Raw genomic sequence first — 72,089 nt, forward strand, 5'->3', positions numbered from 1 at the left:
CTGAGCTGATATTTAGTTCTCGACATTGTCATCCAAACCATTTTTTTTCTTTTCATAAAACTGCAGAAAATTGTGTAGGCTATACTCCATTACTGATATATTTATTGGAAAAATTATTAATGATTGGCTTTTGGTCTTTCAGATTATTGTCTGTGATAATAACACACTATGTGGCTGGGAAAAAGTAGTCTTCAAAACTATCTGTATGGATTCAGACTCCATTTGATAAATCATTTGGATTTGTCCATGACTGATCCGTGTCTAGTCCTCGATTAGATTTCTTTCCTCCATCTAAGCACATGCTTTCCAGTGACTTTCAATCATGGAGGAACTTAAAAAATAAACACCAGCGTCCAGGCCACAGGCAAGAAGAGAGGAGACTAAAGTGTCAGTATAATTTTAAGCTCCCCAGGGATCTCTAACATGCTTAAACCAACTTCAACCAAACAGAAATAACCTGGATTAAATCGTATTTATCTACTGGGTACAGGGGAGAAACTAAATATGGTTATTTCAAGGTCATTGTACATTCTAAAGGTAACATAAAGAATGATTCCCATACTGAAGTTAAACGATGAACAAACATCCACACCTGGGTTTTCTGGGGAAAACAAATGTTTTGAATATCTCATTGCAAATGACAATATATTTCTTAGTAATTTTCTCCTTGAACTTACCTCTGAAAAGGTACTTGACAGGAGGGGAAGAAAAAATAGAATCTTTTTATTTATTAATCTTATATTTCAAGGATCTAGAAAAAATAGGATCTAGACTTTGTGTGAGATTCTAGGAGAAATATTTCTACTTCTTCTCTATACAGAAGCTATGTCAGATTCAAGGCCAATATGATTGCAATTTGCTCTATGCTATAACTCTTAATGTTTAATTTTCTTTTAATAAAAAAGTCTGATATTCAATTTTCCAGTAACACTTTAACCATAGAATCTAAATTGTCAAATGCAATTGCCAACAAATGCACAGTTTATTTTTTTTTCCTCTGTGAATGGAACTAGACATCTTCATTTAAGTGCCCACTGTTTTTCTCATGCAATGGACTAACTGTATAGTATTTAATGGTCTACAGATCTAAAAATATTTCTTATATGCTTTGGCTTACATACACTGCTTCTGCAAAAACAGTTAATAATCTTGCCCTCCCATGAGTTCAGAATGTTAATTTTTTACAGAGGTTCCCAGATGTGCTGGAAGACTCACTCACAGCAGATCCGGCCAACATTTTTTTTTTTTTCCAGCTCTCATTTGACCTTTCTTGTATCTGATATGAAACACATGTTAAAAACAACACCTGACAGTTATGAAATGCAGTTTTTGCATAAGCAAAATCACCATAAATATATCTTTTACAGAGTTTTGAATGGCAGAGATGGAAGGTTTTCATTGCAAAACTGTGTTAACGTTTAGCCAAGTTAATCATACATCTTGACAACGATTCTTTATCCCACATCTCTTTGGTATTCAGTGGGTAGGTCATCAGGCCCATGGAGAAATAAGTAGGAGAATGTCCAGGGAATGAAAAAACATCTATATAACATGTGGCGAAGTGGATAGTTTTACTGAATACTAAATTTCAACTTCAAGAGATGCAAGGTTGTGATCCCAGCCAGATCACTTGAGCTCTAACTTCTGGGAAGTAAGCAGAATAACAGTGTGAGTCTGTGAGTATTCCAAGGAGATCCTGCATGAGTTGTTTCCCTTTGCAGGTATTCCATATGCAGCTTTACTTTTACCTTTTCTTTCTGTCTATATTTTCTTTTCTATGTATTCTTCATATGGGCTCTAGGAAATCCTTACATGAATTGAGTTCATATTTTATCATTCCTTATAGAGATCCTGTAATATTTATGAAATATAATTGTGGATCCAGAGTTTGGCCAAGGATCAAATAGACATTCCAGATATTCAAAGGCAAGAGACTACTATTGAAGAAGCAATAGTGCTACCCTTAGCTATCTTAAAAGGGAAATAAAGGTTACTACAATCTGGTATTGAAATTTTCCCTAACTTAGAATATCAAGCATTTCAAGTCAGTTTATTTCAGTATAATAATTACTAAAAAAAAAAAAAAAATATATGGACTGTTTGCAACGGGCCAGGCACATTAATTACCTCATTACTCAGTTTAGCCTCAGAACAACCTCTGGGTACTCTTGTCTTTTTTGCAGGAAAGAACAAAGTATGGACAAGCTAACCTTCAAAATTTTATCCAGGAAGGTGTCATCAGCCAAATGGCAGAGCATGCACCTCTAAGCTCCTGACCCTGACAGAAACATCAAACAGTAAACAAACATTGTCAACTAAATTTGTTAAAACTCTGGAAAACCGTCAAAGGTTTACAATCAAATGCAATAAAACAGCCAAAAACAATAAAAAAGGGAGAGGGAGTAAGTTAAAAATTATAAGAAAGATTTGTAATGTTTTTAGCTGAGTGCACTCCACCCCATCCCAGTTTAGTGACCTTCTTGAAGAGTCGGAACCCCCCACCCCTACAACCCACATTCTTAGTCCTTGGTCTCAGAAGGTATGTTGGTTGCTGAATGTATGTCCCTTAGAACTTGTCTGGGAGTTACCTAAGGGCTGAAGCAAAGCGACAATTACCCATCCAGTTCAGAAAAATGGCAGGTATTGCTGGAAAACCTTGTAAGGAGATAAATAAGCTGTAGTTTTCCAGGACAAAAGACTACAGTTAAACCAAAGAAGGAAACACATTGTGTTCTATGTGTTTCACATACACTAACTTGCTTTATGCTTACAGCATCCTTCTGAGAAAGGTATTATTATCACTATCCTCACTTTACAGATGAGGAAACTGAGGTACCTTGGAAAAGGTAAATGCAGCCATCAAGCGCATTTTAATTGTTATACGATACTGTCTCCAAATATATATATAGGTACTTGAAGTCAAATGACTTATAACTATTACACACAAGTATATATTAATAAAATCTTATTTGAAAATTTGAAATTTATTTTTTTGAATGTTAGGGCTTTATATCTGCCTTTTAAAGCTGTTTGAAAGAGAAGAAAAAATGAAATTCATTCTCAGTAGCATCAGTGCTCACTCTCTTCAAAGGTGATATAAAATATATTATGGTTTTAATCATTAGTTTGTTGTGGGGAGATAAAGATGACCTTTTTTTTTACCCTAAAAAAAATCAATATTGAATAGTCATTGAAAGGACTGACGCTGAAGCTGAAGCTGAAGCTGATACTTTGGCCACCTGATGCAAAAAGCTGACTCACTAGAAAAGACCCTGATGCTGGGAAAGAGCGAAGGCCAAAGGAGAAGGGGGCAGCAGGGGATTAGATGATTAGATAACATCACTGACTCAACAGACATGAATTTCGGCAAACTCCAGGAGACAGTGGAGGATAGAGGAGCCTGGCATGCTGCAGTCCATGAGGTACGAAGAGTCGGACAGGGCTTAGTGATTGAACAACAAAAAAGATGATACCTGTTCACAAAGTAGTCCTAAAAAATTAAGTAAGGATAATTCTCCATTTATAGGAAATAAAAATGAAAAGGGAGAGAGAGGAAGCAAAGCAAATCACAAAAAGTATACTTCCTGAATAAAACAGGGTTTTTCCATTGCTTATTACTTATAATTTAGATCTTACTAGGTCATAAGCGCTGTAGAAAAAAGACTGTGTTCTGAATTAGTCACAAGTTTCCAGTGCTATATCATAGCAGCATACTAGCATCAAACTTAGTAAGCAATCAATTGATAACTTCATATATAAAAGAAAGGTAAACTGTGGTTTTACATTTAAACATATCTTATTACTCAGTTTTGCTCAAAACAGAACTGTGTCCTAGGCACATAGATACAGGTGATTGCTCATGTTACTTTATTTTCTGTGTATTCCAAGGTTTCCCATGGTGAGTTCCAAACACTCGTTACAAACAGAAGGAAAATTCAGGACTTAGGCCTGCTGTGGTTGGTTGCTACAAATCACTGGAGTCACAGAGGAGAGAGACTGGAGGGTAGATTTATGACAAGGCTTGGCTTCACGTACACTGTGGGTGTCAGTTACCTTGACTTGGTCCCCAAAAGCTCTCTTATGCTTTCTGTTGAGTATTTTAACCTAACAAGAGTAAACCTGTAGCTGGATTTCCCTGGTGGAACAGTGGTTTAGATTCCACGCTTCGACTGCAGGGAGTGTGGGTTCCATCCCTGTTTGGGGAACTAATGTCCGACATGCTGTGTGGTGCGGCCAAAAGATATTTTTAAAATATTAAGAAAAAAGAAAAATATTAAGAAAAAACTTTATGCAGTCAAGTGCATAGAGAAAAATGAATTGGAACAGTCTGCTACATCAACATCTGCTGAAGTCACTCCACTTTCTTACATTTACTCTATGACCATTTATATTGGTCACATATGCTTAGTTTTTTAAAAGCGATAGAATAGTCTGTCTGAATATTCACGGAAGTGATCCATTTCTTAACTAAATTGATTATTAAGGGGAAGGATTACTCCTGACTATCTGTCCCCAGTCCTACACCACAAACTGTTTCTCATGGGTCTTCCAGGAAAGGCCCAGGCGCAGGGACACAAACAAATATTTGCAGTGAGGTCCTCTGTGTGTGAGTGCATGTGTGTGTGCGTGCATGCTTACACATACATCTCTAAATTTTGCTCCCTGTAGAAAAAAGCAAGAATGGGGCGTTAGGGTCAGAAATGGGGAAATCAAATAAAAAGGAAAAGGTTTGCTTAGAACCTTTGCGATTCTTTCCAGACTCAACACTTCTTTCACCAGTACTTTGTTTCCCAGTTTAAGCCACTAAGAAGTCTGTACACAAAAAGGCATTTAGTTCAGGGCATAAGAGTATGATGTGATAATTAGCAGAATCTGACCTTGCGTTAAAACTGCTGAGAAAGGCTGGAACAAAGTCATTCAGAACACATTGGTTTATGTAACTCTCCTTGAGATGATAAAGTCTCTTTGAGACTTTAGCTTTTGAAGTTATGGAAAATCTGCCTCAAGGATTACTCAGGTAGGTTATGATTGAAGACCATGCACTGGTTTATCACCACACTCCTCAAATAATTCAAGCTATTCATTGGAAAGCTTAGTGGAAAATGCCTGTTCAAATATTTTCAATAAAACTTATTTGAGTCTTCCCCATGTAAGAAGACAAGGTTAGCAATGATGGTATTTGGTTAGAATATTCATGTTTCAAAAGATAGTTGTTTTCATAATAATATTTAGATTAATTTCTAATGGCAATATTTAATGCTGGCAAGGGTTTAAGAAGACTAGTATTCTCATAGGCTGTTCATTTTATTTTAATTTTCATAACACTTGCTGAAAGCTATTATAACTTATTTAGGAATTTTAAGATCCTCGATACTTTTATTTGCTTCATTTTAGTAATTTGTCCTAAATAAAGAATTCATATGATTATATGCACAAAGCTGTCTTAACATTGTTCACAATTACAGAACAGTGGAAGCAACCTAATTTTTAACAAAATGGCTGAGTAAAGAAAGACAGAGCCACAGTTCACATGGTGCCTCTGAAATGTTTCTGATGATGTGGAGAAATATTACCTATATTATGTTAAATAAAAGAAATCACAATATAACATTGTATTTCAACTGTGTATAAAGGATAGACAGGTCAGTGCATGAAGCAATATTTGTTGTTTTACTGTAGTGGGATTATAGATGCTTTCTTTTATTTCTTCTTTGATTTTTAGTAATATTATATTGTCTTCATAATTTAAAAATTATCTAGCATCTATGTCTATAAATGTCTATCTATCTATCTGCTTATCTTAATGTAAACAGAACTACTTTGTCCATATCTAGGAAGTATAGTATAGGAATGAATGTCCTAATGATCAAGAAAGGCCCTGATAAAAATAATAAATGAACAAAGGTATGCCTTTTGCGCTATAATCTCATGCTTCTTTCAGCACAGAGTTATTGATAAACATGTGTCTATGTGGACCCCACCTCTAGTTTTCTCTTCTAGTTTGGTGTTCTCAAATTTCTCTGGGCCTGTGCAAAGAAAAGGCCCTTTAGCATAAATTCACGACAGGTTTATTTTATGTCATGGAGAAAAAGGGGATGGGGGGGTGTCAAAGTTCCCCTCTGAAGATTTTCCTTTAAGCTCTAGGACTTTATTTCCATTATTTCCATTGCCTACTTTCCCCATGGAAATAATTTTTTCCATTGCCCACCTTTCCCCATGGACCTGATTCTCTTCCAAGGTAAATGAAAGTACATACGCCAGGGAAGCGTTTTACTGAACTTCCCAGAGACCCACACTGAATAATGCCAGTGTCCGTCAAGGTTACCAGTTACGAAGGTCTGGAACTTTAGAGGGATTAACAAAATTAATGGACTACTAATTGTATACTTGCATCTATTATAATCATTTTCAGCCTGATTTCAAAAAAATAAAAAAGGGAACAATAAACCTGAGATTCAAATATAATTCATGCAGAAATAGCTCAAAACATTCCAAAAGGCTCTAAATTTGTTCATAATCACACTGATGCCAAATTAAATTGGCCTAGTTATTGTACTGGTATTATGCAGCTAGTTTCTGGGTTTTTTTTGGGGGGGGGCCAGAAATTTGCTGGAAAAACATAGAACTGGAAAATTCATCCAACATTAAATGGAGAGAAATATTAGGAACAAAAATTAAATAGAGAAACCATAAAGATATAATCATAAAGTTATAATTTCTATAGATGTTTCCTGGAGAAATTTTATGTATGCTATGTTGCATTAAAACCTCTACTCTATATAGACACCCATACTTGAAACGAATCAGTTGCATTCAAAACAGATCTGAATCTAGATTCAAAAATCATGTTTTTTTTAATAATAAGACATTTAAGAAGACCAATATAAAAGTAAATAAATGTAAAATGAGAGTATGATGTGAAGGAGTTGTAGATGATCTTAATATTATCCTGGAAGCATGAACTCTTGGAATCTATGTTTGGAGATTTAATTGGAGAACTTAGAAATTATTTAAAAGATAACCAGAAAGATGGCAAGATGATTCAAGTAAACAGGACTGTTCTTCATTTTCTTGAAGAGAAGTCCAGATGGTAATTGAGCACATTTTTTCGGTGTATGGAGAGCTTTTTTATTAGGAGGTGGTGGGCTATCTGCATTATGCATGAAACAAGAGTAAACAGGCTGGGTTTGAAGTAAAAAGGCTTTGGTTAAACAGAGTAAGGCCTTCCCTGGTGGCTTAGATGGTAAAAAATCTGCCTGCAATGTGGGAGATCTGGGTTCGATTCCTTGGTTGGGAAGACAAAGGTCCGTCTAGTCAAAGCTATGGTTTTTCCAGTAGTCATGTATGGATGTGAGAGTTGGAATATAAAGAAAGCTGAGCACCGAAGAATTGATGCTTTTGAGCTGTGGTGTTGGAGAAGACTCTTGAGAGTCCCTTGGACTGCAAGGAGATCCAACCAGTCCATCCTAAAGGAAATCAGTCCTGAATATTCAATGGAAGGACTGATGCTGAAGCTGAAGTTCCAATGCTTTTGCTACCTGATGTGAAGAGCTGACTCACTGAAAAAGACCCTGATGCTGAAAGACTGAAGGCAGGAGGAGAAGGGGATGACAGAGGATGAGATGGTTGGATAGTATCACTGACTGGATGCACATGAGCTTGAGCAAGCTCCGGGAGTTGGTGATGGGCAGGGAAGCCTGTTGCGCTGCAGTCACGGGGTCGCAAAGAGTCAGACATGACTGAGCAACTGAACTGAACTAAAACAGAGTAAGAGTATTTCTATGTTAAAATGAGACTCAGGTTGAGGTTGGGCAATCTTCTGTAGAGCCATAAAAATAATTATTGTGTGGTATCTTTGGTTGGCTCTTTCTGAAGGGAAGGGACATACTCACATCCCTTCTAGGACAAAGATTCTAGTCCCTGAAGAGAATCTTCTTCAGTTACTGTACACTCTGAAACCAAATTAGCTGAACACGGTGAACCAAAGAGAAGAAAGAAAGCAATCAAGATAAAGATGAAAATGTAGCTTCCAACTGTTTTTAGAAAAAAGAAAAAGGATTACTTAAAAATCATGAAATTCACTATTAAAAGCTTTAGAAAGATTTTGACAGGAAGGAAGTAGAAAACAATAACTATTGTAAATAAAGTAAAAGATCCAGTGTTTCACCTAAATTATGAGCTCAGGACTTCTAATCAACTCATTTTTCCAAACACACCATTAAGAAACTTAGTTTCAAAAGAGTTGGACTTCCCTGGTAGCCAAGTGGTTAGGACTCTGTGCTTCCACTGCAGGAGGAAGAAATAAGATCCCACATGCCACAGTGCATGGCCACTAAATAAATAAATAAATATTTTAAAATGTAAAATTAAAAAAAAAAACAGAAAGTTTAGGTCAGCCTGGACTTGGAGGCCAGATGCTCCATGGTAACACAGGGCCACATATACGAAAGGCTCCTTGGTCAGTCTTAGCTGATTATTCCATTAGTCTCTGACTTTTCTATGTGAATTCTAATGTTTAGTGAAAGGGTTGTAGTACTGGCAGGTTTGTCCCAAAATAAATTTCGAGTCAGTTGTGAAGAGAGGATTCCAGGAACTAGAATTTAAGAGTGAAAGAAGTTAAAAAAAAATTTACATATGACTCAGTTCCAACATATTTTACATACTATTGAGTATTTTCTCTTCCTATAATAGCTTCTATGCTTCATCCCCAGAGTTAGCTGTTTCTATCAATAGCCCTAGATAAGTCATTTTTAAAAAATCATTAAGAAATGACTATTCTGCAGTAGCTTGCCAGCAACTCAAATATCCGAAATAGCTACATTGTAACTAGTGACTGTTAAAGGTTTTTGAGATAATTATACTAACTGCAGAATGGAATGGTCTGCTACCTTTTGAGTTCCAGTTTTCTTCTTAAAAATCAGGGGGATATTAACTCCCAAATGCTAATGGGATTTAGGTAGAAGCCACTACTGCTGTTTTTTTCCTTACACCTCCCACATCATCACAGTTGAACAACAAAGCACCCACAGCAAGCATCTCTAATGCTGCGGTATTATTTATAAATAAAATCATTGTTGAGTGAATACATTCCACTTGTGAGATTCATTTTCATTGGCCTTATTTTTGTAAAATAAACTCAATTCCAGTTATCCATACACTTACTTCTAAGGAAGGTTTTACTTTACTTATGTCTGCTTGTCCGGTCTGAATTTACGGAAACAGCTTGCCCCCAAATACACTCTTTTCTCAAGCAAAGGTAGGCTGAAGGGAGCAAATAAGTTAACATGTTTGCAAACCCAGAGAATCTAAAATAGAATAAACTTGCGCTGAGAATAGTACACTGTAGATAAAGGGCTCTCCAGGTGGCCCTGGCGGTAAAGATCCCTCCTGCCAATGCAGGAGACACAGAAAACACGGGTTTGATCCCCTGAGTTGGGAAGATCCCCTGAAGGAAAGCATGACAACCCACTCCAGTATTCTTGCCTGGAGAATCCCATGGACAGAGGAGCTTGGCGGGCTGCAGTTCACAGGGTCACAAAAAGCTGGACACAACTGACTTAGCACACACATAGCACACACTATAGATAATTCACATAACTCACAAAATTTTGTACCTGTCAATGTGTGAATAGAAACCTTACCCCCCAACATGAAGGCTCCCTCAGTTTATGTGACTTAATAATTATTTAGAGCATAATTGTTCTGGAATCTAAAAAAAAAAAAATTTTAAGAGATTATATATATCTCTGGGAAAGGATTGCCTTCCAGCTGGAAAGATAATCTTTCTTCCATTCTCCTACCTTTTGCATAGAAAAGGAAATAACTGACTTCCTGCCTAAGCACACCTGGATTATTTCTCATGAGAGTAACAAATGGGTTGATTTAAGAATTAGAAAAATGACCCTAAGGTCTTAAAGAATCATTGACTTTAGATGTAAGAAGGATCCTGAAAATCTGGTTTAACTCCTTCATAAATGAAAAGAATTCGGTATGAAAACTGCTTTTCAGAAGCCGATTAGCTTCAGGAGGGAGGTGCGTCTCCTTTCAGCATTAATTACACTAACTGTTATATAAAGAAAAAGAATTCTGGCAACTACTTCCCACATGGCACATGGCAGAAATCCAGAACAGACCTGAAACCAAAGAAGTAAGAACGAAAGTCAAATGGACTGATGTAAAAAATTTTTTAAATTAAAACTAAAGAATATCAGTTCTCTCATATGATTCCCAAAGTCAGTCAGTTTCTTTTTTTTTTTTTTTAAATACCCTCAAAACTTTCATGCATCACAAGATGGTCTTGAGATACTAGCATGGAAATAATTAGTACTTTTAATTAGTACAACTGGGAAATAAGGCAGACCAGCCTTAATAAGGGTTTTCAATCTGCAGCACATTAAAGTAAAAACTTTTTTTCCCCTAATATTGAAGTATATCCTAGTGACGAACATGCATAATGAGTTATTTTGCAAATTGGAAAGAGTATAATTGAATTCAGAACAAGTTCGATGTGTTAAGAAAGGAGACATTGTGGAATTCTGGGAATCAGATTGTCTCAGATATTCACTAATACATTTCTAGAACACGCTATTCATACATCAGTGTTTGTTAACTACTTAAACTCTAAATATCTTTAAATACTAAATAATGCCTATTTTGAGGATCAAAACAGAAAATGAAAATTACCACATGTATTAAGAGCATGCCAAACAATATATCTGAATATAGTCTAACAGCTGAAAACATACTTGGCAAGAAGAGAACGAGCATCACATTAGCCTAGATCAGCGGTAGCAAGCACATCTGGAATCCTAATGATCCCAGGAGCTCTGGGGCCTCTGGGGGACAGCCATCTGGTGCAAAGGAAATCTAGACTGAGTGTCCCACCCAACAGAAAGAGCCTCATTGTGCTGCTGTGAAAAGCAGTGGGCCTTTCTTCCCTCTGATTACATACAAGCTTCTCAACCAGCGAGTGAGCAAGAGAAATCTATGTGCACGGGGGGTTCATAACAGACTTAGATCTAAAACCACAACAGCATGGCAGATAAAAAATAGACAGGGATGTAATGGGGAAGCAAATCTCTTTTTTTAAAGGACATCAGCTCATTCTGTTATCTTTATCTAATCTTTCTGAAATTTCTTTTTGATAATATCAGTTTGTGGGTTTCTTCAGGCCTCCATTCTTTATCTGTAAAATGAAGGGTTTGGGCTCCATGAACTTTATGGCCCCATCTAATCTCAACATCCCCAAAGTTTGTGATTTTAGAGGATATACTCTGGGTGCAGAGAGAAGGGGCTATGGAGGAGTAAGGGATGACAGCAAACATGAAGCTGGTTCTGGGAGAGTTTGGTCTCTAGTGGCACCAGATCATTGGGGGAGAAGGTGATACTCGAAGATTACCTCTCAGATGATGATAAATGTGCTTTATAATCTTGCCATGTTATCTTTGCTCTAAACTGTCTACAAACTATGCCCCACTTGTTGGGTCCACCTCACATTAAACACACTGCAGGAATCTCTGGTAGTTAGAGAGAGGACCTGGAATTTCAGCAGATAAAAATGAGATCTCCTTGATGAAGAGTGGGGGCACAAGAGAGATGACTGGAGGGCATGATGAGGAGAGGGACAGCCAGTGAAACTGAGGGAGGAAGGACTTCCCTGGCGGTCCAGTGGTTAAGAAAATGCCTCCTAATGCGAGGTACATGGGTTCGATCCCTGGTCGGGGAACTAAGATCCCATATGAAGTGGAGCAACTTAAGCCCGCGTGACATCAACTACTGGACCTGTGCACCAAACCAGAGAAGCCTGTGTGCCACAATGTAGACTCAGAATGGCCAAAAAAAAAAGGAAAATGAGAGAGGAGGTGGGGGATAGTACAGGAAGTCTTAGTCAAGAGAGAACTGCAGAATATAAAATCTTGGAGAAGAAACAGTATAGGATAGTCATAAGATGCAACAAATGTCCATGCCTCTTGGTGATGTGAAGTGGAGGTACAGAGTTCTGATGAAAGAATTTGAATAGCTATAAAGTAGGGAGAACATTGCGGATCTGCTAAATATGGCTCTGAATCCTGGTTTTGCTACTTAATGTCCTGTGTAAACTTGGACTTGTTAAATGCTATTGTTATCTTCATCAGTAAATTGGAAGCAATGGCATGTCTTTTATTCACAATGCTTGTGGACATTAAATAATGCATGTCAGATGTTAAAGATACTCATTGGTGACCGGAAGACATTCAAAAATAATATATCAGTGACTATAACTACTACCGTTGTTATTTTTGGAGAAGGGAATGGCAACCCCCTCCAGTATTCTTACCTGGAGAATTCCATGGACAGAGGAGCCTGGCAGGCTACAGTCCATGGGGTTGCAAAAATCGGACATGGCTGAGCAATAGTGGGGATGGGAGGAAGGGAATGGATCTGGATTGTTAGTATTAGCTGAAGCATACAGCAAATATTGAATTTTCACAGAATGATTGCTTGTGAAAGAGTAGAGAAGAAACTTATTAATCAGCCACCAAAGTGATTAAGGAATAGGAAGAAGTGTCCTGGAGGTTGGTAGATGATGACAATAAGTCTGTGCTTGAGTAAAGGCGGTGAAGTTTCTCAGAGGTTAGAGAGCACCTGCCCAGTTCTTGGCTTCTGGGCAGAAAAAGCTGGAAAAGAGGCCATTTCTGCTCAAGGGTTCGGGAGAAGCTGTGTCATCTCCAGTAGAAAGCCAAGCCACAACTAAGGCAGCAGTCTCCTAAGGATGTTTCTTTATAGGAGATTGCTGGGTCCAGTGAATCCAGATAATACTCAGGCTATTCTGTCTTGGGGACTCAGAGAGCATACTGTCCAAATGGAACTGAGAAATCTAACCTGGCTTTCTCAAAGCACGATTGGCAACAAACCCTCTTTAGTACATGGCACATATTGCCATCTTGCATAACAAGGTAAGAATGTGGAGCGAGGGTTTTGAGGAAAAGTTGATTGATGATATGATGGCCTTTACGGACAACAGTCCCAGAGGATGCTGAAGAAAGGGAAAGTGATGGGGTTGATGGTGTTGCTGAGTGAGAAAAACAACAGACCAGAGATGGGTGGGATGAGAACTGAGACAGGGATTGAGAGGGCTGGAGTGTTTGCCATGATGCTGGGACTCAGGCATCACCAAGCTGAAGGAGGAGAGCAATGAGAAGAATGTGAGGGCAGGCAGATGGGCTGCTGATCTATTAACAGATGTCTCTCTGACTCGGTGTTGAAATGGAACTTTGAAACCCGGGATAAAAGTGAGGGCGATAGGTGGCCTGGGCCCGTGGTGGAGCTATTTTGAATATGTGAAATTTATCCAGTGTTGCTTTATAGCTCTTCCAACATTTAGAATTTTTTGTTTTCAAAATAGTAACCTGTCCTTGAGTATAAACTAAATTATACAGTGACAGTCTGAATTCCAGCTAGTGATAAAACTCCTTAAAAAGATTCTCAAATCTTCCAAATAAAAAAATACTTAAAAGTGTTGTTACTGATACATTTTCTTGTTTAGCTTTTGCCTTCTGGTATAAGAAATGTAGAATCAATAATAATGGATGACTGTGAGAATAATAAAGAATATATGCCATCTTTAACATACTAATGATTAAGTTTTAGTTCTAAATTGCCTGAATGGAAACAAATTAAAAGTACATTACAAAAGTATAATTGGGGCAATTCATTATATACCAAGTTATGGCCTTGTTATTTTCATTCTAATTTACTGTTTTAACCTACTATCGTAGAAGAAATTAAATTGCTAGTGGTTTTCTAATCTATGCTATGCGTTAACCTTGCACAAAGGAATTCTACTGTCTGGCTTGTTCTCAGAAAGCTTAGGATGCTGCTTATTAATTTATAGATAATTATTATTTATGTTTTAAACATTCTATTGCATTTTTACCTTTATGGGCAAAGAAAAATTGTCTTGATAAGGTTAAAACTGAATGTGAGAAAACTCTAAAGAACAATCTAAAAAGCTCTAGGAGCTGTGGTTTTATTTATATTTTAGGTACTAATAGTTTAGTCTTCTAGGCAGTACTTTTTTCCTAGAAGTAAAGACATACCTGCATGAGATAATTTTGAGATTATGTAGAAAATCCGACTTTCTTGAAGCTGCAGCTCAATGGGAAAAAACTGTCAGTGAAATTATTTTTTTGTGAGAATATTTCAGATCACATTGTGGACTGAGCAAATAATCTGTGTAGCTTTGTCCATTACAGGTATTCAGGAGAGACCTAGCCTTCAGAATTGGGCTAGGTAGCTCAACTGGTGAAGAACTGCCTGCAATGCAGGAGGCCCTGATTCAATTCCTGGGTTGGGAAGATCCCCTGGAGGAGGGCATGGCAACCCACTCCAGGATTCTTGCCTGGAGAAGCCCCATGGACAGAGATGCCTGATGGCTACAGTCCATGGGGTTGCAAAGAGCTGGATATGACTAAGCATAGCACACAGCCTTCAGAATTGGGGATGGGAATACTAAAAATTTTGCCCTAAAGAAAAGCAACCTTGATGATCTTTCCTCCAGTTTTCCCACCAGTTCCATTCAAGAAATTTGGAAATGAGACTAGAAATAAGTTGACAGAATACCTTGACTAGTCAAAAGCTCACTTGTTTTAGAAAAGTGACATGGATGCAAGATCGTTTAATAATTTAGCTGTTCTGCAACCTTTACTTCCTCTTTTAATTCTCTTTTTACTGAACAAAAAGACATAGGGCGTAGCCTTTGATTAATAAGTATAGTAGCCTATGCACACAAATTACAAAGTTAAGAGATATAGCACATTGGGCTCATGACACATAGTTCAAAATCAGCATATGATATTCACTATTGGACCTGTTTAATTTCTTCTAGGCTTGGGAAACTAGGAAGGGGTTTGAGGGAGAATGGAAACAGAGAAATGGAATCCATGTCTACACATTCTCTTGTTGAAACTGTACAGCAATCCTGCTCATTTTGTATTATTATCCATATTATAGATGAGGAAGCGCAAGAATACAGCTGGTGAGTGTCAGCACTGGGCTTTGAATTGAGATCTGACAATAAAACCATGCTGGATACAAATGTGAGCTGGTGATAATTTTTTTTCTTTCTTTAATATCTGTCACTATCAAGTAGGATGCCCAGAGACATGATGGGCTGACCAGAGTGCTTAGGAGGTCTTGTTCTCACTGCCTCTTCTACACCATAACCCTCCAACACCCAACCCTCATTCCCTTCCCTCACCGCCTGACCCCACCCCCTTCCCTGTCACTCATGACAGGGGAAATCGCTAACTGTTTTGAGAACATTTTTGTACTGTAGAATTGAGGAAGAGGAAGGAAGCAATGTGTTCCTTCCAGAGAGAGAGGGAAAATCCCTCTTTGATGAGACATCCTGTGTGGCAATTGTGAAGCTTGGACTTCCCCAAAGTGAGGTGAGGGTGACATGCTGCTGCCTGTCACATGGCCTTGGTTCAAAGTCACATGTGCTGTGGCCTTTTGTGAAATGTATCTATATATGGCCCACACAAGTCCACAAACACGGAATCCAGAATGGTATTCAACCCTGTGGTGCTCTACAGAAAAAAATAGCACTTCTTTTTTTAAATGAATTAAGTGTATGGTATATGCCACCAGGAGGAAATGAACCCTCTGAGCTTAAACTTGCACATCCTCTCAACCTGAAAGATTAATTTTGGTGGCTAAGGTTAATAAGACTACGGTTGTTTGTGTTTTGATATGAGTGTAACTTGACTGATTGGGAAAGCAGGTGCTGGGCTGATGCACCATCCCCGAGACCCATGAGTCATGCCACTGATTTACAAGCTGTCCTTACCATGAAAATGAAAGCCAGAGCCAACTTTATGTCATACAATTTATGCCATTCACTGAAATTATAGATAATTTCAGCCTGTGCATTTGTGAAGCAGTCTATGCTGTTTGTGCTTTAAACATATTTTGTACTTGGTATTTCTGACTTGTCTAAATAAATATTATCTTCCATAATAACCATTACCAATCCATTATGAGACTTCATGAAAGCACATACAGCTTTTAGGCTTAATCCATGAAATAAAGCCTTATGACTCCTCCTTGTGTCTTTGGTAAATAGCCAAGTTCCCACAGCTGTTATGATTTCAATTATGAAGAAAATTGGAACTTTTGCAATCTCCAGTGGCTAAAAAATCACTATAAACCCCCCCCCCCAACTTCTTCAAATGCTATTATTTTCTTTCTCCTCATGTGTATTGCAAACCATGGATCTGATTAGTGTAGCTGATTAGAGCATTGTGCTATAAGACCATGGCCCTTGTTTAAGCCCAGGGAAGGTCAGTCAGATTACCCTCCAAGTCTACTGAAAATTTGTTCTGTTAGTCTTCTGTGAGATTAGGCAAGAGAGTATGAACAGATCAAGACAAATCCAGTCTTCAACACTAGGAACCATGCTCACCATTGATACAAGGTCAACAGTGTCATCTTCCCATACAAAGACTGATGACGCTGGTCCAGAGGCATTTTAAAAACATCCACTCTCCTTGGCTTTTTAGAGCTTTTTACTTATAATCACTCCCAACAGAGAGAACTCCCTAAATCGGATCCACGTAGGCTCTACCTCTGCAAGACGCAGTTAGATTCCTCAAGTCAAACACAAAATGGCTTAGAGCTAGTGATCATTATGTATTCCCTCTCTTGTTTTCTGTCTCCCACTCCCTCCAGCTACCAAACTCCTTGAAACTTTCAGTTCTCCCACATCTTAATTTCATCTTTGCTTTTCAGTCACTAACGACAAACTCGGCAAATGACAAATTTCATTCATGGTTTCAGACTCTTCTTTTTTATCCTCCTCCCTATTTTAATAATGAGGAAATTTTTAGTAATTCGGTTAATGTTACCCTTTTCCAAATCTGGAATCCTTGTTTTTCTTTGCAAAACAAGAATCAAGCTTATTGTATTAAATCTCTAGCATATTTATCCACAACAGGGTCAGAGCCATAAACCTTAATCCAAAGCCATAAATCTCCAGTGGAAGAATTTCTGGAATTTGACTCTCTCCTATCCATTCTTTATGCCTTATGATAACACTGTTGTAATGAAAATATTTCAGTGGACCTTTGTTTCCTGAGGATAGTCATAAATTATTTAAAATGACTTGTGAAAAGCCGTAATGATGTGAACTCTTGTGTCCCAGTTCAGCTTCATTTTCCTTGCTCCAAATTTACTATGCCACTTGAGTTTTCCAGGCTTTTGGTAACTTGTCCCATCTGCCTGGGTTTCTTTTTTTAATTGAAGTGTAGATGATTTACGATGCTGTGTTAGTTTCAGGTGTATAGCTTATGTATAAACTGAATCACTTTATGTGTGTATATATATGGTGGTCTAGTCACTAAGTCATGTCCAACTCTTATGACCCCATGGACTGTAGACTGCCAGGCACCTCTGCTAACGGGATGTCCCAAGCAAGATTATTAAAGTGGGTTGCCATTTCCTTCTCCAGGGGATCTTCCCGACCCCGCGATTGAATCTGGGTCTCCTGCATGGTAGGTAGATTCTTTACCAACTGAGCTATCAGGGAAGCCAAAACACATATATTCTTTTTCAGATTCTTTTTCATTATAGATTATTCAAATATACTAAATATAGTTCCCTGTGTTATGTAGTAGATCCCTGTTTATCTCTTTTATATATGTTGTGTAACTATTAATGCCAAATTCTGAATTTGTCCCCTTCCCTCACCTTTCCCCTTTGGTAACCAGGTTTGTCTTCTATATCTGTGAGTCTATTTCTGTTTTGTAAATAAATTCATTTGCATCATTTATTTAAATTCCACATAGAAGCCGAATCATGTGATATTTGTCATTCTCTGTCTGGCTTAATATGATCATCTCTAGGTCTATCCATGTTGTTGCTAATGGTACTATTTCATTCTTTTTTTATGGTTGAGCAATATCCATTGTGTATGTATACACACACACACACACACACACACACACACATGCATATATATCACGTCTTCTTTATCCAATTCTCTATCAATGGATACGTAGGTTAACCTATTTCCATGTCTTGGCTGTTGTGGATAGTGCCGCTATGAACACCATCTTTCAATTTTTTGTTTGCATTTCTGTCTGCTGACGCCTTCATTGACCATCAGCAATGGACTAGGAGACCCCTTAAGTGCAGTCTGTACCTTCTCCTTTGGTGCAAGGTATCACTGTACTGTAACTGCCTGGGTAATCAATAGTATTGTCCGCTCTCCTGGAAGTACCCTGTGAGATATTACTTGTTGCCTGACCTATAATAGAAGCTCTCAATAGACACGAGTTGAGAGGAAAAAAACCAAGGCTGTGTCATGGGCTGAGAGGAGATTCCACATTCCAGTATCCTTCTTAGGCGGTCACTGCCTGAAAACTCTGCCTTCATGCTAATATCAGATTGCTTTTTAAAAAATAACTCAGTGCTGCCGATACGGCAATGCTAAGCCAAGTGGAGAATGATAATGGTCATTCATATGTCTCTTTTCTTATTTTTGTTTTTTCTTCTACCAAGTTAATGCATTTAGCATTTTCTAATCTACAAAGATTTAAAACTTCTTCTCCCTGTGTTACTTAACTAGGGAGCCACCCAGCCAGAGGTGTTTTCCCCTCACCAAGAAATCTAGGTGAATCTCTTGAAAGGGCATTTTAAACTCAACTCCGACAGAGAAGGAGAAATATTGTATGACATCTCTTATATGTGGAATCTAAAAAGAAATGATACAGTGAACTTACTTACAAAACAGGAAGAGACTCACAGACCTAGAGAACGAACTTATGGTTGCCAGGAAGAAGGGTGAGGGGAAGAGATAGGGCATTTGGGATGGACACGTACACACTGCCATATTTAAAATGGATAATCAACTATATAGCACAGGGAACTCTGCTCAATATTATGTGGCAGCCTGGATGAGAGGGGGTTTGGGGAAAAATGGATACATGTATGTGTATGACTGAGTCCCTTCACTGTTCATCTGAAACTGTCAGCATTGATAAACAGCTATACCCCCAACACACAAAAAAAGAGTTTAAAAAATAAAATAAAATCTATTCACAAAGAAAACCACCTATCAGCACAAGAAAAGTGAATTGAGGACAGAACTGTTTATTTATAATTATCAAGGCTGATGGACATTGGAAAAGTACACTCAAATTATCGATAGCAAGCTGTAAAGTTTGGCTTGACTTCAAAGGGGTTTTTTATATGGTCTTAAGCCAATATCTGCTACTCAAGGTCGATACAAGAAGTTTAATCTTCTTATGGAACACAGCTGAGTCACTTACGTAATATCAGTGTACTTCTACTGGTTGTCATGATTCTCTGAAGAGATGACGTCACCAAATCAAGCTTTGCTAGAATCTTGCCTAGAAATAGATCGATTTATTTACAGGCTCACAAAGACAAGTGCAAATAGAATGACTTATTTATTGTGAACAACATGGACAAATGTGTCTTGGCACATTTAGGTGTTTAACCAAGTCTCTCTGTGTAAACAGAATGAACGAGAAGCAATTTACTTTGTGTGAATAGGAAATATCAAGGTGATATTAATCATTTTCATTTCCTTTGTCTTTAGAAGGTTTTTAAGAAGAGTCTTTTCAGGTCCCCAAAGGTAACGTTTAGAGTTGAGGTATACCATTTTAAGAAACTTATCAGTAAGTCGTTCATAAAATTCTTCACATTTTTGTTTAGCTTGGTCTTTATAGGGTAGTTTACACTAAAGGGATACATCTTGATAAATTCTATCATTTCAATAAATAATCCAAGAAAAAATATAGGTGTAAATTTTGAGGAACAAGAAATAATGACACACAAAAAAATCCAATGGCATACAGTTAAACTTGCTTTCCCTTAAATTCTGTTCTTGCTTGTAGGTTTTTAGTAGTTTGTAAAAAGCCTTCTTTTAAAAATTTTAAAGTCTCAAAACTACTAAGAAGGAATATTATTATAGTGGAAAATAGCCATATGGTTTCTGGGAAAGGACTATACTAAAAGGAATAAGTTTAATTAGAAGCAGGACAGATTTGGTTACATAGAGCAAGAGCCAATGAAATACGCTCCAATCCAAGGGTAAGTGTAACACTGGCTAGAGATTTCTAGAGAAGACAGGGAGTAACTTTCCTGGAATATTTTATGTCCTAAATAGCCTGGATGGATTCCCTTATTCCTTTCCAGACTAATCTCCTGGGAAGGAGGCATTCTGGTGGGATGTACCTCATAGGAGAGCTTAGGTAATCAAAATGAAGTGAGCTCTGAATGCAGGCATAAACTTGTTTTATTCCAAAGTCTGACTCTCAAATGTAATTTTTGTGACTTAAATCATGTCCTTAAATACAGCAGAAGTGTGTGCCAGGTTATGAAGAAAGCAATCCTTCGGTCAGTGCCTAGAGGGGAAAGCTGGTGACCTGGGTGCCATGCTGCCTCCTCCCGTATTCCAGTCCTGGCAGAACGTTCCTTCCCCCAATCCCCAGCCGCCCCCAGCAAATTCCCGGCCCTCGCCTCTGGAGTCACTGAGTTGGATGAAGGTGGCCTGCTGGCTCTGAGAGCCCTGGAAACACAGACTGGAAACACAGAAGTACTCCTGGAAGAGGAGAAACTGGTGTCCTGGTTAACAGGCTCTCCAGCCAGACATAAAAGGTGCGCGTGGCACAGACAGGAAGCCACAACCTCCCAGGACCTGGCAGTCTGTCACGTGCTGCGCCCTTCTGTTGGCAACAGGGCCTTGCTCTGTATCTTTTTGGATGGAGGAGAGTGTGCTTATTTTAGCTTTAGGCTAACGTAGATATTGGGCTTCCCTGGTGGCCCCGTGATAAAGAATCCGCCTGCCAATACCAGAGATGTGAGTTCGATTCCTGGGTCAGGAAGACCCCTTAGAGAGGGAGGCTACCCACTCCAGTATTCTTGCCTGGGAAATCCCATGGACAGAGGAGCCTGGCAAGCTGCATTTTATTGGGTTAAAAAAGAGTCTGTATGACGACTAAACAACAACAAACTGTAAATACCTCCTCTCTAATAGTTAAAAAAAACAAGCCTGTCTCATTTTTGTGGCTATAATAATCAATTTTTAGAATGGGAAAAAAAAATCTGCCAGAGATAGACTTGGAAGAAATTGAAAGAGAATGTCAAACTACATGGAAATAATTCATTTAAATTAGCAAAAATAAATGCAGAATTCTGACAGATAAAGAGGCAAGGATAGAACAAAACAGTTCCCGTGAAGACTTACAAGTAATGAATTAAAAAATTAGAAAAAGTCCTTATGTTTTTTGGTAATGAAAGAAACGCATATCACATCACTGAAGTGTCATTTCATTAAATGAACAAAAATTAAAGCATGTCACTACCTTTAGAAGTAAAGCCCTTATGGAGCAGTTTTATTCATATAATGCTGGTGGCATTTTTATTTATTTGACTTTTCCTAAATCGGTCATGAAAGTATTTTGCCAAGAACCATAATTATCTTTAAACTCTCCTCTGTTGCTTTGGATTTATACTAAGGTCCGATTTATTCTAACATCATTCAGATTGAGGGGAAAATTCATTTGCAGGCTTACCAAAAACAGAAAAAAAAAGAAAATGAAAGACCTAAGGGTAGGTCTATGGTTACATTAAATGATATCAATTTGATGCAATATTAACTATAATAATTATTAAATGTATGTTACAATATAAAAATGTTTTCAATAAAGGTTAAGTAGAGTAAAGGCAGCTTCACTATTATATATACACTATGACAAACAATTATGGGTAAACCAGGTACCCAAGGAAGAAAACTGAAAGAGAACATAGAAAAATGAAAAAGAGTTGGCACATGTAAAGTAATTGGAATTATGTTTAAACATCTCAATAATGTTACTATGATAATTCTTACCTAATTTTTGAAAATCATGGGGGAAAGTCAGAAAGGAGATAGATTTATAGTAAAAGATATTTAAAATTTAAAAATGGAAATTTCAGCTAACTAGCGACTCGTAGCGAGGATAGCAAGGCAATCTCTCCTCTGGTTCTTAGCCAAAGAGAAATGCTTGAATTGTAAGTTACTTGGGACACTCCAAATTACTGTAGAACAGAGGGGAAAAAAAAAAATAAAAAACTGCCAAGAGAAATCAGCAGAGTTTCTCCTATTTTATATACCCCTGTCTGAAATAGATTTTTTTTTTAAAGTTGTTTTTCTAGGAAAAAACAAACTCTAATTTTTTGGGGAAATAAGACTAATTATTTTTTCCAATTCTGCCTCAGTCTTAGAACAATAATATTCAGATGAATATTGGCAATAGTGATCATAGGAGTTTTAACTCTCCCAAGAGGGTAATTAAGTCATTTTCAATGTTTCCTAGGACACATTATTTTCTAGGTAGCATTCTTTGTTGTCATTGTTATGATTATTATTATTAGGAAAGTTTGGAAATGTGTGAACACTTTGCTTAAGACTGATTTTGGGACTTCCCAGGAGGTCCAGTGGCTAAGACTCTGAGCTCCCAATGCAGGTTTGATTCCTGGTCAGGAACTAGATCCCACATTCAGCAACTAAAGATCCTGAGCACTACAACTAAGGCCCAGCACAGCCAAATAAATAAATATCTAAAAAAAGAAAAAGACTGATATGCTTGTTTTAAAGTCTTTTTAGCTTTTATTACCCTTAAGTGTATTTGTCAACTAATCATATCAGTATTTCAACTGGGACTTCCTAGGTGACTCAGTGGTAAAGAACCCGCCTGCCAATGCAGAAGACATGGGTTCAATCTCTGCATCAGGAAGATCCTCTGGAGAAAAAGAAAAGATGGCAATCCACTCCAGTATTCTTGTCTGGGAAATCCCATGGACAGAGGAGCCTGGAGGGCTTGAGTCCATGGAGTTGAAAACAGTCAGACACAACTGAGTGACTAACACCAACAACGTTTCAAGTGCTATTTATGGAGGGTTTGTTTTTTTTTTTTAGGAGTTTCTGCACAGACTCTCTCATTTGATTCCTATCCTCTCATCAGCTGGGTGAAGAGGGCAGCATTATTTTATTGTTCAGGGTTTGTAGGTCAGTCTGGAGATCAACTTGCAAGTGAATGGTCATGCGACCTGTCTGTCAGTGGTAGAGCTGCATGAAGAATCCAGCTTCTCTGGTTCCAGATAGAATGCCATTCACCCCATCACATCCCAGGGCATTTTCTTGTCCCTGCCTTAGAGTTTCTCAAAGATGACATGGCTTAAAATTTGGTGCAGAAAAAGACTACTGTGTGTGATAAGCTTAGAAATCGCCAGATGCCCCCCCCCAGAGACCATGATCAATCATGCTAAGACCAGAAAAATGGGGAAGAGGGCCATTGGAAGGACTATTACTTTATTGCCTATAAGCCTTCACAAAAACCCATTTTTATTATTTAACTTGAAAGAAACCAGAAATCTATAAAGCCATCTGGCTGACTCAAGTCTACCATTTATAGCCTTTTCCTAAGAAAGATCAGAAAAACGCAAGACCATGTGAAAGTAAATCAGTATGGAAACTATTCCTCAGCTGATCATTTTACTACCAAGCTTTCTGGGCTTCAAAGGAACAGCTCAACAGTTTTGAGAAGAAATATAAAGGTAATGGAGCCACAATAGCCTAACAGATGGAGCGAAGGCATCCCAGACGCTGAAAAAGCCACATGAGGCAGACGCCCTCCCAGAACTGTGTCAAGCTGGCTTAATTAAAAGTGCCTTCTATTATTGTCTGTGATGATTCGCTGAGGAAGAAGAAGAGGCAGCGACCTTATATTTAATCATGTCAAAGGCTCAACGTTAATTCTTGGGTTAGCAACGTGGTTAATAATTTCTCCAAGTTGGCAGCTCTTTCCAGGGAACTGACTTCACCGGGTCTGAAAACCTGTGCACTGTGCCCTGGTTTCAGTTGTTGGCCGCTGACTAAGCATCTTTAGAGCTACCTTCAGTTGAAAGACAGACAGAGAAGTCTAACAAAATCCTCACTCAGCCAAATCTATCCCATATGAGAGGGCGAAGTTAATGAGAATCAGTCATGAGCCCTTGGCATGCAGCGCCTCTGCAACGTAAGTGATTTATAACCAGCATGGACTACAGTTTCTTAGCCTCTCCTTTTCATGCTAAAAAAATTCCATGTACAAAATTTCCATTCCAGCTAATAAAGGCAAAGAGGAAAAAAAAGAGCACATTAACTTTGAGTATGTAGGCAAGACCCAGCGAGGAGACAGGAAAATGAACATGTAAGATTTAAAAATTGTGGGGAGCTGAAAGAAAGAATGGGTGTGCGTACTAACAAACATCACAAAGGGCAGGGGGGAGATGATTGACAGACAGAAGGACAAGCAAGCCATTGTGGGAGCACAAACATTGTATGTTTCCATTTTCCTCCAATGCCTTTCTCTGTGGTGTAGTGATGGAATGAAACCATCCACCATTCACACCATTCTCATGGTGTGAAACCATCTTTGTGATGGTGCCTGACTTTCAACCAATGCAACTCCCTCTCTACAAATGAGTTTTCTAGTGAGCATAATGTTCTCCAAACTCACAGGTAATACACTAATATGATCTTGAGAGGTTCAACCAATATTGACAAAGCTAAACTCCTTGATTACTCTCCCCCATCTCATCTCTCCATTTGAATCCCAGGAGAGTTGTAATCACCATTTCAGTTTGATATATATACTTCCAGATCATTTTGTTTGCATTTACACAGACACACTCACACACTCATAGATTCACATACACATACACAGATATGAAGATAGAAATGATAAATTAAAAAAAGTGATGATGCTATAAACATATTCATCTTTAATTTGTTTTTCTAACTGAATATCAGTGTATCTGTCCCCACTATCAGCACAAGATAATGCTAGAGGTAAAAGGCACAAGATTTTAAAATTTTAATAGAGGATCATTGCTAAAAAATCCTTCCACTACTAGTGTTTTGGCCTAACTTTTACCATGACATTATCAATTTTTCAACCTTTGACAATCTGATGGATTAAAAACAAATGGATTTCATTGTTTCAATTTGCATTTCCCTGGTGGAACTGGAGGCACTTAAAATAGTTTTTAGTTTTAGTTTTCTTTATCTCCACCGTAAGCCCAGAGTTACAGGAAGAATGTTTGTGGATCCCAGGTGGGTGGGTGGCCGGGAATGGCAGTGTGACTCTCACACTGTTTCCAGTTTCTAAATTTATCAAACTGTAGTTAGCCAGTAGGGCCTGTGTGATTTCTGCCTTTTGGAATTTGATGAGATACGCTTCGTGATCTAATTCTTGGTCAGTTTTTGTAACCGTTCCCTATGTGCTTAAAATAGTAAGCACATAATATTCTTTACTGGATACTAATCTCAGCATAAATCAGATATGGTTAATTGTTGTATTAAAGTCCTCTGTCCTCACATATTATCAGTCTTCTTGAACTGGCAATTCCTGGGAGAAGTATGACAAAAATATTCTTCTATGACATAAGTTTTTCTATTATTTGTTGCTTTAAATATTTCCATGTTATGTTACTAAGTGCATAAAGGCTGGTGACTATTTTCTTTTCTTAATAGCTATCTTTCATCAATGTGAAATATTCCTCTTTGTTCCTTTCAAAATTTTTTTTGCCTTACATTGTATTTTTTCTGATATTAATATTGTTAACCCTGTGGTGGTAATGTAGTCGCTAAGTTGTGTCCGACTCTTGTGAACCATGGACTGTAGCCCGCCAGGCTTCTCTGACCATGGGATTCTCCAGGCAAGAATACTGGAGTGGGTTGCCATTTCCTTCTCTAGGGGATCTTCCCGACCCAGGAATTGACCCCGGGTCTCCTGCATTGCAGGCAGATTCTTTACCGACTAAGCTATGAGGGAAGCCCTGCTTTCCTTTTATTATGTCTTGTGTGGATCATTTTCTTTTTTTCAACATACTGTATTCTTTTGAATACAAAACCCCTACAATATTCCAATCTCTTAGATATGTCTTTGATGTGATCCTTTGGGACTGTAGTTTCTCATCAACCTCTTTCTCATCAATCCTACCTGCCTTCTGTTTTTCAGAGATCTTATCCATACAATGGCATACCTTGTTTTCTAGCACTATTATAAATTAAGATGTGTGTGTGTTGTGTGTTTGTGTGTGTGAGTGTTTTCTGTCACTTAAGGTAAGAAGAGATGACATTAAATGTTCAGGCTGCCATCTTGATCCAATCCTATGCTTTCCCTAACACCAGATTTCCTTCCCCTCTGCCACTCCAAAACACTCCTTTTTTGGGACTTCCCTGGTTGTCCAGTGGCTAAGACTCTGAGCTCACAATGCAGGGAGTCTGGGTTCAATCCCTGGTTGGGGAACTAGATCCCACATGCTGCAGTGAAGATTGAAGATCCCACATGCTACAGCAGCTAAGATCCATCATAGCCAAAGAAATAAATAAATAAAAATAAATTTAAAAGAAAAACTGAAAAAGTAAAATAAAAGAAAACATAAAAGAAAAACTAAACCAAAACACTCCTTTCTTGTTTTCCAGCTAGGATGATCTGGATAATGGAGGTGCTGTGAGAGAGAAGGTGCAGAATAGAATTTATAATTATGCTTAGTCAGCATGCACCCATTGAAAACCTAGTATGGTTCCCATCTCTTTAGGAACTAAAAGTTGACTTCAACTTGAGTTCCTCTGGCATGCATATTCAGTAACAGCATACACAGCTCCATGTTATCCTTTTCCCATCTCATTCCCAGGAAGGTCTGTTTAATAAACAGTCCATTTTTAGACAGCGCTACTAGTAACATCACGATATTGTTTTTCTAAGTGATTTACTGGCAGTATGTATATCCCAGTTTCTTCCATGGAAGAGACATGTTTAAAGGCTACTAACTAGACAATTGGCAAGACCTGGCACAAATTAATAGCAGTATATATTTTAGTGATATTTTGGCCATTAAAGGTAACATTTAGGCTGTACTATTTTTAAAGTCAGAAAAAAAAAAAAAACCCACAATTATTCATCAAACTCTTGTGCTTTGTTTGCTTTTTTATTTATTTGAAATCTTCTCACCTCATTTTCTATGCTTTATCTTTATACATCAAGCATTGTTTTTTCTCATTTATAGGTCATCAAATTCCAACCACAAGATTTCAGACTAAAAAGGGCTTTAGAGTTAATTAGGTTAGGCCAATCATACAGTGTTTAAGAGCTTTTGTGACATGTTCAAGTTCACATATTGACCTTGGGGCAGAGCTATAGCAGAATGTGGGTTGCTTGACTCCAGAACACTAGATGTAAATTTATGTTTACGGAAGACTTTTTAAACCCCATCTCATCTGCAAAGTACCAAAAAACTCCAAGGAAGAATCTTGATGGCAAGCATGAATAATCTCAGTTTTCATAGGAAGGGACATTGAGCAGGAAGGATGAATTGATGGCTTGCTTAAGATAATCCACATCAGGAGTTGTTGGGGACAACTGGAGACACTCACTACCAGGCCTCTGCATCTAACAAACTCTCCATCTCCTCAGCACACATCTCTACTTCCTAAAAGGACAGAGGTGCCTTCTCAAGGAACTATTTCAGGGTTCAGTTCCTAAAGGACACAAAGTATAGACTCACCTTTTTCATTTTTTTTGTAGAATCTCAGTTCCCCGACCAAGGATTGAACCCATGGACCTGGGAGTAGAACCGTGGTCTTAGCCGCTAGACTTTCAGAGAAGTACCTAGATTCATTTTTAGACTGTCAAAATACAAGTGTCTCTTTGGTTTGTGATGACATTTAAAAAAAAACCCACCTAGTCAGAACCAGGTTGCTGCTCTTTACTCTCTAAGTTATGTTTGACTTTTTGTGACCCCATGGACTATATAGCCCGCCAGACTCCTCTGTCCCATGGGATTTCCCAGGCAAGAATACTGGAGTAGGTTGCTATTTCTTTCTCCAGGTGATCTTCTCAGGGGTTGAACCCATGTCTCCTGCATTGGCAGGCAGATTCTTTACCACTGAGCCACCAGGGAAGCCCGAGTCAAAGCCAGGTAATCTATTGCAAATTGGAGACTGAGTCACCTATAATCCTGGATAAAGTAAAAGAAAAATCCCTTCTAGTTCTTTGTTCATTGTTTCTTCTTGAGTGGAATTTCATTTATTCATTAACTTAGCTCTCCTCCCAACTGCTGGGTCTTATAGTAGGCCCTCCAGTAAACATTTAGGACTAGCCATTTGTGCTCTATATAGGATTTGCAGAGCTCTCTCTCTGCCTTTGAGTCATGAATAGTTCTTTAGACTCTAAGGAGTTGGCAAACTCTTTTTAAACACCAAGAGTCCAAGAGTCTGCAAAGTATGGCTGGTGGACCAGCCGCATGTTTTTGTAAATAAAAGTTTTATTCGAACACAGTCAGGCCCATTCATTTGTGTGTTATCTATGGCTGCTTTTCCTCCAAGAGCAGAGCTAAATCAGAGTGACAGAGACTGTATGTCTTAGAAAGCCTAAAGTATTTACTCTCTGAATCTTTACAGAAAAAGTTTGCCAATCTTTGCATTTAAAATCTATTTATTGCCTTTTATGACTAATATGGAGTTGAACCAGTGACTAACTAAACAACAAATTTGTTGTTGTTGCTATTTTAGTTGGTAAGTCCTGTCCAATTCTTTTGCGACCCCATGGACTACAGCCCACCAGGCTCCTCTGTCCATGGGATTTCTTAAGCAAGAATACTAGAGTGGGTTGCCATTTCCTTCATGAGGGGAAACAATAAATGCCTTGTGATAAATGTTAGTAGATCAGCAAACTTCGAACCTCCGCATGGAAGTCTAATTCAGTGTTACAGATTTACAGGCTTAGCTAACATGCGCATCAGCAAACATAAGTAATAATGGTTTCTATTTGCATGGCACTTTATAGATTATGAAATATTGTATATGTATCTCATCTGATATTTCCAGTAACTCTAGAAAGAAGGGTCTTACTTTTTCATGAGGTAAGAGCTTCAAAGATACTACCTCTCTCAGGGTTAAAAGGAATTCAGATTCAAGCCTTTTTATCTTTATTTTTTAGCAGTTAAATTGATTTCTTTATCTCTGCAAATTGCTGGCTTTAAAAAAAAAGGAAGGAGGAGTTATTAACATCATCTTACGATGCACTAACTTGAAATAATATAGTAGAAGATTATTTGCAATTAATTGTACATTGTATTAACACGTCCTGTTTTCTTACTGTTATGTTTTTATGTCAGTAAGTTGGTAATAATATAAATATATAATCTGATGGTTTAAAAAGTCAAAATAAATAAGACTGAGTTTTAAGTTAAAAATACAATATTAAATCTTTGAAATCTTAGAACTATGAAATAAGTCAGTTATTTGGCTTTTTTGAATAAGAGAAATTATTATACCAACTCCCACCCCCTACTACCACTGAAAAAAAAACCTCAGGGAGTGGTATAGAAAAATAAAAATATAAGTATATATGAAAACTTATTGATAAAGTTCTCTGTTATGGGTCAAACCATGTTAAGCAAAAAATATTTCAGTGGTGGTTACAAACTTTAGATGACTGTTATATTTCCTGCATCATACAAGAATTGATCTCTGTGCAATCAAACAACTTAGGAGCAACCTCTAGTTGACCAAAACATTGCTGCATCAATCTTGGAATAGCATAAAAAATGAAGACAACCCTGTATCAATCTTGGAATAGCATAAAAAATGAAGACAACCTATTGGACGATTTCAATGGGTGGCATCTGGGAAAGACAAAACAATGGAGAGAGCAAAAATATCCATGCTTGACCAGTAGTTGGGAGAAGAGAGGGATGCTTAAGTGGAGCACAAACTATTCCATATGATACTGTAATGATGGATACACGTCATTATACATTTGTTCAAACCCACACAATGTGCAACATCAAGAGTGAACTCTTGTATAAGCTATGAACACAATTAACTATGATGATGTGTCCGTGTAGGTTCATCAGTTGTAACAAATATTCCACTCTGGTGAGGAAGCTGCTAGTGGGAGAGATTCTATGTCTGGGGGTATGGAATGTATGGGAAATCTCTACACCTTCCTCTCAGCATTGCTTTGAACCGAAAATTGCTCAAAAAAGTAAAGTCTTTTGAAAAAATAGCTAGTACAATGAACTAACACAGGCCACGATTCTATGTTCTCCTCAAAAGCTTTACAATTGTGCATTAAAAAAAATAAATAAATTTCAAAGCATACTCTGGAACGGATACAAAAAACACACACACAAAGACCTAGAATCCTTTCAGGAGAATGGATCCACAGCAAACTTACTTCACACCCAGATTGAGTTTCCCACGAGCACGACTCCTTCTCCTGAGAGAGAACCGCTCTTTGGAAAGCATGGTCTCCCAGGCACGTCTGACACAAGGAAGGCTCAAAGTCTGGTTCCCCTGGTGGCCCGTGCACCGCTGAGGGGCCCGTGTACTTCAGGCTGGGACTCTGATGCTTGTCCACACTGACCATTGGGCTCTTGATCCATCTTCGTACCTACAATGTGCAAAGGAAAGAAAAAATGTGTTTTACCTACTTTGATGTCTAACGGGGCTTTGGCAGGAAATTTGGTGGGATGGACACTCTTGAAAGGAGTCTCTCCACTTCTCTGTTGGGTCTTATTCTGAATCCATCAATGCTGGCTACTCACTTACCCAGAGTGTGTGGTTTTGGCTGATCATTTCAACTTACTGAGACTGTCTCCCCATCTGTAAGATTCGGGGAATAAAATTTCCCCCGGGGTTGTTGAGCCAGATGTTAAAATATTTGAAAATGTTCAAGTGTTTTGCCTGGCACACAGTGTTAAGTAAACGGTGCCTATTTTACGTTGACTCTTACTATTAAGTTTATGTTAACAGAATGATAGTCACAAATGTCTGAGGTGAATTGCTAGGTATTGTAACCAGAGAAAACACTAATGCCAGAGCTTAGGATCTAACTGCTGCTAAATGAATTAATACATATTTCACTACTGTAAAAACGTGATTATAAAAAATGTTGCTCCTGGCTAGGAAATTATCTCACTTATTATTTTTCTTAAAGTTTTAAAACTCACCACTTCCCTTACTTTCATGTAGAATTCTTGTAGAGAAAAAAAAAAAAAAAGTAAAGCTATTCTAACATTAAAAGAATAAAATTTATGGGATTTCCCTGATGGTCCAGTCATTAAGAATCCGCCTTCCAATGAAGGGGATGAGGATTCAATCCCTGGTTGAAGAAATAAGGTCCTGCATGCCAAGGGGTAACTAAGTCCACACACCACAACTAGAGAACGCCTGTGTACTTCAAAAAAGACACAGTGCAGTCAAAATTTTAAAAAATAAATAAATAATTTTAAAGGATAACATTTATATAGCACTTTAAATATGAAAGACATTGTTCTAGGTATTTAACAGGCAGAGTTTTGTTTAATCCTCAGAATAGTCTTACATAGTAAGACTGAATAGTCTGAATAGTAAGTAATCGACCTGAATAGTCTTACAGGTACTATTACGAATCCCATTTTGCAGATGAGAAGACAGAGGCACAGAAAAATGAAGCAAGTTTCCCCAACACACAATACTCGTGTCAAGCAAAGGCAGGACCCAGCATCTTGAATCCAGAGTCTACTGCTTTACAAGCATGCAGTTTTAACAAGTGGTGGAGTACTTTATGACTTGTCATCAAGTGCTTGAAATTTATCCTGATTTAATATGTCTTTTTCATGTTCTTTGAAACTCCAGAGGGTTCTTTTACAGTCAAACAATTGGTGAAAATAGTGTATACTAAAAGGATGAAAAAAAATAAAATCATGGTACTAAATTTTAGTCAGTAATGCTGACAACTAGATTTAAAAAAAATTTTTTTTAAATACTGAGAATAAACTAAAATTGCAATAGCATAAGAATGTTTAAGCAATTTGATGGAATATTATGCCATCACTAAAAATAAATATTGTGAGGACCCTGCGGCAACATGAAAAATGTTTAGAAGGCAATTATATGAAAAAAGCCAAATACAGAATTGTTCAATCACTATAATTGCAAATGTAAAAATACATGTACTATCTATAGCCAAAGCTATAGACAAGGCAAGAAAGTAACAGGCAAAATAGAAACTGATATGTTTCCTGTTAAGATCATGGATCTCCTTAGTTCTCCTTCTTTTTATAGTGTCCTGTTCTTTAATTTTTTTTAAAGAATAATTTCTTTTAAAGTATATAAGAATCTCAAGCAAATAAAGTCACCATATTTCTTTCTTTGGTTGTATATGGATCTTTTAATTGTTTTATGTATAGATATTCTTTTAAATGCCATTTAAAATAATCTTTTTACATTTACTATCCTAATGTTAACATTGGGACGATTTCCATCAGTATTTCTTGCACTCTGGGGTCCCATAAGCATGTTAGTGGGTGCATTCAAGGTGTTTGATTCACTAATGAAAGTCTAAATGAAACTCTCAAAGACTACAGTAGAACCTTTCTTCCTGATGATAGTACCAAATGTGTTTTTGATCAATCTAAAAAGTACTAAATTTCATTAGAGACGGAAAATAATTTTTATTCTTATTCTTCAGAGAGATTTGAGCTTGAAGTTTGGTAACCATTTCTGATTAGTTGCCAACCTTTTATTTTAATATCAATCTATTCTGGCTGACTTTCAATGTCTCTTTTGCCAAGTAGATTTAACTTAGGGGTTACTATGATTAGAATTTTAAACAGATTTATCATCATATAAATTTGTATGACCTTCCTAAGAATCTAGGTGTATTAAAATATAAGTTTCATATTTATGGACCATGATATCTAGACTAAGCCTTATGCAATATGGTCTTACAGTTGCTCAGTGTATAGTGGAAGAATTTCCATGTGACTGAATCTAACTTTTCATTAAGTTATAGAAAAAAAAAGGGGGGGGGGCTTATAAAGGGACAAGAATTTAGAGACATCTCACTCCAGAGAATACAAATGATCTGTGAAATTTTGTATGTTAGAAATCATAGGGATTAAGAGTCACATAAAGGATTGTCATTTTATTTGACAGCAGCTAAGAATTTCCAAAATAGTTTAGATGACTGAGCATGGGCTGTCAAACAACCCATTCGTTGTTGTTTTTCAGTTGCTCAATCAAGTCTGATTCTTTGCAACCCCTTTGACTGCAGCATTCCACACTTTCCTGTTCTTTACCGTTTCCCAGAATTTGCTCAAACTCATGTCTATTGAATCAGTGATGCCATCCAACCATGTTATCCTCTGTTGCCCCCTTCTTCTCTTGCCTTTAATCTTTCCCAGCATCAGGGTCTTTTCCAATGAGCTGGCTCTTTGCATCAGGTGGCCAAAGTACTGGAGCTTCAGCTTCAGCATCAGTTCAGTGAATATTCAGGGTTGATAATTTGAGAGTTGAAAGAGACCCAAAGATCTTAGCAATTTGCCCAAAGTCACAATGTGAATTATTAGGTAGGAAAAACTACACATCTTAGTTTAAGCAAGTCAGTTTCTACTAGGATAAACGTTGGCAAACTCAGTGCCTTCAGAGGCTGGCAAGAACAGGAAACATGTAAAGCCTTAAGACTAGGGTATAAAGATAGGGAGTGTTGGAGATTGTGGCAAACTAGGAGTGCATGCCTTGCTAAGGGTTCTTTAAATTTAAATTTTAAAAATGAACAAATACACAAATAAAATCCCCAAGCAAACAATGGTGCCCAAATAAAGTCCTAGTTAAATATACCCTACACCTTCAAAGATCACTGCTTGACCCTTGAAGTTATTCTTTCAAGTAGAGTATGTTTGAAATAGAATGCTATGAAGTAGAAATAAAATGATTTGGTATCTTCTAACTTAAAAAGAATCCAGTAACTTCTACTCACGGGTTTATCACTCACTGTTGGAGACCAGCTACGAGTCAGGCATAATCTAGTCATTGAAAATTTGCAAGTCAGATCCCCCAAAACTTACCCTCATGGAGCTCGACTTATGACTACAAGAATAAATTTATTTATTAAGGGAATAAGTTACTTAAATAAATAATAAGGGGAGAAGTAAAGCAGAGAAGAATGATCAGGCTCATAGTGGGTGGGAGGACTCAATTTTAATTTTATGGGATTTCTGGGGAAAGAGAAGCTGTGAAGGTGGTGAGTTGGCGACTTGAAACCAATAGCCACATTCTGCCGAAGTCTTCCAGGGAAAAAGCCCAGTGACTTGCCAGGATCTACTTGTGATGCATGTGTCATATCCTTGGGGCTTTGGTTATTAGAATCTATTATATTTCAAGTAAACTCACTGAATATATGATTTCCTCAAGTCTTCTCAGAGGGAGTGTTTGGAGACTTAACACCACCTCGCCCCGGGGGCAGGGAGTGGGTGGGGTGACATGTCATTAGAACAGTCTCTGATTCCAAACGACCTTCAACAAAGTAACCCCCTCGGAGAGTCTCACCGACGCGTGACTAGGACCCTCCTCATCTTTCTACAGAGGATGTGGAGAGGAAAGTTTATGACTACTCCCTTTCTCCAGAGCCGTTAGGCGGAAAGGTGTTATAAAAATAGACAAAGTAATACATTTGGTAACAGGACGGTGACTGGCAGCAACCGCCCGCCTTGTCTAGAAGTGGTTTATCCCCTCTGGCTAAGCCCTCACCCCGGCTTCCGGCCGCCCCTCCACACTACTCCGTCACACACTGCCTTGCTCTGGGGCCTCCCAGGTGGTCTCTCTCGGCCTGATCCGTGACGCGGCGGACGACGTGTGCTTGCGCCTGAGCGAACGGCTGGACGGCGGCGAGGACCCCGGCCCTCCGTCCGGCCTCGGACGCCGGCAAGGTGCCCTTCCAAACTGCTGAGTGCGGGGCCGCTCCCGGCCCCGAGGGACTTCCAGCTACAAGCGGCCTATTGTGTTCCTTCGGGCGACGCACTGCGCTGCTGCCGGGAGTCGCTGACAGCCCGTGGCTTCGGGAGCCCCGCGGAGACCTGTCACAATGGCGCTCGGAAAACGGGAGCAGCTGCGTGTGTGAGAAAAATCAATGCCCGGATACAGGCTGCCGGCCCGGCTCCGAGGCCACCTGGCCCTGGTTTTATTCAGAGCCACACACCCGTTTGTGGCTGGCCTTGTAAACAAACACAGGCTGGGGGTGAGACATCCTTCTGTCCCTGGACCAGTCAAGAACTCCCTCACTTGGGGCTTCTGGAAGCCTGGTCTCCAAACTGCACCAGATTTTTAAAGCAGCAATTACCTCCCCAGACAGCAGGGTCAAAGAGTAAGGCCTTTCTTTTAACCTCGCAGCTACTCTTGCTGAACAATGTGTATGCTAAGTATTAAGCCAATTTCTTAGCTAAATCAGTCTGTCCTGGTTTTGTTAATTTCTTTATGTGAAAAAAACAAATCTCTACAAGCAATAATCCCTGACTAGAAAATCACCAGATGGGATTAAAGAGATTGGCCAGCTTTGAGGGATTTTCCACTAGTGCTTTTTTCCCATTACAAAATAGTAAACAGATATTATTCTTAATATGTTTAGCCAATAATGATGTCAACTGATGCAGAACCATTATAGAGTGTTCAGGTACTTATCTGTGAATTCACAAGGCAGCATCTTTCCTTTTGTTTGTTGGGAGTGAAGAGCTGTCTTTTCCTTTAAATCTAAGAGAACTTGATGTTGGACACACTTTGGCAATTTCCGGAGGGGTGTTTTTTATTATGGAAAACTGACTTTGTTTATATGATGCCACCATAATCTTCAATTCAGATATATTCAAGCAAGCTTTCCCAGTAAAATTATTTGAATAATTCAACTGATTATGGAAAAAGATCTCCATACCTATTCCTTTTCCAGAGGGGAGCCAGCCAACAGGCTGGTTATGACATTAATGTAATTCAGGAGAAGGATCCTGGAAGGCGAATTCCTCTCCCTTTGGTGCCTGGGGCTGCTTCACAGCATGAGTCCTAAAATATAACAGTGCTGTGAGACAAGGTCAGTGATAATAATCTGATTTCTTCACTTCAGTTATTTGTGGTCATCATCTAGCTTTATTTTCTTTGAACATCTGTAGTGTTTATTGCTTATATAAAACTATGGTATTCTGGTGCTTCCCTGGTGACTCAGTGGTAATGAATCTGCTTGCCAATGCGGGAGACACGGGTTCGATCCCAGGTCCGAGAAGATCCCACGTGTCTCGAAACAGCTAAGCCTGTGTGTCACAACGACTGAACCTGCACTCTGGAGCCTGGAAACCACAATTACTGAAGCCTGAGAGAGCCTGTGCTCTGCAACAAGAGAAGCCACTGTGATGAGAAGCTTGTGCACCACAACTAGAGAATAACTCGTACTCGCTGGAACTAGAGAAAAGCCCAAGCAGTAATGAAGAAGATCCAGCACATCCTAAATAAATAAATAATTTTTTAATAAAAAAAAAATGGGACTTTGATGCTCACTGGTTTTTATCCTGTGTCATCTGTCTAACTGGAGCATAACGGTGAGGACATCTCAGGCTTCTTTTTGATTCCACAGAGGCTAGCCTTAGGGCTTAAACAGTGGGCAATAGAAACAGGAATTTGTTGATTATTTTGACAGTAACTATATTTATTCCTTTATACATCTTCACACTACTTTGCTACCATCCTCAATCACATATGCTCTGCATAACTATTTCCCTTACAAGGCAACAGCTCCGCAGAGCAGACTCCATGAGAAGACAGAGTGGCTTCTGGAATTCCCCATCCTTTCATGCCATCACCCTTGGGACTTCCCGGTCCTTTCTTCTCAGCACTGACCGAGGTAACTGCATCCTGTTCTAGATTCTCAGGGTCTACCCCTGTGTTTCCCCAGGCCTAGGCTAGGGGTGGGGTGGTGGGGAGGGCTAGGGGGAAGAGGCAGCAATGAGAACGCCCACATCTCTCCGTCTGATCTACGCGGCTACGAACACCCTCAGATCTCCTGATACAGCTGTATCTCCTGATACAGTTGCCAGCCTTCCCCTTTCTAGCAGCATGAGGTTGTGAGGATTCAACACCAAACACAGTCCTTACACTTCAGCTCTGTAAATCCCCTTCTTCTTCCTCCCTATTGAGGACCCCACCCCACCCCACCCCACCCACCACAACTCAGAATTCACTGACCTGAGTCATTCTTTGGAAATGGAGGTGAAGTTTTTCTCAGTCCTTTAAGTTCTGGGACTGAGATTTTAGTTTGAATTAGTCTTTCTTGGACTGAGAAAATTAAAAGAAAAAAGACAAAAAGAAAAAAGAGGAAGTAGGAGGGAATTATTTCAGGTAATATCTGTAAGGAACAGTATGTGCCATTTGCTTTTTGGATTGAAAAAATAAGACTCAGCGAAAATGGCAAGGCTGGGCTGATCCCCCGGAAAGAACCTGGCTAGCCTGGCCACAGCTAACCCACCCACACATGCTTTGGCTCCTCTGATAGTCCCCTGTTCCAGAATTTTTTACTTCTTTCTTGGCTACTGTCTCCTAGCATATTGTTCTTGCAATATCTCTAAAAAGCCATCAAACTAACTAAACACATAAGACCACCTTTTCACCCACCAACCTCCTGGTTCTAAAAGCCCTTTCACCACCACTGCAGCCCTTTTCCTTCTTAGCTAAGCTGCATGAAAACATCATCTCCATCTCTTTACCTCTCATTTACTCTTCAACCCATTGCAATTTATCCATTAAACAAATGTTATGCTGCTGCTAAGTCGCTTCAGTCATGTCCGACTCTGTGCGACCCCATAGATGGCAGCCCACCAGGCTCCCCCGTCCCTGGGATTCTCCAGGCAAGAACACTGGAGTGGGTTGCCATTTCCTTCTCCAATGCATGAAAGTGAAAAGTGAAAGTGAAGTCACTCAGTTGTGTCTGACTCTTAGCGACCCCATGGACTGCAGCCTACCAGGCTCCTCCATCCATGGGATTTTCCAGGCAAGAGTACTGGAGTGGGTTGCCATTGCCTTCTCCAAACAAATGTTATAGATCACTTTATATTTTCTGGGACTAAAGGGAAGAATGTGACAAAGAATCTTATTCCATTAAAACAAGTTTTTACTGAGATGCCAACAAACCTCATTCCCAAATCCAATGGATCCTTCTCAGTAGTTAACCTGGTTGGCAAACTCTGTAGCATTTAATGGTTTTAACAAAAGTTCAACTCTTCCGCCTGGCATTATGCTGGGTGGTGGAGACACAAAGAAATAGAATTGCTTGAGTGACCTTTGAGTGCGGTTGCTTGCATTTCAAAGGGTACCGCCCCAGGAGCCTGTGGCTTATCACATCATAGTAAGTGTTAATGTAGCAGTAAGTTAAAAACATGAGCTCTAGAACCACACTTCCTGGCTGCAAAGCCTAGCATCACTGCTTAGGCAACTCATTGAGCCTTCTCAAAGCTCAGCTTCTACATCTGTAAAATGAAGATAATAGTAATACCAATCTCATCAGGGTTTTGTGAAGCCTAAATGAGATAATGCAAGTAAACTCAGTGCTTGGCACTGGGTGAACACATGATTACTATATTAACTATTATAATTATGGTTCCAAGTCCTGAGAGAGTTTTATATAAAGTGGCATGTCAGAAAAAAATGGGAGGTATTTGGCCCATTTTTCCCATTGGGAGAAATCAAGGAAGGCTTCCTGGAGGAAGTGATGGTTAAACTGAGTCTTGAAAGTTGAGTTGAAGGAAGCCAGGTGAATTGAAATGAGAAGGACACTTCCAGCAGAGAGGATGACAGAAGCCAAAACACAGAGATAAGAATCTGCATGGGATGTATTGAAAATAGGGCCAAAAGGAGAGGTGGGAACTGAAGCTTAATAGAAAGGCTGGGTCTCGAGGTGCTGAGTGGTCACTGAAGTACTTAACGTAGGAGAGTGGCCTGGTCCAGGGTATCTTTCAGTGCAGTATGAAGGATGATTTGAGCCAGTCTAAAACACAAGTAACTGGATGAGTCAGGAGTCATTGATTAGAAAAGAAAGGATAACGGCCAAAAAGAAGAGTAGCACTGCAGGTGAAAAGCGGGAATGAGTCAGCAGATCAGTCTATCAGGCAGCTCTCGGGTCTACAGCCTTTTCTCCATCTGAGACACATGATTTCATTGTCTTTTATCTGATTTCTTCAAACCAAGCCCTAAATAGCCTTGACCCTTTAATCCATTCTTACTGAAACCATGGCATTTTTCCAAATGCAAAAGCTGATCTCGTCCCAGCTTTAAGCTCTTCAGTGGTTCCCCCACTATGGCAGCAGTGGCTTTCAAACCTGGTGAGGATGGATGTGCTATAAGAAAATCCCGTAGAGTCCCTGGTGGCCTAGTGGTTAGGACTCCACACTTTCACTGCCATGACCTGGGCTCAACACCTGGTTGGGGAACTGAGGTCCCACAAGCTGCAGGTGCAGCGGAGAGAGAAAAAAGGAAAGAAGAAAATCCTGTGCACATACACATATATAATAATGTAGAGAGATATAACTGAAACAATTGATCTACCTCCAAACGTATTTTTTACATGAAATGCCCTGACATTTTATATTCTAATATATTCATTTAAAATGCTTATTAAATCATGCAACCCATTGACGATTCATGACCCACTAACAGATGACATACAGATTGACAAACACTCATCTAAGTGGTAAAGTCTAAACTCCTTGGCCTAGGATACCAATTCCACTACGATCTGGATTCTCCTTTCCCATCATGCCCCCAGTGCATCCAGTTCTTCCACCATGTCATTCAATTTGCAGACGTCTTAAAGGCTGGTTTCCTAAGTCTTTAACTGGATACAGACTCTTCCCTCCAACCCACCTTGTCCATCTGGGTCAGCCTGGCTAAGTGTCACACGCTTAGGACAGTCGGCCATTGTCTGACTTCTCACCACCCCAGGGTGGTGACCCACCAGGGTATTTATTTGTTCAAATGGAAACACCCATTCACTCTGGTTTACTTGTCTGTTCCTTCTACTAGAATGTGAGTTTCACAAGGAGAAAGACACTGTTTTCTCATTTATTCATTAATGTAGCATTTACAAAGTTTCTTCTGTGTTCCCTCTTCCTAAGCCCATCCCCTCCCCATTTCCTGTCGGCCTTGACTTTGAGCTGAAGCTTCCAAGGAAAGAGCCTCACTGTTATGCCCCAGAGCACGGATCCCAACATATAGTAAGTTATAAAGAAATATTTCTTCGTTGGCCTAAAGCCTGATACCATTTAAGGCACAGTGAAGAAAAAATAAGAAGCAATCGTCTTTAAGAGTCAACAGGGAAATCAACAGCTGTAAAACAGTGCTAAAGCTAGCTGTCATCATTAGGGACCACCAGGACACAACTGACTTCAAATTCACACACACACAGGACTCAATGGATGTGAGTTTGAGTAAACTCTGGGAGTCGGTGATGGACAAGGAGGCCTGGCATGCTGCAGTCCAAGGGGTCGCCAGAGTCGGACACGACTGAGCGACTGAACTGGATGGGTTAGAATACATCCTGGGGAAAGGCAGCCTCGATTAGAGGAGTGAGCACTGTGTACAGAGGGCATCTTGGGGAGGCATATCTTCTACATGCATTTCTAAACCCAGGGGAGTTTTTTAAAAAATGTAGGTTCACCAGTGATTTTTAACAATATTTTGTTTTTAGGCTCTCTGTGTCCGGGTGAAGGTCAGGGAAAACAATGAAGCGTGAAAAGAATGGGGCCTTGGTGGTCTGGGGGTGTCGGATAGGAGGGCAGGAGGTGACCGGGGGTGGCACAGACCCAGGAGGGGGCGCTGGGAGGGGTTATCCCAGAGGAGAATGTAGAGTGGAAGTGCCATCTGCATCTGCTTTCGGAGTGCTACCTTATCATCCTTCAGATCCATCTCTTTCCCTGCCCCAAATGTAATATAGTGTCAGAGGTTTATTATTTCATACAACAGTTACATTTCTTAATAATCTAGGTACGCTGGTGGTTTAGTGGTGCTGGTTTAGTCCCTAAGTTGTGTCTGATTCTTGCTACCCCGTGGACTGTAGCCCACCAGCCTCCTCTGTCCATGGATTTCCCAGGCAAGAGTACTGGAGTGGGTTGCCATTTACCGCTCCAGGGTATCTTCCTCACCCAGGGATTTAACCCACATCTCCTGCACTGGCAGATGGATTCTTCACTGCTGAGTCACCTGTTATTCTGGAGTGAAACAGTCAGTTTATAAGTTATTTGGGTTTTCTCACAATTTACTGAAGAGAAAAAACATTTAAGATATAAAAACAATCTTCTACAGAAATGAATGAACTGATTTAGGACAACAGGGTTCTCATTCTAGCTCTGTAGTCATGTGAGCAAGTCACTTAATTTCACTCCCCTTATCTGTGAGATGAAGAGCTTGGAGCAGGGAAGCCCCACCATGCCTTTCAACCACATCACAGATTCAAGGCTATTCCTTCCTTGGGTTCTGCTACGACAGTTTGGAGCTCCTCTTTCGACAGTGTGCTGTGCTTAGGCTGTTGAATGAACAAATGATCAAGTGACATTTGTTTTTACCCACTACATTTTCCCTCTGCTTGCCAATCCAGTCACATTCATCCCTAACTGTGTATTACCTCCATTAGATAAACTGAAAAGAAAAAAAAAATAACCTCACAGAGCTCTTAAAATAATCTTATGGTCTTAAGGGCAGTTGTTAGAAAATCCATTTAAATTGCAATGATACAGACTGAATGAAAGTCTCATTATTTGAACAGTGTACATTCCTTAATTAAATTGCAAGTGCTAAATGAAAGGGAGGATGATTAACATCCAAAATGGGGGCTTATTACTACTCCCTGACGTTCCTGCTTCTTCCTCGAATCTTCTTATAAAAGAAATTGCACAGTACAGTCAGTTTCAATTTTATGCAAAAACAGTTTTCCTCCAAATGATGCTTGTGCTGCATTGGTAATGGTTTCTATTTCAGTATTCTATTTTTTCCCTCACTTCATGTTTTATAAAGAAAATGCTAAGATTTAACTGTTCCCTGAAAACAAGAAGGGAGTCAAAGCTAATAAATAGATACTTAGTAAGTCTCTTACTATGTTCAAGAATTTTGTGAGGTACTGAAACTGTGGGAGATGGGAGAAGGGATTGAGAATGAATTGCAGATGTTTGAAAGTCCTATGAAAACTGCTGAAATCTGAAGACTCGCTGCGACCTCAGGACAATTGAGACAGAGGAAAATAATCATTACTATGAATCTGTGTCAGTGGAGAAGGAGAAAAAGACATTTTTTCAGGACAGATGAATTCTGGGGATTTGAAAAAAAACCAATAATAATATTAAAACAAAGAATTAGAATCAGAGAGAGTCCAGCGAACAACATTATCCCTAGTGATCCCACACTCTCCAGAAATGCTGTAATCTGCCCATGGATAGCAATACTTTGCATCATTAGCTGACGTGTTGTTGAAGGAAAATTAAGTAACAGAAAATGGAGAATATAATCCAGAAATACATATTAATGCATTATATGTATATATATATTAATATATATATAATGCATTATATGTAATGCAATATAGTCCTCATTAAACTCAAAAGGAAATAGCAAACTTTTCAACTTTATGGGGAGAGCATCATATATAACTTTCAGGCAAAGACAGCTGTTTAAAATCTCATGCCTCTGGCCATGGTGATTGGTCCAAGAGTTGGCATGTGACCTAATCAGAACCAATCAGAATCCTTCTCTGCAATCTTTTAATACTGAAACTGGGAGGTAGAATTTTCTACTTTTTGGATAGCAGATGCTAGGGAAGTGTCCTGAGGAAATACCAGCAGTCTATCTTTTATCACATGAAAAAGCCTGAGATAATAATCAACCTAGTGAGAGGCAGAACTGAGAGGCAGAGACACATCACACTCGGATTCCAGATAAAGTAAGCAGTTTTTAAAAAAAATTTGTTTACTTTTATTGTAATTAGATGCAAGGAATATAATTCCCTGGGAAAATAAAGTTGCTTTTAGGTAGATATAATTCAAAATATTTCACCAGTTGAACAGCAGGGACACAGAGCACGAGGCATTGTCCGTAGGACCCAGGCAGGCTCGTCTGGGGCTTCTACTTTTCCAACTTCACTTCTTTGCTTTTAGATTGTAGAGAGTTCTTGAAGGGTCCTTTGGGGCAGGCAGGAACAGCTGGGTTGGTTGGAGGGAGAGGACACTCAGAAGGCTCTGGATAGTGGCTATACTAACCCTTATAGAAATATTTCAGTACTTCAGAATCAGTATGTCTTGCCAATGCATGTCAACTGAACATCAGCCCTTGTTTGGGGAAAGAGAAGATGGAATTCAGGTTATTCTCTGTGCAAAGGACAGAGCAGACTGTGTGATGAAGACTGCATGTAGCATAAACACTGTCCAGTTGCTTGAACTCAAATTGTTCTTACAGTTTGGATTTTATGATCTTTATTTATATCCAAAATCAATAATGACCAAAATTTCATCTCTTTCCATAATCCAGCTATCTCTCAACCCTCCACCAAGTGCCAGAAGATAATAAAAAGTGTTAAATCATTTGACTGGCCATGTCCAGGGTTAAATAAGGTAAGTACTTTCATTTCATAAAGAAATATAGGGCAAATACTTGGTCTGGTAGCTCAGATGGTAAAGAATCTGCCTGCACTGTGGGAGACCTGGGTTCGATTCCTGGGTTGGGAAGATCTTCTGGAGAAGGGCATGGCAACCCACTCCAGTACTCTTGCCTGGAGAATCCCCATGGACAGAGGAGCCTGGCGGGCTACAGTCCACGGGGTCACAAAGAGCTGGATACGACTGAGCAACTAAGTGCACATTCTGATATAAAAGAAAATAATCCTAATTAATAAAAAAATAGGAAAGAATTTTTCAAAAACATGAAATAAAAGTTTTAAAATGGATTTTGGTGGGTACTTTGGGTCATAAATCCACCAAAACAAAACAAAAATTCAGAGTATATGAAAACAAGGAATTTGAATTCTAAGCTTGCCTCTAGTGAATTGAGTATTAAGGAAACACTGTTCACTGAAATAAGAACTGTGGTCAGCAGACAGTGAGCTCAATAGAACATTTTCTTTGCTCAGTAGCATAGGGAATGTTCTTTAGGAACCCAGGAGTTAAGTGGTGATTAAACACTACTGCAGCAGCCTACTCATTTCCCTTTCTCTTTCGCCCCCTTCCAGCTTACCTTACACTTTCCTGCTGGTGTCTTCTTTCTAAAACAGTGTTGATTATATTACTTCCTTACTGAGTACCTTCAATGACTTTTTATTTTCTACTGAATAAGAGCCAAGTCACTTTGTTTAGCTATTACCTGGAATCTCTCCATGCGCTGGCCCAAGTAACATTTACTGTCTGATTCCGCATGATTCGCCTACCTTTCTGCCATGTACCAGCCAGCACAGATTATTTGGTCTTTTCTTAACAGATCCTTCATTTTTTGACCGTTGAGCTTCTGGATTCTCATATGTTCTTGTCAATAGGAGTGACTTTTATTCTTCATCTCTTCTCAATTTTGCAGGGTCAGATCTTACCCAAAGTTGAAAACCTGGCTCTGAAACCATCTTCATGAAGGTTCATTACAACTCCATGAAGTATCTTCCTCCTTGAACCCCACATTTTGACTTCAAACTTCTCATGTGAGTCAGTATACTGTATGGCACCATGATTCATGCACTCTTTAAAGATTCCAGCTAGTATTTATTTTCATGGATGATTACCATGAGGTATAGTCCCCTCTTGGGATTATGAGAAATACAGAATTTTTCACCATAGTATCACACAAGAAGGGTTAGGAGAGAATAACTTGTCATGGGTATATGAACTAGGAGGACTTCATTTATACTCAGAATTCCCCTGAGGGTTCAGTCTGTAAGACTGATTCTTTGCCAGTTGCCATTCCTTTTTCTAAGAGACTGCAGGAGACCTTGAGAACTACTCTAAAACTTCTAACAGGTCCTTGGGCCAGTGATTTCCACAACAGTTATTTGATTTTTGACATTTATTTGACTTAGGGAGTGATCAATGATTTACTTATAATTTTATCACCAAGTGTTTTTTATTCATGGGTACTAATTTTGCCTCTTTGATTCTATCAGGCTTTAATATTCTTACTTATCACTGTCTTCTCATTATAGCTATTGCCCGCCTAGTAATTTTCCTTTTCAGAAACAAATAAGAACCAGCATGAAAAGGCGTGGGGTTGGTGTGCTTGGCTCATTTTCCTAGGAATCCTCAATTCTGTTCTTGATCATTTTGCTCTCCCGGGTAAAGAGTGTCTCCCAGTCTCATTTAGTCTTACAGAGGCCTCATTCAGTCTTCCAAAGGCCTTTCTCTGCTGGAGGACATCTCTACCCTGCAGAGGATATTTTCTATTATCACTTTATTGCCTATATCTTATTCATGACTGTCTTGAGGGCACATAGAAATGTCTTAAGTATTTGTAGATGAATAGATGGGTAAAGGGGTGAATAAGCAGCAACTTAACTTCTTAACTGGTGTCATTTACTCAATGGTAAATTTTTTAAGAATAAAGATTTCACTTTAGAGATCTTTGTTTCACTTGTCACCCCAAGCAGAGTCTTGCATGGATCAAGTTCAGCAAATATTTGGTGTATTAGTTGCTAAGTAACTATCTGTCACTCTGTGGAGTCTGAATGAAATAGTGGATCCAGTCTTTGGAAATTTCACAGTCTCATTTGCTGTTCCAGCTTCCTTGAATTGAGACCATAATCATACTTTTATGATCTTGATTCAACTTTTTCATCCATATAGCCATTCACAGTTTTAGCTTTTGTCAATTTTGATGTTTTTCTCAGTATCTTAGTACTGTTAGAAGGTCTGATTTCAAGTGTTGTTTCTTGAACTTAATAAGTGTGATTTTGAGCAGCTAACAAACTTTTGAGTATTTTCCCATGCATTACAAGGTAATGATCATACTTATCTAAAAAGTGGTAAGAATTAGAAGACAACAAATGATAGTACCAGCAAGCCCTCTGTGAGCCCTCTGTGAGTATGTGAAATGAGTATACGTGTATCAGTTCAGTTCAGCTGAGTCACTCAGTCATGTCTGACTCTTTGCGATCCCATGAATTGCAGCATGCCAGGCTACCTTGTTCATCATCTACTCCCGGAGCTTGCTCAAACTCATGTCCATTGAGTTGGTGATGCCATCCAACCGTCTCATCCTCTGTCGTCCCCTTCTCCTCCTGCCTTCAATCTTTCCCAGCATCAGGGTCTTTTCCAGTAACTTAGCTCTTCGCATCAGGTGGCCAAAGCATTGGAGCTTTAGCTTCAGCATTGGTCCTTCCAATGAATACTCAGGGTTTATTTCTTTTACCATTGACTGATTTGATATTCTTGCTGTCTGAGGGACTCTCAAGAGTTGTCTCCAACACCACAGTTCAAAAGCATCAGTTCTTCGGTGCTCAGAGCTTTGACTAGATGGACCTTTGTTGGTAAAATAATGTCTATGCTTTTTAATTAGAGATATCAAGGGAACATTTCATGCAAAGATGGGTTCGATAAAGGACAGAAATGGTATGGACCTAACAGAAGCAGAAGATATTAAGAAGAGGTGGCAAGAATACAGAGAACTGTACAAAAAAGATCTTCACGACCCAGATAATCACAATGGTGTGATCACTCACCTAGAGCCAGACAACCTGGAATGTGAAGTCAAGTGGGCCTTAGGAAGCATCACTACGAACAAAGCTAGTGGAGGTGATGGAATTCCAGTTGAGCTATTTCAAATCCTCAAAGATGATGCTGTGAAAGGGCTGCACTCAATATGCCAGCAAATTTGGAAAACTCAGCAGTGGCCACAGGACTGGAAAAGGTCAGTTTTCATTCCAATCCCTAAGAAAGGCAATCCCAAAGAATACTCAAACTACCGCACAATTGCACTCATCTCACACGCTAGTAAGTAATGCTCAAAATTCTCCAAGCCAGGCTTCAACAGTATGTGAACTGTGAACTTCCAGATGTTCAAGCTGGTTTTAGAAAAGGCGGAGGAACCAGAGATCAAATTGCCAACATCCGCTGGATCATCAAAAAAAGCAAGAGAGTTCCAGAAAAATATCTGTTTCTGCTTTATTGACTATGCCAAAGCCTTCGACTGTGTGCATCACAATAAACTGTGGAAAATTCTGAAAGAGATGGGCATACCAGACCACCTGACCTGCCTCTTGAGAAACCTGTATGCAGGTCAGGAAGCAACAGTTAGAACTGGACATGGAACAACAGACTGGTTCCAAATAGGGAAAGGAGTACGTCAAGGCTGTCTATTGTCACCCTGCTTATTTAACTTATATGTAGAGTACATCATGAGAAACGGGCTGGAAGAAGCACAAGCTGGAATTAAAATTGCAGGGAGAAATATCAATAACCTCAGATATGCAGATGATACCACCCTTATGGCAGAAAGTGAAGATGAACTAAAAAGCCTCTTGATCAAAGTGAAAGAGGAGAGTGAAAAAGTTGGCTTAAAGCTCAACATTCAGAAAACTAAGATCATGCCTCTGGTCCCATCACTTCATGGGAAATAGATGGGGAGACATTGGAAACAGTGTCAGACTTTATTTTTTGGGGCTCCAAAATCACTGCAGAGAGTGATTGCAGCCATGAAATTAAAAGATGCTTACTCCTTGGAAGGAAAGTTATGATCAACCTAGAACAGCATATTAAAAAGCAGAGACATTACTTTGCCAACAAAGGTCCGTCTAGTCAAGGCTATGGTTTTTCCAGTGGTCATGTATGGATGTGAGAGTTGGACGGTGAAGAAAGCTGAGCACCGAAAAATTGATGCTTTTGAACTATGGTGTTTTAGACGACTCAGAGTCCCTTGGACTGCAAGGAGATCCAACCAGTCCATCCTGAAGAAGATAAGTCCTGGGTGTTCACTGGAAGGACTGATGCTGAAGTGAAACTCCAGTACTTTGGCCACCTGATGTGAAGAGTTGACTCATTGGAAAAGACCCTGATGCTGGGAGGGATTGGGGGCAGGAGGAGAAGGGGATGACAGAGGATGAGATGGCTGGATGGCATCACCGACTCGATGGACATGAGTTTGAGTAAACTCTGGGAGTTGGTGATGGACAGGGAGGCCTGGCGTGCTGCGATTCATGGGGTTGCAAGGAGTCGGACACGACTGAGCAACTGAACTGAACTGAACTGAACTGATGCTTTTTAATATGCTGTTTAGGTTGATCCTAGCTTTTCTTCCAAGGAGCAAGTGTCTTTTAACTACATGGCTGCAGTCACCATCTGCAATGATTTTGGAGACCCCAAAAGTCTCTCACTGTTTTCATTGTTTTCCCATCTATTTGCTATGAAGTGATGGGACCAGATGCCATGATCTTCGGTTTTTGAATGCTGAGTTTTAAGCCAGCTTTTTCACTCTTCTCTTTCAGTTTCATCAAGGCTCTTTAGTTCCTCTTCACTTTCTGACATAAGGGTGGTGTCATCTGTATATCTGAGGTTATTGATATTTCTCCCTGCAATCTTAATTCCAGCTTGTGCTTCATCCACAAGCTATGTACTCTGCATTTAAGTTAAATAAGCACGGTGACAATATACAGCCTTGACGTACTCCTTTCCCTATTTGGAATCAGTCTGTTGTTCCATGTCCAGTTCTAACTGTTGCTTCTGACCTGCATACAGATTTCTCAGGAGGCAGGTAAGGTAGTCTGGTATTCCCATCTCTTTAAGAATTTTCCACAGTTTGTTGTGATCCACACAGTCAAAGGCTTTGGTGTAGTCAATGAAGCAGAAGTAGATGTTTTTCTGGAACTCTCTTGCTTTTTCTATGATCCAACAGATATTGGCAATTTGATCTCTGGTTCCTCCGCCTTTTATAAATTCAGTTTGAACATCTGGAAGCTCTTGGTTCACGTACTGTTGAAGCCTGACTTGGAGAATTTTGAGCATTACTTTACTAGCATGTGAGATGAGTGCAATTGTGCAGTAGTTTGAACATTCTTTAGTATTGCCTTTCTTAGGGATTGGAATGAAAACTGACCTTTACTAGTCCTGTGGCCACTGCTGAGTTTTCCAAATTTGCTGGCATATTGAGTGCAGCCCTTTCACAGCATCATCTTTGAGGATTTGAAATAGCTCAAGTGGAATTCCATCACCTCCACTAGCTTTGTTCGTAGTGATGCTTCCTAAGGCCCACTTGACTTTGCTTTCCAGAAACCCTGGAGAGCATCTTTCATTCTGTGAAGTGCCCAAATGATGCTTTTTTCTTTGGTTCTAGGCATTAAATTAGTCTCTTCTTTACAGCTCTTTTATTACTCTTTGAAATTTTATTTGCTCTTATAACTGTTCTTTCCAGGCTTCGCTGTGGTTCATTAAATAATATTTCTAATTTGTGGACCATTGTATTAAACTCAAATCTCCTAGCTGCATATTCCTCCTCTGAGTAAATCTTCTCACATGGTTCTAATTTTGCAAAATATAAAGCTGATGCTTTTCTGAAGTCATCCAACCATTCTGTAACAGAACAGGACTTGGAGAAGGTTAGGAAACTTATAAACTTAAATAGCAAGAGTTTTTCTTACCAAACTAGGTGTCATCTCTAGGCCAAATGGCTTTAGCGATGTACAATTTCCGCAAATTTTTCTATGAGAGTGTAGCCAGAAAAGCAAATTCTATTCTATATAGATAAGCATAGAATCCAGAATTTTAAGAATTTTTGAAATGCACAAATGGCATTATAATGTTGTCATGCTTAATGCCAACTGTCACATCTCTCAATGCTATTGATGGAATCTTATGAAAATCACTTCAAAGCTAGGAGGTGACTTAGAAATCAGCCTGCAAAATACATATTAAATGTGTGCCCTGTGTACCCAGCCCTGATGCATGCAAGCCATTCTCATGAAGGACTTCTCCCTCGAGTTTTACATTCCTTGATGTACACTTCATAGAATTTCTTGCTGTAATTATTTTTCCTACTCTTCAGCAACTTTGGTTGAAATATGGAGCCAGTATAGAATATAATTACAATATAATAATCATCGCTTACCACTGGAGATGAATATAATGGATTTTCTCATTTAAAATGAGACACCTTTTAACTCTAGTCATTAGTTCTTAGACAGAAATTATGCCTGTTTAAAGTCTCTATGTCTAGCTATCTTGAAGGATATTGTATGTAGTCTGATAGTGATTAATAAAATCTTGCTTCTGTTCTCTTTTATTTCATTAAATTATATGCAATTATATTAATTCAAAAGAATGTAGACTTTGAAATATTTTAAAAAGGTATTTCTAAAAGCGTATTATTTTATATTGATCTGAAGAGAAATCATAAATTTTAGAATTGAATGTACTTTTCACTACTATTTTCACCTTCTAAAATCTCCATGCTGCTCTTAATTATTTTCTCTCATTTTCCTGGAAATGAAGACATTTTTAACAGACATATTAAAAAATGTCCAGATTTTGCATGTGGTGAAAAAAATATTTTTAGTCCTTGACTAGAAGAAGTTTATTCATTTGGAATTTGAAGTTACTCTAAACTTAAGTGTAACTGACATTAATTTTCTAGTTAACCTGGGTTTTCAGACCTTATTTCAGAAGATAGTAGCCTGGTAAAGAAAACATCATTTCAGAACAGTGATTAAATGACTAATTTTGGTTACTGCATATAAATGAGCAAGCAGAAAAATATTAACTGTTCTTTCTAAAGTCAGTTTTCATAGAATTTCTTGCCTTCCTCTCAGACACTAGGTTTCTGAGGGGGCAAAAATGCTATCAAATACACTAAAATTCAAATGATCTTTCGAGAGGTTGTTTTTGTTTTCATTGAATTTTTGGTGCCATATATTAACAGTGAGTATGTAAAATGTCATGATTTGTGAGTGAGCTAATATCTGAGGTTACAGAACCTGAGTTTGATGTTTCTTCCCCATTCTAGATTCATAAATGTTTAGCATTCATTCAAATAAAAACTCTATTTCAGTAAAAATGATCTCAAATTTCTACCAATGAGTCCATCAATAATGTCTTAATACACTAAAACCAGTTTTCTATTACTGAAGAACTATTATGTCCCAGGCACTGTGCAGTTATCACCTCTTATGCATAACACCCCACAAGGCCAACAGCATCCCTATTTTTTATATTCTATTTATATTTACATATATATTTATATATATATAAAATACTAAGGCTCAGAGAGGCCACTTGACCTGCCTAAAGTCACATAGCAAGTAAGATGCAGAATCAGGTATGACATTTTTCAGAATCCTATTTATTCCCTCTTGCTGCCTTGCCACAAAATGTACTTACACCACCACAGCAAATATACAAACACCATTTTATCCTAGTACTTGTCATACACAGTATGCTTGGTGTAATTAAATAAATTATTTTCAGCAAAAGTTCTTTGAGCTTGCTCAAAGGAGTATTGAGGAACAAACAGAAACATCATTACCATAAATACATATGATGATGGTATATTAGAGAGGTGTTTATTAATTCTGGATGCAGCCCCCCTCTGCTTCTTCAGAGGAAAATCCAATACTGTGATTTTTTCCCCATTGGCCACAGTCGATTGAATGAAAACTAGTCTAAAATGAAACATCTTATCCAGGGCATAAAACAAAATATCTTTGCAGTCAGTTTTACAAATTGGTTAAGAGGTATTCCCAACTATTTTATGATGAAAAATACTTTTTAGTTCGTCCTCAAAGGTCCCTTAACAAAGAGGAGAATGTGTGTGCAGGGTTGCCATGGGAGAGCCTCCATGAACCATAAGGAAAACTGCTCTAAACGTGAAATTGGCCAAAACAAAAGAATCCATGAAATTACAGATGTGGTGCTGGGAAGTCCTAAGTACTTTTTCCCTCATACCAGAAGTGCTTAGAATCTTAATAATTTTTGCTTTCTGTTTTCTTTTCTACGTGCTTAATAATTTTCCTTAGTCTGTATCTCATCATTAAAAAAGACGAGGTCAACCCTAGAAAATCATAGGCAGGAAATCACATTTTTATTCCATCACTCCTAAATCATCACTCACAATATTCAGTGTTGGTATAGCTATAGCAACAGATGTTAAAATGCACATTGTAACTACAAAGGCTCTTTTAATGTCAGTTTAATTTAAACCTTAACCACAGATTTTTTCCACAGATACAGCGAGAAACCGCAAGGATCCTCTTGTCTTAATGCTCCTTCCACATACTGCAATAAAAATTCTTGTTTTGGAAACAGAACAACCTTCTGAATCATCCGTCATGACCCACTGTGTCTGCCATGGTCAAACCACATGTTTTGTACATAAGCCTTCTTGGGGCCAAGGGGGAAAAAACCTGTTCCCCTTCCCCACCCATTATTTTCACTGGGGAGTTTTGGCTACACATCTCTAAAAATGACAAGTGTATTAAAATTGCAAAGTACTTTTAAAAAATACTTTAGAGAATGGCAATGAATTTAAACGGTATTTACTGAGTCTTTACTATGGACAAGCTAGCGTGTTCCTTAGGGGAAATAAACAAATACATAATTGAATACACATTCACTATTCAGGAAGTATACAGTTTAGAGGAGTGTTGTTTACTAGAAATATAATGTGAACCACATAAGTATCAATAATCTAAAACGTTCCACAAACTGCATTAAATAAAGCAAAATGAAAGAGGAAATTAATTTCAATCATATAATTATTTGGCTTCCCAGGTGGCACTGGTGGTAAAGAAGAGAAGCAGGTTTGATCCCTGGATCAGGAAGAACCGCTGGAGGAGGGCATAGCAACCCACTCCAGTACTCTTGTCTGGAGAATCCCACTGACAGAGGAGCCTGGCGGGCTACAGCCCATGGGGTCAAAAAGAGTCAGACATGACTGAAGGGACTGAGCTTGCACATATAATTATTTAACCCAACATAATCAAATATTATCATTTCAAAATGTAGTCAATATGAAGTTATCAATGCAGTATTTTATGTTCTTTATTTTTTTTTTCATAAAAGTCTTTAACCTCTGGTATGTACTTTAACTTACTCTCAATTCAGACTAGTCACATTTCAGGTGTTTGATAACCCCATGGAACTGGTAGCTACCATATCAGACCCTAGAAGTGTTGTACTTGAAAGAGATAATGGCTTTATATACAAGTTCATTTGGTTTAGGGAGAGGAGGAACTTTTCCATGGAAGAGATGGCTATTGAAATTGGTCCTTGAGATAATGCTTATGAATTGGAGAGATGAAGAGTGTAGTTCACACTTCAGAAACTGCGGAAGCATGAACTTGGGGGAAGGAAAATTGCAGGGAATTGCAGCTCTGTTCAATCAAAGGAGTTTCTCCTTGTGCTCAGAATAATGACACAGCTACGCAACACGTTAGGAAGTCTGTGAGGTTCTATTGCTTTTTTTGTTTTTTTCACTTTATTCCACAAACTTGCCCCTACTTTCAGACTCTCTACTCCAGCTGCTCAGCCTATACTCCTCTTCTCGTAGATTCCTCACTTCTTCCCACCTAGGTCTTTATATAAGTAGTGCCCTACTTGGAGCTTCTTTGGTTTGGCTCATCACTGCTTCTAGCGCCTTACAAAGTGCTCAGAGAGTCAGTCCTCAGTAAATATATTTGAACGAACAAATGAACAATTGCAGGGAACATGAAGAAGAAGAAAGAGGAGGGGGAGGAAGGGGAAGAAGGGCAGAGGAAGGGGAGAGGGAGGAGGAGGAGGAGGAGGATTAGAAGAAAGGCAAGTGGGAAAGAGAGTTAAGGTGGCGCTAGTGGTAAGGAACCCACCTACTGTTGCAGGAGACTCAGGTTTGATCCCTGGAGAAGGGAACGACAACCCACTCCAGTATTCTTGCTTGGAGAATCCCACGGACAGAGGAGCCTGGCAGGCTCATGGGGTTGCAGAGTTGGACATGACTGAGTGACTTAGCGCACACGCAATTGGGAAAGCATGGTGACATGCTGCTGAGGACCTTGGGTTTAAGGGTTTGTAATGAATTCTGGAGCAAGCCAGTTTCACACCTGCTTCTTGCATGTGAAATGTTTGTCTGCAGCTCAACCATGTGTGGGATAGTTTGTGGAGTGAGGAGAGCTGGGCAGGGGAGAGCCCTGTAAGGAGCCTTTGGAAAGAGCCCAGATGAGAATTCATCAGGCTGTGTGCTGAAGGAGAGTGGTAGGTGTGTGCATTGGTTACAAATTACACCAAGAGAGAAAATCATCCCACAAATCATGCTCTTAGAGGTGATAAGAGCTTTCTCCATTTTACGGATGAGGAAAGCAAGACTCAGACAAGTTAGATTCCTTTCCTTTAATGAAACCATGGGGTTCATTACTGTTCAAAAATGAATTTCATTATGAAAATAAAGCCCAGGAATAGATTACATGTTGTAAGAGAAGGGATTATTTTATATTAAATTAAATATAGAAAGTGGAGAGAAGAATGAAAAGGATTTAAAATTCATCTAAATTATGAAATTTAGATTAAGAAATTTAAATTAAGAAATGACTTAAAAGTTTTTGACACTAGACATTGCTGACCTTAAAACCCTGAAGCTGATAACATATTCAGTCAAGGATTCTGATTTTAGCAGTCACTTAAATATTTCCATTTGCTAAGAATGTTAGAAGTGGTACTAATACATCTTCACAAAGATTGAAATGTCAAAGGGTTCCTATTTGAAAGTTTTAAAACTGATCCAAAGAGGGAAATTAATGGTAGCACCATGATCACAGAAGCTTGTTCTCTAAGTCACATGTCATTTTTACAATTAGATAACTTGCTTGTTTCTAGATTGTGTTCTCAGTTCCACTCCATGTTTTTTGTCTGAATGTCTCAGAAGATGGTAAGAAGAGGGAAGGAATATTTTTAATATCTAAAGAATTCAGCTCTGGCAATCTGTACTTTAGGATCTAGGCAAGATAAGATGACTCATCATTTGCCAGTTTCCAGTAAGGTATGAAAGTCTCACTATTTCATTGAGAATATTTGTGAGTTTTTAAAATCCTAAACAGTTTTTATAACTAAATAAGAAAATATTACAAAGGAGTAGTAGATAGAATATTTCACGAGACTTTTCTGGTCGCAGTGTTCCTGAATGGCAGAAACTTTAGATTAGAGGCAAACAAGAGTATTAGGAGGTCTGTGTTTATTTATTTGTCAAAATATCCTAAAAAAAAAAAAAATCAACTAGGCTCTGTGGTTGATATTGCAAAGCATAAACAACCTTGACTGGATAGAAGTTTCACTTTATAGCCAGTTGTTTTGATATTTTGTAGGTCAAACTTTGAAATCAAACCTTTAAACCTCAAAATTCGATAGTATTTACTTGAATAAAAGCCTGTATTTTAATAAAAAAAAGAACAGAAGTCAAACTACTCACTGAAAGTTTACAATTAGACTTGGACTCCCCATTGATTATCTTTGTGAGTTAGAAAAATAAATAGTATAAAACCAAACTTACAGAAGCATGGATATTAACGTGATTTGTGAGGACCCAAGAGACATAAATCAGATAAAATTATCTGATTTTTCAAAAATGAATCCTGTTCACCTCCTCAAATGGTCTCATAATTCTTTGATGATGCATGGCAGAGAAGTGCTTATGTCAAACTGAAAAGTGGAGGAGAAAGATAAAATGGTAGGTTCAAGTAACAATTAGAGATGCCAATATTCTTCCTAAGGATTTTACTCACTGAACGTATGTTTTTACCAGAAGGCATTAGGGGAATGCAAGGCAACCAGTTCTTGGGAATTTAGCAACGCATGTTAAAAAAAACTCTACTTTCATATCCACTGCTGATGATCATATAGAAGAGTCAGGTCTTTCTGAATCTTCTTCCAAAGAGGTGGTCTGTGCCTGAAGCTCAGACCCTCAGCAGAAACAAGCAAGAAATCCTGTACCTCTGAGGCCTCTCTCAGCCTCTTTTTCTCTCAGGCCTTCCTACTCCCCACTTCCCATCTCTACTTTTCTCCAGCACATTTCCCATCTAATATAGTGTTGTTTACTTTTGAAAAATTGTGATGAAATATACGTAACCTTTACCATATTAACTATTTCAAAGTGTGCAGTTCATTCATATTGTGGTGTGACCACCACCATGCATCTTCAGGCCAGTCTTCCTAAACTGAAAGGCTGTACCTGTTAAATAGTAACTCCTCATCCCTCCTTCCTCTCGTCACCCCTGGCAACCACCATTCTACTCTTGGTCTCTATGACTTTGACTACTCTAGGTACCTTGTACCAGAGGACTCACATAGTTGCTCTTTTGTGACTGGAATGTTTTACTTCATAAATTTTATTTATTGATTAGCTCACTTCATGAGCATGTAAGCATCTAGGTGAGGAATTTCTTTCTGTATTATTCTCTGCTTAATTTCCGGTGCCTAGAGAGTCCCTGGGACCTAGGAGATTCAGAATAAATGTATGAATGAATGGCACTGATGGCATGCTGCTAAAATGGGGTGAGAATCAGTTGAACAGAGGACCACTGAGCACCTCTACGTGTTGGACATGGTGGATATAACAGAGATGGGCTGGCCGTGAATGTGTGTTAGAGTCAGTTGATTGAAAGATAATCATACCATAGTGATATAAGTCCATAATTGAGCAAAGTTCACTGCCAACAAAACAGACATGAAGTTCTCCCAATCTTGGAGGACCAGGGAAAAGACCTTCAAGGGCTACCTTTAAATCCTACCCTTGGGACTTCCGTGGTGGTCTAGTAGCTAAGTCTCTGCACCTTCACTGCAGGGGGCACAGGTTCAATCCCTGGCTGGGGAACTAAGATTTTGTATGCCTGCTGTATAGCCAAACTGAAAGAGAAAAAAATATATATATATAAATCACATTCAGGGAAATGAATGAGAGTTGACTAGGTGAAGAGTGTGGAGTTCAAAAGAACATTCTAAGCAAGGGGAACCATGATGATGGGGATCTTGCCTTTTCTGGGCCTTGAACCCTTCTGACAATCTGATGAAGCCTAGGGGTCCCTTCCTAGAATAAGTTTTTAATGAATAAAGTAAAATACATAGGATTACAAAGGCAATTGATTGTATTAAACTGCAGTTAGCAAAATTTTTAAGATATTTCAGTACTATATACTCAGCACTACATGTGATTCTTTCTTGCTGTATTAGGTACCAAGGTTTAGATGAGAGATAATAACAACTGTAAATTTCTCTGTAATGATAATCATACTTAATATACTGTAGTACCTTCAACAGTTGCCATGTGATATGAAAATATATGTGATTTCTATTAGTGATAAAATTACAGGTCCTAATAATACTACTACCATTTATGGGTTACATTCATAATTGGAGGAAGTACTAAAGTTCAGTTAGTTTGGTGAAAATAAACATAAGTTTTGTCCGTCCAAGTTTCTGGATTCCATCCAGAGATATCTCTCTCTGCAAACCCCAGATAATGAGCCCCAGGATTGATGGTGAGATATATAGATGGAAAAAATTAAGTTATTCAACATGCTTGGAGAATGAAATTTGTGGATGAGGAAGGAGGAAAAAGAGAAAGATGGGAGGGGTGAGAGAAGTAAGCAAGGGCCAGGTGTTGGTAAGCTTTACACACAATACTAAGGAGTTAGAAATTTATTTTGAGAGCTATGATGAAACATTGAAGTGTTAAAAGTGTGGTTATATCAAGCTCCAACATGTGTTCTAGAAAATTCTTCCAGACTGCAGTTTGGAGGATTCTGTGGGGGTAAAACTGGCCACAGGAAGCCAGTTTAACAGTGGTAGCAATTCTTCAGGGAAGAATGGAGGGGGGCTGAGCTAGGGAAGAGGCAGTGCAGGCGCTCAGTAAGTAAGGAAAGTGGGAGCCAGAGCTATTTAGAAGATAGAATTGACCAAAAAAAAAAAAAAAAAAAAAATCCCAGACCAAAGAATCTGACAAATGTTAGCAGGAAAATAAAGCACTCCATTTCCATTTTCTGAAGTTCCTGCAATAATAGATGATGAGTATAAAATGCCCAGTGAAAAACCACAGCAGTTGCTAGAGAAGTGATGTAATGTAATGGAAAGAGAATCTCAAATGTCACCAATTGATGTGGACCTTCTTATCTGTGTGACCATGGGGAAGTTACTTAATCTTTCTGATGCCCAGAATCCTTGCTGGTAAAGAAAGGCTAAGGACACCTACGTGCATTGCTGAATTATTAGACACAGGGAGAAATAAATCATTGAACATTTTCTAAATTAAGGGCTAAAAATGCTACTTGTGCTAGTAAATATAATCAGTCACTAAAGGGTAATTATTATGTCAGAATTTACTAAAAGTTGAAGAGGCATTTGAAGAAAGTAACCCATGCAATTTCTAACATCTGGTTAAGTGTTATGGATCTCATGAAACTATAGCTGACTAGGAAAAAAGTGTAGAATTTAGCTGAGTGTGAGTAAGAGTGAGGGATAGGCAACAATAAGACTTCTCAGGTAGAAGAATGGTAAGACTGACATGGAGGCCTAGTGTCTGTCTTCCTGAGATAACAGAGGTGATGAGTTATGCCAAGGAGTATAGGGTATAGGGATGCTGAATGTGTCCCAAATGTGGAGGACTTAAACCATCCAAAGCGGTCAGCTGACATTATAGTAAAACCTATACAAAAATATGGTTCCTAATATTAGTTTATGCTTCTGCTTCATAAGCCAACTAACAAAGATTTCCAATCTGTAAAAAAGATTTCCAATTTGGAAACAGTGTCTAGTTATGTCTGTTCATTCTAGTTTCAGAGAAAGAATTAGGCCATTTCCTTCTGACAGGGTTTTGAAGCCTCTGGTAGCTTTGCGATTAGCAAAATTATGACTTTATTTTTGCCCTGTGGTAGGTGGGGATGAATAATGTAATTTAAGCTAAAGCATATTAGCATCAGCTATTCTCAAGAGGGCCCAAATACCTCAGTTCTTCACAAAATGAAATACTTCTTTGAATAAAAAAAAAAAAAAAGTACATCAAGAAAAGGAGAAAACCAAACAACAACAGTAGATATCTGAAAGAATTTATTGCCACAAAGAAGGAACTTCAGCTTCTAAGGCCAAGTTTGCTACTTCTCTACAAGACTCTGGAGAAGTTCTGTCCTCTTTCACTGCCTTCTTTCCTCAAGAAAATCTCCACTATAATCTGACTAAAGTGCAGAGATTTCTTAATGGGATAGTCAAGGAGGGGAAAGGCAAGGAGGAGTGGATTTAGAGATGAGAGTGAAAAAGACTTTTTATTAAAGAGTCCAAAAGATAAGGTGATGGGGGTGGCTTGACCAAAGCCCTGGAAATAAAGAGAAGGGGATTAAAAACAAAGTCATTTTAGAGGTAAACTCAATAGTGTGCACTAATTAATTTATTGCATTGATATTGGAAGAAAAGAAAGAGGAATATGTTTAGGTTTCTGGCTGTAACAAATCAGTCTTTGGCAATTTCAGCTACTGAGCTGGGGGAAATTGGAGAAGGAATAAAATTAGGAAGAAAAATCAAGAGTTCGATTTTTGGACATGATTAATTCAAGTTATCTGTGAGACATTTGAACAGGAATATTAAGTAGGCAACTGGAAATAGGAATCAGACATTTAGAGAACTGATCAATTTAAGAAAGACATATGGATTGAATTTAAAGCACAGGAATGAATAAATCGGCGTGTTGCAAGAAGCGGGAGGAAGGGGCGAGAAAGGAGAGTGGAAAATGAGAAAAATGGGGAATGAGAGGGAGAGAGAAAAGAGAAAGAGATGGTGAGAGAGAGAGATAGGCAAGTTAGCCAACCATGCAACCAGAACCACTCTCATATTCCCCCAGAATCCCATAGAATGGAGAGGAGGAGCCTGAAATGGAACTAAGAAATAGCCCAGAGGTAGGAGGACAGCCTGGTCAGTCCTGGGCCATGAGCTTTTCATGCAAGAGTGGTCCACTGGGCGGCATGCCAAGAAAGAGGAAGCTGAGATGATGGATAAATGTCCACATGAAAAGAGAAATACCAAAGAGCTTGATCTTAGAGTTCAAACAGAGGAATGAAAATTCACTGCAATCCAAGTTTCTGAGCCTTTAATAAGAAATATTTTCATGAAGGGGAGTCGGAAAAGCATTTTAAAAGTCATCTGAGTGTTCATGAGTTACAATGCCTTCTGATTTAGAATTTCAAACTCTTATCAAGTCTTGACTTGGCAATGCAAGACAGATTAGAAAGGAAAACCTGGCATTAAATTCAGATCAAATGGCATTAATGACTGATTACACGTTGGACCTATGGGTTTAGGCATCTGTTCTTTCCTTAGTGCTTTGTGCACAAATAGCTAAGGAAGCAGAGAAATTTGGTGTCATTTGATTTAAAGAGATCTTGGGCAAATGAAATATCATTTCAGCAATGAAGCTGGACCACTGCAGTTGCTCTAGGGAGAAGTATCCATAGAAGATAAATTAATTGTGTTCACTAGTTCTTAAGCCTCTGGAAGCATCTAAATAACTTAGTAAAAGTGTGAGCCTACTGACCATGCAGAAGTCTTTTGAGAAATGACCTTTAAGCAATAAAATCCAAAAGCAAAGTGGTCTGAGAGCAGCATGCTTACAAGTAGACTTATAAGTAAAATTACAACTGACACCATAACAGAATGTGTAGAAAGGTAGGCTAGAAAGGTAGATCATAATATTGAGGTCTGTCTTGATAATATCTAACATGCTTTGAGCACTTAGTATATACTAGGCACTGAGGTCAAATGCTTTGCACACATTATATCATTTAATTCTCACAACAGTTCTAAGAGGTTAAGAGCTGTCATTAAAACCCATTTTACAGATAAGTCAATAGGCTTAGAACTTCCCATTTGTCCAATATTACAAAGCTGGTAAGAATGCAGCTAAGAATCTAACTGGCTTTGTCTGATCGCTATTAGGAGGACTTAGTAGTTTTGTCCTATAAATGTTTGGGTGTTTCTTCTACTTTTTGGGCTTCCCTGGTGGTTCAGATGGTAAACAACCTGCCTGCAATGTAGGAGACTTGGGTTTGATCCCTGGGTTGGGAAGATCCCCTGGAGAAGGGCATGGCAACCCACTCCAGGATTCTTGCCTGGAGAATCCCCATGGACAGAGGAGCCTGGTGGGCTACAGTCCGTGGGGTCACAGAGTCGGACATGACTGAGAGACTAAGCTACTTTTTAGTATAACTCAGAATGTTTTGATTTTAGAAGTTTAGAGGTGGGACTTCCCTGGCGGTCTAGTGGCTCAGATTCCAGGCTCCCAATGCAGGGGGTCTGAGTTCAATACCTGATCACAGGGAACTAGATCCTGCATGCTGCAACTAAAGATCCTGCATGTGCAATGAAGATCAAAGATCCCACATGCTGCAACTAAAACTTTATGCTGCCAAATGCATAAATTTAAAAAAATGTTTAGAGATAAAATCAATGCAATTGGACACAATTTGGACAATTACACTATGGCTAAATGGCACAAATTGAAATATTCAATAGTAGTAAAAGTAAATTGCCGCTCTTTCCACTGAGAGGCGAAGTTTATGTTTCCACGTCTCCAATCTGAACTGGCCCTGTGACTTTCTTAATGAATCAATGCAGTGGAAGTCACACTGTAGAACCTGCAAGTCTGGGCCTTACGAGATTGGCAGATTCCACTTTGCTCTTAGAATATATCCTCTCAGAAGCCAGTGGCCCTTTAAGAAGTTTGACCGTCTTTAAGACCGTGACGCTGTGAGGAAAGTCAAGCTACATAAAGAGAAAGAGAGGCCAAGAGAGAAACAACAAGGAACAGACATGAGAGTGAAGCTTTCTTGGACTTGCCTGCCCAGCCTAGCCACCAGCTGAACGCAGCCCAGGAGCGGACCCAGCCAACATCATGGAACAGCACTACTCTAATGAGTCAACCTGAATTCCTGATCCATAGGATCATAAGCCAAAAAAAAAGAAGAAGAAAAGGGGGGGGGGGTGTTTTCAGCACTCAATTTGGGGTGTTTTTTTGAGGGGGGTTATTTTTTTATGCAAACAATAGACAACACAAACATAGTACATTTTGGGTGAAAAAAAGTATGCTCTCTTTTGGTGGGACAGAGAATAAACATTCCTATAGTTTTACTTTGAGTCCCAGTGGCTGATGTAGGACAGCCAAGATGATAACCCCATGAGCTCTGTGGTCCAGTGGTTAATTTCATTAGGTCTGAAACAAGCAGCATTTTCAAGAAGAAAAACTAGCGGAGAGGCACTTCATAGTTTAGAACTACATTTTCTTCTGTGCATGCTGTGTATCATCAGAGTGATGCATCTGTGTAATCATTATCCACTTTTTTAATAGTTGGAACTCATCTTTGATAGGTCCTTTTTGCTTTTTTCTTTATATTAAATATACCATCTATCATGGTTTAGAGACCATCTGAGGCAGGTTACAGTGAGAAACAACAGAATTAAAATAAAAATACAAGCTCAAAACCAACTTCAGCAACTGAGAAGTCATTTCTGAAGATTTGTCTGATTTTTTCACTGAAATTTACCTTTAAATTTAGCTTTGAGTTTCCTGGCAACTGAGGCAAACCTGTGGGATTATATCATGCTAACTGTGATTTCTTTCAGAAAAGAAGAATCTTTCGCCTACTGCTAAATTATAAGGGCAATTTATTATGTAGATCTCTTCACAGGGAACAGTAAATGATAGGAAAAAAAAAAAAAAAAACCCAGCTTCCAAAGACATGTCATTTAGAATATAAATGTGTCTAAGACACAGAGTGTTCACATATGCCTCCACTTAAAACAAAGCAGAATTAAATATAAGGGACTTTTCATTTCAATAGGGGTTTTAAGATTAACTCCTCTCTCTTCTCTCCCATTATTAGCATTTCATAATATCCTATTTTTTTGTTTCAATTTATTTTTAAATAAATAAATTGGATTTATTGATAACCCTCCCAGTCCCAAGGATTTATTGATAACCCTCCCAGTGCCAAGCCCTGAGGGTATAATTGGAAGCAAAAGAGAGAGAAGGTTCTTGTCCTCATAGAGATCATAGTTCAGGAAAGTGAAAGTAAAGTCGCTCAGTCGTGTCCAACTCTTTGTGACCCCATGGACTGTAACCTACGAGGTTCCTCCATCCATGGAATTTTCCAGGCAAGAGTACTGGAGTGGGCTGCCATTTCCTTCTCCAAGGGATCTTCCCAACCCAGGGATCAAACCTGGGTCTCCCTCATTGCAAGCAGATGCTTTTACCCTCTGAGCCATAGTCCAGGAGGATATTAATCGATGTTAAGGACGTTAATTTTAGATATACCAATATGTGATTACAGATTTACAAGTGCCATAATAAAAAGTACAAGGCATTATAAAAAGTATATACCAGAGAGATGTCATCCAAGTTCCTGGGGATGGGGTAAGATGGGGAGACTGAAGGTAAATATGCTTTCTTTTTTCTTATTTTTAATTGAAGAATAGTTGGTTTACAATGTTGTGTTAGTTTAAAGTGTACAGTAAAGTGATTCAGTTATATATAATTTTTTAAATTCTTTTCCCTTACAGATTATTACAAGATAATTGAGTTTAGTTCCCTGTGCTATACAGTAGGTACTTATTAAAGGAAGATATAATTTTTATATCTGCATTCCTACCATAATGCCTAACACATATAGGTGCTAAATTGATGGTGGCTGTTGATGATGATAATACAAAAAACAAAATGGGGGTAGTTTCAACACTAATTCTGAACCTGTTATTTGAAAGATAATGACTTTAGAAAGAAAGACAAGGCTAGAAATTTTCATTGTTCTGATTTTTGGAAAAGAATAAAATACATAACGCAAGAGCTGTCAAGATATCAGATTAAAAAATTCCATCTAATTGAGATTAGGTCCAAGGGTTACTCTCAGATGACTGATTTAATGTGTTTTCTTTGTGCTAGAAGACTAATTATTAGCAATGGCTTCAGCATCTTATTAGTGGCAAGGTGAGAAGGTGTGGGCCCTTTTACGTAGAAACTGACTAATAGACAAATAAATTAGATATGACTGTTTTGTCAGAGCTGATAAGCAAGGCCTTGTATATGGTAAGTGCCAAGTCCTGGTTCTTACTATGTAACATTTAATCTTTTAGGTTAAGTGGTTGGAAGAGAAAGCAATTATTTTGATGTTCTTTGGAGAAATTCATTTACAGATCATTATTATTTAGTTGCAAGTTCTTTGATGCTGTATTAGACATCTTATCAGCCATCTAGCTCCTAAAGCTTTATTACATAACATTTAGCAGCAATTTTTTTCTCTAAATTACTACTTACTTCTACTTCTAACACATCCCTATATTTTTAAAAACATATTCTCATGTACCAGACCCCTGTATATAACCTGATACTCTCCAGTGTGATAGATTTCCTGCAATATTTTGTTTCCTAGAATTTATAAATGATTTTGACAAAGTAAAAAATTATACCTTAGAGCCCATCCTGTTGGGATGTTCTCCATTTCATATATAACTGAAACTTCAATGATAAAGAAAAACTTTGGTCATGGGTTGAACTGTGTCCAGCTCCCAAATCATTATATTGAAATTCTAACCTTAGAACTTCAGAATGTGAACTTATTTGGAGATAGAGTCTTTACAAAGGTAACCAAGTTAAAATAAGGTGGGCCCTAATCCAACTTACTAATGTCCTTATAAAGGGCTTCCCAGGTGGTGATAGGGTAAAGAGTCCACTTGGCAATGCAGGAGATGCGTCCCCTGGGGAAGGAAATGGCAACTCGCTCCAGTGTTCTTATCTGGAAAATTTCATGGACAGAGGAGCCTGGCAGACTACAGTCCATGAGTTCCAAAGAGTCGGACACAACTGAGTGACTGAGCACACACACAATGTCCTTCTAAGAAGGGAAAATTTGGACAGATAAATATAGAGGGAAGATATAGGGAGAAGATGGCCATCCAGAAGCACAGAAGAGAGCCTGGAACAGATCCTTTCCTTGCAGCCCTCAGGAGGAAGCAACTTTGCTGACCCCTTCCCCTGAAACTCTTAGCTTCCGGAACTGTGAGGCAATACAAATGTATTGCTTAAGCCACTCAGTTTGTGACAGTTTGTTACGGCAGCCCCAAGAAACTGATGGAAACTATTTCCATGAAAATCAAAGATAGTTTCTGGAAGCTTTTCTTACTTCTTACCGAGAGATGAATTAGAAATTCTATATTCTACCTCCATGAATTAAGTGCCATATATATCTTTAATCATGGCAAACTAAGATCATGGCATCCAGTCCCATCACTTCATGGCAAATAGTCAGGGGAACAATGGAAACAGTGACAGACTTTATTTTCTTGGGCTCCAAATTCACTGCAGATGGTGACTGCAGCCATGAGATTAAAAGACACTTGCTCCTTGGAAAAACAGCTATGACCAACCTAGACAGCATATTAAAAAGCAGAGACATTACTTTGCCAACAAATGTCCATCTAGTCAAAGCTATGGTTTTTCCAGTAGTCATGTATGGATGTGAGAGTTGGACTATAAAGAAGGCTGAGTGCTGAAGAATTGATGCTTTTGATCTGTGGTGTTGAAAAGACTCTTGAGAGTCCCTTGGACTGCAAGGAGATCCAACTCGTCACTCCTAAAGGAACCAGTCCTAGGTGTTCATTGGAAGGTCTGATGTTGAAGCTGAAACTTCAATACTTTGGCCACCTGATGCGAAGAACTGACTCACTGGAAAAGACCCTGATGCTGGGAAAGATTGAAGGCAGGAGAAGGGGATGACAGAGGATGAGATGGTTGGATGGCATCACCGACTTGATGAACTTGAGTTTGAGCAAGCTCCGGGAATTGGTGATGGACACGGAAGCCTGGTGTGCTGCAGTCCATGGGGTCCAAAGAGTCAGACATGACTAAGCGACTAAACTGAACTAATATCTTTGATATCTCTTAACTCCTTAAGCCTTACAATTCTGTTAAACATATTCTTCAGTAAAACACTAATATATTCATTCAGCTTTTCTTGTTGTTACAAGGATATTTAAAAAATCGTTTATATCTAGCAGCATAAAAATACTAACCCAATCATCAAAATAGAATCCAGTTTCAAATTCTGTGCTCAAATCTAGTTTCTACCAAGCCTGACCAAACAAAAACATTGTTTCACTACCTGTGTTAGAGTATTTTAATTCATTAATGCCTTGGGTTCTAGTTCTTCTTCACTTTTATGGGTTGTGGTGTAGGCACTATTTAAAGCAGTGAAAAATGGATATTAAGATTCTCTTTAAATTCTTTCTCATTATCAATGTCCTCTCTGTTTAACCGAGTATTGTTATTATAATTACACTTCATCTGCCCTCCCCAAGCCCTTTTGTTTTTATTGATCCATTAAACATATATTATTGACATATGTTTATGACATATATACTATTATGTACCAGACACTCAGGCAAAGCTCTTAATAAGACAGACAAAATCTCTGGGCCCAGGGAGTTTATATTCAAGGTTTCAGAGAAGCTATAAGAGACTGTAAAGAGAGTTCATTTCTAATGTCTTTACTTTCACACTACCTCTCCATTGTTTTGTTACTTAGCTTTACTTGAATCTTTTTAACTACTCTAGAAGCTACATACTGAGTTTTCTTTCTTACACTTTTTTTTTCCCCCCACAAATAACCCAAATTAGTACTGGTCTAGAAAGATTTAGGCTTCAAAGAATATTCAATTTTCAGAAAGAGCAATCTATAGAAAAGATATTTGTGACTAGAAAACATTGAAAATACATCCTTTTACATATCGAACGATTTAATTTTTTTTCCTTCTCGGAATATTTTAAAGTTGGTTCCACAAAAATTTGAGTCTTCAAATGTTTTAACTATTTGGGGGCCCTTTTTACCTTGCTGTTTCTAGAAACTAAAATCTTGGCGCTGTCAGGATCTTTGATACTGGCTTATTTCACTCTACCAGACTCAGAGGTGGCAAGACATTCCCGAAGCTGCTGAGCGAGAAGAACGCAGGTTCCCTGTTCCCTGTGGAACATGAGTCTGGGGGTATTTTCTGTCAAGCTTTCCTCTCTGGCCTTGATGTGAGCTTATCTTTCAGAGACAGGAGAGAAAGAGACAGAGAGGGGTGGAGGGAGAAAAGGAAAAAGAGAACAGAGGAGGAGGGCTAGAGGAAGAGAAAACGAAAAGAACCTTATGACTAGTCATCCCCCAAACAAAGGCGTTTTGGGTGACTGCCCTGACTTAGGAGGACAAAAGAGACCAAGGTGACCCCCACGCTATAAAAATAGCTCAGCGGACTCTTCCCAGAAAAATGTCACAGCAGGCTCTGGAAAGCAATTAGAGTAATATTTTGGCATCTTGCATCACCAAGGGGAAGATTCTCCTGCCGTCCTAGTTACAGCCTTGATTTTCATTTCTCTTTGTTGTAAATACTTATGAAATCATTTCAGAATGCCGCGAAGAAATAGGTGAGAGAGAAAACAAACACTAATGGGAACCCTGTCCGCAGATGCCGGAGCCACTGCAGAAGGAAGCCAAGGCCACACCTCACCGGCTGGCTGGCTGCTCTCTCCATTGCCCTCCTCGTGCCCCCTTCTCCTCTTCCTGCTACACGGAAGCTTTCAAAATCGGCCAGCTCACTGTGTAGGCTGCCAGAGGAAGCTGGCCCATGGCTGGGGCCACCTGCCCTTAGACCAAGGATCTGGGGAGGTGGCTGGCGGATGACCTTCTTGCTCCCAGGTCTGGCGGATACATTGAGTCTAAGGACCTGGGCAGCCTGCTTTTCTGCTAGGAAGGATTGGACTTCTGAAGGATGGGACTCTCCAGAGAAGTAGTGGCCACTGCTCCAGTTAAAGCCCTTTGAGAAACCGTATGCCCTGTGAACTTAGCGTTCTTCAACTCCATGCAAGGGACAAACATCCTTATCCCATCATTGGTGGGGATTCTATGCTCCAAGCTAGGAGCCAAGGTTCTAGTTAGCAGGTAGGAAGCATTATCCCACATAAGTCAGGAGGCTTCTCCTTATCTGGCAGTGTTAAGAACATTGACTTCAGGAATTCCCTGGTGGTCCAATGGTTAAGACTTAGCATTTTCACTACTGTGGTCTGGGGTTCAATCCCTGGTCAGGTAACTAAGATCTCACAAGCTTCAAGGCACGGCCAGAGGGAAAAAAAAAAAAGTATTGCTTAACTGTTTGGATTAACTAGTGTGCATAAAAATACATCACACTTTAAAAAAGATAACATCATGATAATTCCTTTAATAAAAAACTATCTTTAGCTTCATTTAAATTACTGATTAAGCTTTTCTGTCCATTCAGTTCCTATCAGTTCTTCCCCTTACACTTCTATAATCAGAAATCTCCAAATGAGAGCATGTGTTTCAATGACTCGCCATGCTCCATTTTAGATTTGCTTTATCTTGTTAAGCATTTACAGATCATAAGATATGGGTGCACTCAGAATGTCTCTTACAGCAGCTTATATGTACTCATTCTCCAAAAAGTGGAACTTTTAAGGAACTCACTTTCCTTTCACAATATTTTCTAAGCATTGTGGCAGAATGAGAGCCTAACTATCCTGGGCTTTCTTGAGAACTGCCAAAGTGACAAATACCTGCTACTCTTTACCTGTGTACTGTGCTGCTAAAGAGTCATCCCCCAGCACAACCAAACCTAGCCAGTCCCTGCTCCAGTCCAAACCCCCTAAGACTCACTGTGCAAAGCAGGAAAGACCTCCTGACTTCAAAGTTCTCTTCACACTAAGGGGCTCCTAAGAGCACATTGAAAAATGAGGAAAAACCATAGTAATTGGGAAAATGCTTTAAGAATTCTAGGTAAGAGAATACACAATGCATAATGTATAGTGTTGAAGTCAGTGATTTATATTAATACAAAATCAAAAGAGAGTAGTGAATCATGACTATGTCTGTCTTGTTTATCCCGACAAGAAAATCATTACACAAAAGAAGTTGTGGTGTGGGCACTGATCATTAAATGAGCTAAGTTCAAGGTTCCCTGCCAGCTGCTAAGTGTAGTGACAATTTGTCTTCGAGTTGGATTTAAGTTATTTTTCAAAGTCCTCACATATATTATCCACATCTAAACACAGAACTAAAATGCATTACCTTCCTAAGCCATTCATCTATCTCAAGACAGAAACCACTTAGGGATCACTTAATACAGGGATTCATTGATTTATTTGATTCATACATTCATTTAACAAATATGGTTTGACTAGTAAGGAATATAGAAGTGGCTCAGATGGCAAAGAATCTGCCTGCAATGCAGGAGACCGAGATTTGATTCCTGGGTTGGGAAGATCCCTGGTAGAAGGGAATGGCTATCCACTCCGTTATTCTTGCCTGGAGAAGTCCATGGACAGAGGAGCCTGGCGGGCTACAGTCCACTGGGTCATGAAGAGTCAGACATGACTGAGCAACTAACATGCACACACAGGCGGGGATATAGAGAACAAGATAACGGGTTCTTTATCCTTAAGGACCTTCCTGCCCTATGGGAGCTCCCAGTGGGTCTGTAAAACCGGTGGGTTTACAGCATAGGGTGATTGCAGTTGTGTTCTATGCCCTCGAGTGCACACAGGGATGACTCAAATGGCTCAGAATTTAGCTACTTCTGAAGACAGTACAGTAGAAGCCATTGAAATCTCCACTGTGGTTTTCAGGAAGTATGATTAAATATATCTTGGAGAAATCCAAGACAGACTTCTGATTCCTACTGCCTTCCAGTGGGAAGTCATTCTAGGAGTCCAGGGGGAGATGTCATTCACCACAGCTGTGACCACCATGGTCTCCCGGCTTCGCTCCGCCCCATATAATCCTCTCTGGATGGAATTTACAGTTTTCAGTGGGAAAAGCCATCCCTACAGAGGTCAATGCCTCACTGTCATTTACTGCAGTGGCTCGAATAGAAATACTGGTGGTGCTAAAGCTGACTGCCTGAGTTTGGATTTTGGCTATACCTCTTTCTAGCACCATGACCTTGAACTGCTTACTCAACTTCTCTGACTCAATTTCTTTGGCTGTGAAATGGGCATAATGGAGTGATTGGGATGACTATACCAGTAAAGTGTTGTACTAGCGAGGCTTGACCCTTAGGAAACATTCAATAAATGCTAGCCCCCTGAGAAGACGTAAAGAGCTTCCCATAAGAAAAGGACTTTTATTATCATTCCAATTCAGCTGCTTTCAGGAGTTGAAGGACAGGGAAGCCTGACATGCTGCAGTCCATGGAGTTAAAAAGAGTCAGACACGACTTAGTGACTGAACAGCAACAAATAGAACAGTCAAGGGAAGTAAAATATAAAGGGATGAAGTGTTTGAAACAGTGGTGGAGAATAACCACTCAGAGGAGGTTGATCTTGTTTCTCTGTTCCACTAGAGGGAACATCATAACTAGCCTGAAACCCTTTGCTTTATTCCCCATCATTTTTAGAGAAAGGAGGAAGCTAGGGCCATCAGACCTCTTCAAGTCTCCTTTGACCACACTGGATTGTTTAACATCACAGATAGGATGTGCAGTGGTGAAGGATACAGACTTTGCAGCCATATGCTTTGATCCAACCCCTGACTCTCCCACAAACTAGCTGTATGATGTAGGATTACTCCCTCTACCTCGGCCCACGACACTTCTTCATCTGCCATATTGGGATAACAATAGTATCTCCCATAGACTTTTCATGTTTGAGAAATTAAATTAAATGTGTAATATACTTCAGCTTTTGAGAGCAGTGATCAGCAATATCAGGGCTGTGTAAGTGTGGTGGTGGTCAGTCTCTCAGTCGTGTCTGACTCTTTGTGACCCCATGAACTGTAACCTGCCAGGCTCCTCTTTCCATGGGCTTTTTCAAACAAGAATACCTGAGTGGGTTACCATTTCCTGCTCTAGAGGATCTTCCTGACCAAGGGATCAAATTCTGGTCTCCTGCATCTTCGGCATTGAACTCGAATTCTTTACTGCCGAGCCACCGGGGTAAGCATAAGTGATAGTCGTTATAAAACGTTGTCATCAGTAAAGAACAATGCAAAAGACTGATTGTTCAAATGCACAAAATCATGATATACTGAGTCAAAACAAGTTCAACAAGAAGTGTCTTATCAAAATTGGGGGTCACGAGGCAGTTAGTACTAGGTAGATGAACTGGATTTCGTCCCTACTCTGTTTCTTAAAGAATGAATGAATGAGGCCTGAAGCGCTGAGCCAGTTTGAGAGCATAATAATTAAAAAAAGACACTTGATCTGGAAGTGAAAACCCTACCTGTGAGGAGTGGCTTAGACCCATTTTACTTGAGTGAACGATTCACCTGCCAAGCACTGTTTCTACATCTTTAAAATAGGCAGGTCAATGCAGGTCAACAAGTTTCTAAGGTGCATATTCCAAATCCAAAATTCCATCCCGCCTAGTTATCCTCTGAAATGTTATGAAAGATAACGTGATTCTGTCTTTAGAAGTCTTAAAAAGACCCTGATGCTCGGAAAAATTGAAGGCAGGAGGAGAAGGGGATGACAGAGGATGAGATGGTTGGATGGCATCACCGACTTGATGGACAAGAGTTTGAGCAAGTTCTGGGAGTTGGTGAAGGATAGGGAATCCTGGCCTGCTGCAGTCCAGGGGGTCGCAAAGAGTTGGACATGACTGAGCAACTGAACTGAACTGATTTACATACCTAAGGAATTTTCAAAATGGATTATCAAGTTGAAGATAATATCATTTTTGGTGTTTTCTGAGTCATAATGCTGGCTTTCCTGGTGGCTCAGATGGTAAAGTATCTGCTTGCAATGTGGGAGACCCAGGTTCAATCTCTGGGTTGGGAAGATCCCCTAAAGAAGGGAATGGCTACCCACTCCAGTATTCATAGCTGGAAAATTCCATAGACAGAGGAGCCTGGCAGGCTACAGTCCATGCAAGAATCTGAACCATGAACAAATCTTTAAATCCATGAAAATGGATTATCTTTAGCAAACGCTATACCTTTTAAAGCTCTTAGATTGTGACAATAAAACTGATAAGGACATTTTCCCATTTATCTTAAATGAATTTTTCAGAGATTCTAAGAATAAAGAATAATCCATAGGCATCTGATGTTAACTTACCATTAACACATACAGAATGAAAGTAGAATTCTTACCGAGTTTAGCTTAGCTATTCTCAACTAAATGAAATTAAGCTGATTTAGTTGAGCTTTTAAGACATGGCGGTGGGAAGCATAAATCAAAAGGATTTGGGGGAACTAGCACCAGGACTGCCTTTCTTCAGA

Source organism: Dama dama, chromosome 26 (genome assembly GCF_033118175.1).
Source record: "Dama dama isolate Ldn47 chromosome 26, ASM3311817v1, whole genome shotgun sequence".
Lineage (NCBI taxonomy): Eukaryota > Metazoa > Chordata > Mammalia > Artiodactyla > Cervidae > Dama > Dama dama.